Below are 56,099 nucleotides of genomic sequence, written 5' to 3' on the forward strand. Positions count from 1 at the left end.
AACTCCCCTAAAGAACACTTCATCACTACAAAATGCAGCTCTCCTCCCAAGCCTGCCCGCCTGTGTCTATGTCAATGCCTGTGTCTATGCCGATGCCTCGTTCTTTCACTTCTTTTGCCTAACAAAACTATCCTTTTAAAATGTAACCTTCGGGCCTCCCCAGTGGCGCAGCGGTTGAGCGCTGGGTTGCGAAGCTGCCCGCCGCCTCTGCGGCGCCGGTTCGATCCCCCGCTGCTCCCCGGCCACCGGAGGAGGATCCCACTTGGCGCGCAGACCTCTCCTGCCGCCCGCTGCTCCCCTCAGCAGTGTACTTCGGCCCTTCTGCCTGCTCTGCTCCCCGCTCTGGCTCTGGTGAATTCTCTCACCCTCCCGCACTTCTGACTGTACCCAGTGCAGGTATAAACAAAAAAAAAAAAACAAACAAATAAATAAAACATGCCTCTAAAAAAAAAAATAAAATAAAAAATAAAATAAAATGTAACCTTCACCTGCCTGTGTCTGTGCAAATGTCCTCTTCTGGGTAAACTCACCACGTGTTGCTGAAAGGGGAATTTTTTTTAAAGATTTATTTTATTTATTTATGCATACAAGAGCTAGGGTGCAAGCTAGAGTGAGGGGGTGCGGGGTAGGGGGTGAGAGGATTCACCAGAGACAGAGTTAGGAGCAGAACAGGCAGATCTACTGAAATACACTGCTGAGGGGAGCAGTGGGTGAATCAGGAGAGGTCTGCAGCACCATGTGGGTAGCTTCCTGTGCAGGGATCAAACTCATGCTGCAGTGGCTGCCAATTGCTTCATAGTGCTGAGATTCAACCCCTTGCACCACCAGGGAGGCCCCCGAAAGGAGGATTGTGCTGCAACTTTTCTGAGCAGTAACCCAAGGAACTCATTGAACCCCACATCTCATTAAAAGGACATCATAATTTCAATTAAAATAGTTCAGCCAGGAGCCTCCCTGGTGGCTCAAGGAGTTAAGAAGCAAACTATGAAGCTATCCGCAGCCACACTGCAGCAAGAGTTTGATCCCCAGCCAGGGAGGTGACCCGCATGGTGCTGCAGACCAATCCTGACTCACCCGCTGCTTTCCTCAGCAGTGCATTTCAGTCAGTCTACCTGTCCTGTTCCCCACTCTGTCTCTGGTGAATCCTCTCACCCCCACAACTCTGATCTGTACCCCAATTCTTGTATGTATAAATACATCTTTAAAAAAAATATAGTTCAGGGCCTCCCTGATGGCGCAAGTGGTTAAGATGCAACCTATGAAGCTCGCGGCAGCCACTGCAGCATGAGTTCTATCCCCGGGCAGGGAGCTACCCACATTGTGCAGCAGACCTCCCCTGACTCGGCCGCTGCTCCCCTCAGCAGTGTATCTCAGTCAATCCTCTTGTTCTGTCTTCCACTCTGTCTCTGGTGAATCCTCTCACCCCCACACCGCTGGCCTATACCCCAGTTCCTGTATGTATAAATAAATAAATCTTTAAAAAAAAATAGTCGCACCAGCTCACTGACATACAAGAGCTGCTGTCTTCCCAGTGGGTACAAATTCTGAATTGAATTGAGGGTAAAACAAACAAAATAAACGGATAGAAAAGAGTAACAAACCAAATTCTCTGCTATCTCTCACACACAGGGCACAGGGGCAAGGTTTCTATAAACCACTGAAATCATTTACAAAGATCATTTTAAAAAAATCAGACCATAAACCAAAAGAAGCTGGTAAAAATTAGGGAGATTAGTACTTAAAAAGAACAGGAATCAAATCCTTACTATGGTACCAAAGGACATGAGTTTGGAACAAAGGATCAGAAACTGGACTCGTTATTGGACCCTGGATCACCAATTCAGAGTGGAGCAGAGGGTGATGGCTGACAGATCAGAGTCTTCTTCACTGCTCCCTGAAGCCATGACAGCTTTTAAAAAATAAAAAGGGCCTCCCCGGTGGCACAGTGGTTGAGCGCAGGGTTGCGAAGCTGTTCGCAGCCTCTACAGCGCCAGTTCGATCCCCAGCTGCTCCCCGGCCACCGGAGGAGGGTCCCACAAGGCACGCAGACCTCTCCTGCCGCCCGCTGCTCCCCTCAGCAGTGTACTTCGGTCCTTCTGCCTGCTCTGCTCCCCGCTCTGGCTCTGGTGAATTCTCTCACCCTCCCGTGCTTCTGACTGTACCCAGTGCTTGTATAAATAAATAAATAAATCTTTAAAAAAAAAAAAAGGTTCACAACTCTAATTTAATTGGGCTACACTCAGAATCTGGGATCTGGTGTGAAGCTGACACTACTCTCGTGGGCAGGTTAATGCTGTAGGCCACCAACTTGGGTTGCCCTGGAGTTGGAGCCTTAATTATGATGAAAGAACCTCTGGGGATGGATATCAGAAGATTTGATCTTAGTATATTTCCAGTGTGGCCAACAGGCTTCCTGCTCTTCCCTCTCCCCCCCAGAAGGTGATCTAAAACAAAGGATGATCTACATAAGAACTTGTATTTTATTAAATAGATATTCAAACAGTTACTGGTTAGCTGATTCAAGTTGGATTGGTTATCCAGTTACCAATGCTGCAATTTGAGTCACCCACACATTATTTCAATGCATTTAACTGTTAAATGTGCTGCCCACCAATAATAATAATGAAATAGACCTTTATGAAATCTGTGGGGAGTGGGGGGGAAATGGAGTACAATAAGCTTGAGGGGTCATTGCTGCCTGAGTGGAATAAAGCAGGGGAGGGGGGTGAGAAACAAAGTCCAACCCTACCTAGTTCACTGCATCACCCAAAGACAAAAACTTGACATATGAGAAATCTGATTATATTCAGGCTGTTAGGGAGATCACACCAGATGCAAGGATTAGACTTGAGATTAGTATTGAGGTGAGGCCTTTGAGGGGTGCTGCAGTCTTGAGATTGGTGCCCTCATGAAAGGGATTAGTGCTCTCATAAACAAGACTGCAGAGAGCACCCTAGCTCCTTCGCCACCTGAGGATATAGCTCTGAACCAGAAAATGGCCCCTTATTGACACCTAATTTGCCAGCACTTTGATTGTGAAATTCCCAGTCTCCAGAGCTGTGAGAAGTAAATTTCTGTTGTTTATAAGTTACCCAGATTGTGGTATCCTGTCATAGCAGGAAGACAAGCTGCACACGGAGTGATTTACATTTGAAGTTGTTTGGCAAGCAGGCGAAGTCTCAGTTGATGAGAAAATATTTTTCTCCATGGATAGCTAGTATCAGAAGAACAAATAGTCCTAATTTCAGCTCATCAATCGTGGAAGTTGACGTTCTGAGTCTGCCATGTCAGCAGGCTCACATACAAGGATATTGTCACAGGTAATGGAGACAATAGAACCATGTGTGAGTCTTATGGAAACCACAAGAAAATTGGTCAGAAAATCCCAGTTAAGTTTTATGGGGTAAGGTAGTTCTTTGTGATAAGCAATTTCTCAGAACATACTAAGGTGAGGAATTTTGGAAATAAATCTGGAGGGATTTCTTAAGCATTACTATTTTCTAATAGTACAAGGTGCAAGTAAGGCTCAGCATTGTTGAAGGAGGAAGTTAGGATGTGGGTATAGGCAGTCAGTTAGGAACAGGGTGCCCCAAGTCCCAAGTCCTTTGATCAGCCTGACTGAGAAACAATCACAGACCAGGAGGGTGCCCCCCACCTCAATTCAATTTAAAATGGAGTTTCCAGAATAGCACAATAGCAATGGACCAAAGCTCCTTTTGGAAAAGTAAGCCAGGTAACCTGACACACCTCAGTGGGCCTCGGTAGCTAGGAGACCCCCGAGGACCCAGCCAATCAGCAAGAGACACAGGTGGAGCCTCCCAATAGCCTTGCCCACTGTCCCTATATAAGCACCTGCTTCTCACCTCCTCAGTGACTACCCCACTTGGGACCCCTCTCTGCTCGGAGACCTTTTCTGTTCTCCTTCCTACATTGCTATTAATAAATCTCTTGCTTTTCTGTTACTTCAGTCTCAACATTAAATTCTTTCCTTGCAGAAGTCAAGAACCGAATAAGAGCCCACCTGGGATCCTCAGATTCCTGGTCTGCTCCCCAAAACCCAGATTCATTGTTACTATGTAACATAACCTAACCATGAATGTGACACCAGAGGCAAAGATCATGGGGCCATCTCTGAATTTTACATACCACAGCTGAGAAAGTTGCCTGATCTCTTCAGATTTCTCTTTGAGTATGTGTGTGAGAGGGAAGGTTGACATAAGTGACTAAAGGACATTTGTGAAGGCTTGAAGTAACTATTCTGACTGAAGATCACCATGAGGTAGCATGTTATTTAATACTTAGGATCATCAGTATACTAAGTTCTGTAGTTTCGTAGTTTTTTCCAGAGTGTGGTTTTCTGGCAGATGGGTCAATGGAGAGTATGAATAAAAAAAAGATTTTGTTGGATGGATCCAAGTAAGGGAAATCTGGGGTGAATGGAATAGAAATATGAGGACATGTGTAGTGGCAGGAATTGACCACAGTGCAGGTTTTCTGATCCAGCAGACCGGGTAAAGGAGGAATCAGAGTCCTTAGTGGCTTTTTGCAGGTCTTTTATTGGGGTTCACCAGGCATATGGCAGGCCAGGGTTGCTGGGGGGCCAGGAGGCTGGCAGGCCTCCCAGCCCCCAGCAGGTCTTCACTCTGGGCTCTCCGGCCCTCTCTCAGCTACTGCTTCTCTTGCTTCTCTCTCGGCTTCTCTTTTGGCTTCTGCTGCTGCTGCTGCTGGCGTCCCCGTGACGCCACCCTTAAAAGCCCAGTCTTAGCCCAGGTGTACCCACTTCAGGTGCCCGCCATCAGGCATGCATTCTGGATCACAGCGTTCCCTCATCTATCCTGATGGTGGGAGGGCAGAAAAGCCTGACATTTTTTCTTTACCCTACAACGTGATAGTGGATGGTAATGGGAAGAGGTTAAATTCAAAGCAGACAGGAAAAGGGGAAGAAAAAAAGAAAAGGGGAACAGATAGAATAAAAGGAAAATAATAAAATGGAGGAAACAAAGTCACTAGAAATTCTGAAGAATCCTGAGACATCAATACAGTAGGAGTAAAGAAATGACACAGCTGAAGGAAGTTTTGAATCAATACTAAGCTACTAGGATTTATTTCAGAGAGATTGTAAGGCAAGGTAAAAAAGTACCAGGCTTTTCTGCCCTCCCGCCATTAGGATTGGTGATGGATCCTTGTGGTCCTGAATGCATGCCTGATGGCGGGCACCTGGAGTAGGGTGTGGGCATGCGTAAGTGGGTACACCTGGGCTGACAGACTGGTTTTTATAAGGGCAGCATCATGGGGACTCCAGAAGAACCACGAGAGGAGAGCAGAGAGCAGAAGCAGAGAGAACCAGAGAACGCCAGAGAGCCCACAAAAAAGTGAAGACGTGCTGCCTGCCGTGTACCCAGTAAAATCCCAATAAAAGCCTGAAAAGCCAAACTGAGGGCTCCAGGACTCCTTTACCTGGTCTGCTGGATCAGAAAACCTGCTCAGTGGCCTTCCTGCCACTACAGATATTCAGAGGTGAGTATTATGGTGATAAGATCTAAATTACAGAATATAGGTGGTTAAAATAGAGGAAAGAAAATAGATTCTAAACCATGTGGGGTTTCTCCTGAGAAATGTGGAGATGTGCCTAACAGATGCCAAGGACGGAGGGGAGGCTGATGGGTAAGTGAGCAGGGCAAAGGAGAAAGTTTTCTATGTCCGCGGGGGAATAATGGTTTAGTAGTAGTGTTGGGGACACCCCAGACTTCTGGATCTAGGATAGCAGTTTGATTGAATGAGTTGCCTTTCCAGCACAGAACTTACGGAGACGGATGTGACATCCTGCTTGCCAAATGGCTGGCACCGCCCTGTTATAAAAACGACAGTATCCTTGGAGAAGGGAACAGCTGGGGCACTGTAGTACCAGCAAGGCACAGAGCAGGCATTCCATGATCCGGGAAGACAGGATAAGGAGGAGTCCTGGAGCCCTCAGTGGCTTTTTTAGGTTTTAATGATATTTCTATACCACCTGTGAGGCAACCAGGGGCAGGGCAGGCAGTGGGGTGGGATGGGGGGGCCCTCACGCCCCCCCTAGGCTGGCAGGCCTCCCAGTCCCCCCATGAATCTTCACTCTTTCTGGGCTTTCAGGCATTCTCTCATTGTCTCTTTGCTGTTCTCTACTGCACCCCACTTCACGGTCCTCTGCCACCACCCTTGTATGCTCTGTTTCTTGACTCAGTTGTGTCCACTCACTCACACCCACACCCTACTCCAAGTGCCACCATCAGGCACATGCGCAAGGGCAGAAAAAACCTGATCACTTCCATTTACCCTGCAGGCACCTCAACCTAATTCCAACCTACCCTAAGCAGCAAACCATCTGCTTGCTGGGGGAGTGGAAGTGGGGGACAGAGGGGTAAGAAGAGAGATGGATTGAGGGGCTCTGCTCCCAGGCCCAGGAAAGGGCTCTGGAGACCCTCTGGTGAAGATTGAAAAGAAGACTCCACAGACACAGGTGCCGACAGGCCAGGAGACAGGGTTTATTGAGTAACAGAAGAGCAAGGACAGAGAGCTCCCTTTCTGGACTTAAGAGAGACTCCAGGAGGTGTGGGGTGTGGGGTAAAAACAGGAGGAAACCATAAAGGTTTTAAGACTGGGTTATTTGAGAACAAAGGAATTAAACTTTATTGGCTGAGTAAATAAGGAGAGTAAATTTGGTAATCATGGGCACAAATCAGCTGCAGCTGGTGTGCAGGCAGGGCCCAGACCATCTTCACAGTGGGCATCTCATGGAGGCTGTGCCCGCAGTGACGGTTTAAACTGGGCTGGTCTCAAGACCTGTTACTGCCTTTCTCTTCTTGGCCTTTTAACTCCCCTTTTCCTCATAGCAGCCAATTTGAAAAGCTGTGGACAGATACCCCAAGAATGCCCTGGCTCTGGGAAATTAGTAAAACAAACACACAAACAAAACCCCAACTAGCCCAGGAAATTTATGGCAGCAAGTGTTGGCCTAAAGTCATCAGGTTTTTAGCCTCTTGTTTGCCAGCCCATGGAAACAGTAAAATATTTGCAAACTTTTTCTCTTTGGTTCCTGTCCTGTCCCCTGGTTCTCTGTCCTGGGGCCCTTCCTGGCTCATTAGCACAACACTCACTACTTTGTTGAATGCCCAGTGGCTGAAAACATCACCAAAACTACCTGCTGCCAGACAACATCACCAAAACTACCTGCTACCTGCTGCCGAGACTCCAGCTGCTAGTAAGGGAGAGAGGTTAAATTTCACTTCTTAAAAGTTTCCAGCTCTAAAACATGCATAGATGTGTGTGACCCTCCTCTCCCCGCTACAATCAGAATATAGGACAGTTCTGTCACCCAAAATGTCTTCATGCTGCTCCTATGGAGTCAAAAATTTCTTTCCACTTCTAACCCTGCCAACTACTAATCTCTACTGCAAGTTCCTTAACATTTTGCCTTTTCCTGGATGTTATACAATAGAATCCTACAGTATTCCATTGTATGAATGTATTTGTTTATTAATTCACTCACTGAAAAAGACGTCATTTTCCAGGTTTGGGCAATCATGAATAATGTTCATTTGCAGGATGTGTTAGGGGGGAAAAGGATGTCCCAAAGCTAATTCCATATAGGCTTTGTGGACTCCACCCCCACCCTAGGTCAAAGTCAAAGACACTGGGAACTCCAAATCCCATCACCACCAAAGGGAAGGTGGCTGGGACCTGAGGGTGGGGTTAAGCAGCCAGGTGGATATAAAAGGCAGACACGTGGGCTTTGGAGGGTCCCCCATTTTTGGCTCTCCGCCAGCTCGCAGCATCCGGCCAGCTCTGAGAGTGACTTTGGGTTTCCAGGTCGTCGGATCGGGTAGGACGCATTAAAGACTTTATTTCCCTATTTTCTCCCTGAGTTGTATATTTTCCTTATTTCTTTTTCTCTTGTAAATAAACCTTTTATTAACCTTTTGTGTGTGTCTGTAATAGAGTATTCATAAGTCCCTTTAAAGCGCGCCGGTGAGGACCCACAGCCAGGAACCCGTTTAATATCGGGGTTGCTCTATAACAGATGCTGTACGTGTTCATTTACAGGATCTCATGTGAACACAAGTTTTCGATTCTCTTGAATAATAAATACATATGAGTAGGATTGCTAGTGCTTGTAAATACATGTTTAACTTTGTACGAAACTGCAAAAAATGTTTTCCAGCATAAGTCTGAGATACAACCTACATTTGTTATGCATCCTTGTCAGGGCCTGTCACTTTTTTGTCTGTTTAACTATTCATAATAGGTAATATCTTACTGTGATTTTAATTTGCTTTTCCCTAGTGAGTAATGTTGTTTTTTTGAAAAGATTTATTTATGCATACAAGAACTGGGGTACAAGCCAGAGGTGTGGGGGGTGAGAGGATTCACCAGAGACAGAGTGGGGAGCAGAACAGGCAGACTGAGTGAAATACACTGCGGAGGGGAGCAGGGGGCAAGTCGGAAGAGGTCGAAGTTGTGCTGTAGTGGCTGCGGACAGCTTCACAGGTTGCTTCTTAAGCCCTTGCACCACCAGGAAGGCCCCATCATTAATGATGTTGAACATCTTTTCCTGTGCTTGTTTTCTCTTTGACAAAGTGTCTGTTCAAATCCTTTGCCCATTTTTAAAACTGGGGTTTTTGTTTCCTTATTGTTTGTTTTGAAAGTTTTTTACATATTCTGTATACAAGGTCTTTGTCAAATCAGGGATTTTTAGATACTATCTAGCCGTCTCTAGCTTGTATTTTCATCCTCTTTACAGTGTCTTTTGCAGAGGAAACATTTTTAACTTGGTGAAGTCCAGTTCATAATTTTTTTCTTTTATCCACTGTACTTTGGTGTCATAACTAAGAACAATTTTCCTAATTCAAGGTCACAAAGAGTTCCTATATTATCATCTGAAAGTTTTAGAAGTTTTTTTAACATTAAAAATTATTATCCATTTTGAATTAATTTTTATATCAAGTGGAAGGTTGTAATAGAGGTTCTTTTTTTGGCATTTGGATGTCCATATGTTCTGTTCATCCACCATTTATTGAAAAGTTTCAATACTTTTTCATTAACTTGACTTTGCATCTTTGTCAAAAATCATTGCCTACATTTTTTGTGTCTATTTCTAGACTGTTCCTGTTCATTGATAATGTGGGTATACTTTTGCCAATATCACACTTTCCTGACAAATAAGGCTTTATAATGATTCTTTTAATTGGGTTGTATATGTAGTCAAGCTTTGTTCTTCAAATTTTTCTAATTTTATTTTTTTTGCAAAAAATTTTAATTAATTTCATACTCCTTTCTTCTTGGCACTCCAATAACATGGATGCTAACTACCTTACACCATCTTACAGTTTCCTGAGACTGTCCAATTTTTTCCCCCAATATTTTCTCTCTGTGGTTCATATTGGGTAATTTCTATGATCTTCAAGTTCACAGACTATTTTCTCTTTTCCACAGAGCTACTTTGTTCTGGTCTGATACTACTAACATTTCAGTCATGTCAGACTGGGCTTTGTTGTTTTTTCCCCTTGTGCATTGCTGCAGTTTTCCTGGTTTTGCTATGTTTCTGTGTTTTTGTTTTTTATTGGGTTATTTTGCATTGTGTTCTAGACATGTGAATTGTTGTGAGACTCCAACTCCTGTTAAAATCCTCTGAACAGGGGCCTCCCTGATGGTGCAGGGGTTCAAGTCCCAGAGCTATCAAGCTACCACCACTGCTGCATGAGGTTGATCCCTGGCCAGGGGGCAACCCACATGGCACAGCAGACCTTGCCTATCACCCCTACTGCTCCCCTCAGCAGTGTATTTCAGTAGATCCACTTGTCCTGCTCCCCTCTGTCTCTGGTGAATCCTCTTGGTTCTTCTATCTCCTATATTATGTATATTTATTGCAGAGTTTGTTTATTAAATGCTTCTACTTGGTTAAAATGGTTCTAGTTGGTTAAAGTCAGGTATACTACAATAGTTTTACCTACATTTCACCTAACCCACTTGAAAGGTATCACAAACTTTAAATTAAACCAACTTGCATTGACTTTATTCCTCCTCATTTGATAACACTTAAAAAAAGAAAAAAATTAAATTTAAACTGTATCTATACACTCAGTTTCTTAGCACTTGAATTGTTAGCTTCAAGTCTCACAAGCATTGTGCTCTTCCTAATGACTTTCAGGCCAGTTTGGATCATTGTTTAGTAGATAAAAACCTTTGATTCTCAGCATTAATCAACACCAAGCAGTTCACTAAACCTCTCTCCCAGTGGAATGACACTATAAAAATTAGTCCAGCCTAAAAAGCAAGGGTAACTAATCTTCCCAAACTTGGATCTGGCAATATGGTCCTTAATACCTGGCAATATGGATATTTAATATCCAGAATACATAAAAGTCCCTATAACAACCACAAAAACCCCAGTTCAAAAATGAGCAAAGGACTTTACACAGGCATTTCTCAAAAGAAGATATATAACTGTCCAGTAAGCACAGGAAAAGATGTTCAAAAATCATTAGTTATTAAGGAAAATGTAAATCAAAACTAGAGCTCCCACTTCATGACTACTAGAATAGATATAATAAATACCAGGAAATAATAAGTATTAGTGAGGATACACAAATTTGGAATCACAAACACTGTTAGTGGAAATTTAAAATGGGGTGGGCATTTTGGCAAAAAGTTTGGTAGCTCCTCAGAGTTATAGTATTACCATATGATCTAGCAATTCTCAAAAGAACTGAAAATGGACTCAACTGACATTTGTCGTGAATGTTCACAGCAGCATTATTTACTACAACCAAAGTGTTGGGGTTTTGTGGAGTTGCAGGTCCTTGGGTTCACTCCGTGAAAGGTTTCGCCAGAGCTCCCGTTTCAGCGTCACACGGCCAGTTCCCCAGGCGAGTTTCTCCACGAGACAGAGACATTAGTTATATTTAAAGAGTACGTTTATTAGGGAAAGGAAAAGGAACAGGTTTTGCTAAGAGAGGCCTGCATGGTTGCAGGAGGCCTTGACAGGTCACTGGAAGGCAGGAAGCCGCTGCCCTGCAGAGGAAGAGAGTTGGTGAAAAGAAGCACCTGCATAGTCACAGGTGGGCAGTGGGAGTGCTGCCCCCAGTCTGTGCAGAGACTGCACTGATATAGTCCCCTTCTGTTTGGGAGGGGGTCACTCCTCCTTGGAGTGGCTTGTTTGTGGCTGATTTGGGATAACTAGGCAAAACCAGGAAGGGACCAGAGATTCCAGGGTGGGTCCAATCCGCCATATCTTTACCCTCAGGTCTGTGCTCCACTCCCTGTAGCATCTGATCCTGTTTGTGATAAGGCCTCATGCCTTGCAATAAGGCACTGGTGCTTGAGGGTCACGACCTCCACAGCTGGGTGAAAGGTCCTGTTTCTCCCCTCGACCCCCTCCTCCTTGTGTGAGTCAGATTTTAGTCTTGTGAGGCCTCCTTTCCAGATGGGCAGAACGGGTAGGACGCATCTAAGACTTTATCTCTCACTTTTTTCCCTGAGTTGTACATTTTTTCATTTCCCCTTCCCTTGTGAATAAATCTTTTATTAACCTTTTGTGTGTGCCTGCAGTGGAGTATTAAGTCCCTTTTAAGCGTGCGGGTGAGGACCCACATGTGAGGCAACCCGTTTTATATTGGGGCTGCCCTGTAACATAGCCACATAGGTTCCAGAATTTTTTTTTAAGATTTATTTTTATACAAGAATTGGGGTACAGGCCGGAGATGCACAGGAGGGTGAGAGGATTCACCAGAGACAGAGTGGGGAACAGAACAGGCAGACAGACCGAAGTACACTACTGAGGGGAGCAGCAGGCAAGACAGGAGAGGTCTGTCCCGTCATGTGGGTAGCTCCCTGGCTGGCCGGGAATCCAACTCATGCTGCAGTGGCTGCGGATTGCTTCATAGGTTGCGTCTTAACCCTTGCACCACCAGGGAGACCCAGTTCCAGAATATCTATGTTCTCTTTATTTCTTTCCATAATGTTTATAATGTAGCCAATTATTTTTTGAGCTCTTATCTTCCATGAAGAGTCTTGTCAAATGTTATCAATACTAACCAACATGTACTATAACATTTGTTTTTTAGTCTTTTCTGGAGCTGCATACTAGGCTTATTATTATTACTAGTTATTATAGGTTACAATTTCATTAAATACTCCAATACATAACAGAGATTGCCATTTTTTTATTTACTTATTTATTTTTAAAGATTTTATTTATTTATACATAGAAGAACTGGATTACAGGCCAGAAGTGTGGGGGGGGTGAGAGGATTCACCAGAGACAGAGTGGGGAACAGAACAGGCAGATTGACTGAAATACACTGCTGAGGGGAGCAGGAGGCCAGATAGGAGAGGTCTGCTGCACCATGTGGGTCACCTCCCTGGCCAGGGATCAAACTTCTCCTACAGTAGCTGCTGATTACTTCATAGTGCTGATGCTTAACCCCTTGCATCATCAGGGAGGCCCCGTCATTGTTTTTTTTTTAATCATTAAAGAGGAAATGGAAAGGTTCGGTGGGGTAAAGAAAAGGAGAGCCAGGCTAAATTTCTCAAAGGAAGGGAAAATTTATTGCACCCCAGGCGGACCTCAAGGACCCAAGGTGGGGGTCCATGAAGCCACGACAGTTGTGAGGAGAGGTCAGGCAGGAAAACTGAGTTGGCAGGGGGGAAACAGGTTTAGGCGGAACAAAGTTGTTTTCTCCTGTTTATGGCTTTAGTTTGGGCTTGATGGTATCAGTGGTCCTGGTGTCAAGGTCATCTTGTCTTTTTCTATGTGGGTTTCCTCATTCCTGGCTCCTGCATGACCTTTCAGAAATTTAATGTGATATTTGTGTAACAAAGTCTGAGCAATTATTTTGTTGTTATTGCCTTTTAAAATTTTCCTTATGGTGAAAAAGTACATCATAGAAAATGTGTTTTGGACTTTTTAAATTATTTTTTTTCTATCAGTAAGCTAATTTCAATTCTAATGTTAGAGGTGCGGTTTATTTATTTATCTTCTTACATCCATGTTAATTTTGGGATAGTATTTGATTTCTCCTGGAGATTGTCATTCTCCCAATTTGTAACATCCGCTTATGTTACCCCCTATGCCAATGTCCAAAAGTCAGGTTTGTGTTCATACCTACCCCATCTCTGGGCACTAATTTCTGTAATAATCAGTGAAGGCTGGGTTTCATCTTTAAATGTTAATGTTGTGTAAGGGGTTGTTAGTTCCTTGCAATGCTGAGGTCCTTACCCTACGTGATCTTCTTCCCCCTCTTCTAGTTAATGCATCAGACCCATAGGTGGTGGTGCCCTTTTGGACTCTGCTCAGCCTTGAGGTCTCTCAGGGTGTTTGGTTTTTGTTTTTTTTTTAAAGATTTATTTATGCATACAAGAGCTGGGGCACAGGCCAGAGGTGTGCCGTGCGTGTGTGTGTGGGGGGGGGTAGGGGAGGTGGTGGTGAGAGTGTTAGGGGGAAATGATGTCCTGAGCTAATCCCATACAGGCTTTGTGGACCCCACCCCCACTTCAGACTAAAGCCATCAAAACACTGGGAAAGACAAATCCCGTCATCACCAAAGGGAGGGTGGCTGAGACCTGAGGGTGGAGTTGGGCAGCCAGGTTGGATATAAAAAGCAAACACGTGGGCCTTGGGGTGGCTAACTGTAGCTTGCCTCTTGGCTTTACGGCTCCTGGCTTATAGCCAGCTCTCAGAGGGCCATTTAAAATTTCTGATCAACGGATCAGATAAGACTCATTTAAAACTTTGTCTCCCACTTTTCTCCCTGAGCTGTACATGTCCTCATTTCCCCTTCCCTTATAAATAAACCTTTTATTAACTTTTCCCATGTGCCTGCAGTAGAACATTAATAAGTCCTTTTAAGCACACGGGTAAAGACCCACAGTCAGGCACCCCGTTTTATATCAAGGCTGCTCTACAACAAGAGGATCCACCAGAGACAGAGTGGGGAACAGAACAGGCAGATTAACCTAAGTACACTGCTGAGGGGAGCAGCAGGCGAGCCAGGAGAGGTCTGCCTCGCCATGTGGGTAGCTCCCTGCCGGCTGGGGATTGACCTGATGCTGCAGAGGCTGCCGCCAGCTTCCCAGGTTGCATCTTAACGCCTTGCACCGCCAGGAAGGCCCTGTCAGGGTGGTTTACCTGGGCATTTCCAACCGAACAAGTCTCCCTGACGCCTGCATGACCGTCTGCACCACAGCTAACTGCATTTGCTCTCGGGGTCAGTGACTGCCATGCTCAGACGCGGGCTCTTTCACTCCCTAACTGCTCCCCCACCTCCTCTCCAGGCCTTTGCCCCGGAGGACTTTGCCTCTCCCAGCGCAACCGGCCCTCTCCACGCCGCAGAGGCCCGCTGCGGGCGCCACGCGCCACGGCTCGGCCGCGTCCCCTCAGGCCACATCTCAGGGGCCAGCGCGCGGCCCGGGCGTCGGGACCGGCGGCGAGACCCGGCCGGTGTCGCCCGCCGGCGCCGGGAACCGCGTTTGCCGGGCGGAGGCGGAAGCCGGAGCGCTTGGGGGACGGGACCGCGGGAACCCGGAAACGCATGGGCCGTGCCGGGCAGGCGGCGACGACCGCGGCTGGGGCGGGCGGCGCTGCGCGGCGGGGATCGCGGGGGACGTGGCAGCCGCGGCGGCCTGGGCCCCCCGGCCGCGCTGAGCCGCAGTCCCCGGGGCGCGCCGCCGGCGGAGCCGCGCGGAAGGTGAGCGGGGCGCGCTATGGAGGTGGGGGGCGGCGGGCGCACGGGGCCCGGGGCTGCAGCGCCCCTCGGAGCACGAGAGGCTGTGGGGGTGTCCGGGGCCGCCCCTGGGGGAGGCCGGGCCGCGGAGTCCCTCTGGGCGAAGGGTGCATGCGGTGTAGACGGCCGGAACCCCCAGTGGTGGTGGGGGCGCGCGGGGAGACTTGTGACTCACCGGGACAGCGTGTGGGGTGGGGGGAAAGGAGGGTTCGTGGGGGGGGGGGGCGGAGGAGAGGGGTGTGTCGATGGGGCGGAGACGGAATGTGGGCGCGAAGTTTGCGGGTGGGCGGGGCTGTGGGTCGTGCCTGCGGCGACCCTCTCTGGGCCGATCCGTGAGAGAACTGGGGACCTGACGCTCCGGGACCTTCAGGTACTTCAAGAAGTGGGGAGTCCGCCCCTGGTGAGGGCGCAGGCTAGAGTGTCTCAGGTCAGGTGGGAGTCCCAGCAGAACCGGGTGTGTGTGTGTGTGTGGGTGTGTGCTCGCGTTTTGGGGGGGGGGGCTGCTGTGTGCTGGGGAAGGAGGGTTTTAATCAGCATATTTATTTCAAAACAAACACTCTCCTGAGCCTTGATTTCAGTGTATTCTTGAAGAATAATATTGAATGTAATCCTGAGCCGTGCTCAGTAAACTACTTACCATTCATTGCTTTATAATAGAAGACGGATTGTCATGTTCTGTTACATCTGTATGGTAGCATTGAATCAGAGTTAAGTTGGAATCAAATGGAATCAGAGTTAAGTTGGGTTTTTTTTGTTGTTGTTGTTTTTGGCTTTGTTTTTAGAATTAACATTCAAATTTGGTAGTTTCTCAGTGGGTGCTCTGATTCACTTTCCTTGGTGAACTGGGATTGTTTCCTTTGAAGGAGTTAACTTCTCCATTTCTAGTCCTAACCCTTCTCCCAAGTATTTCTGTTTCTTCTTGAGTTCTTTTCTTTTTCATTCTCACTTCCTCGGTAGTAAATCTGATTCTTCTTCCCTCTTCTTATTTGCGCTTTACAGTAAGTGAATGGCTTCCAAACTGGACTTGATACTCTCAGCCTGTTCCACCTTCCATCACACCCCTCCATGTTGCTTCTTAAAGTCAGGCCTTAGGCATTCTTTGATGATTCCCTCGGAAATACTTAGGGACTCTGTTGACTGCAGAAAAAATTATTTAGGGTGCTATTCAAAGCCCTTCAAAATTTGGAGCTGTCCATGGCTCTAGTCAGATCAATGCACACCTTTTATATCTTGGTTTTGTTTGTTTAATCTCTATTTGACATACCTTAATATGTTAGCTAAACCAGAGAATTCCTTTGAAATTTAATTTCTGGACATGTGATATGCGTACTTACCTTTGTCTTTACTTCTGTACCATTTTTGTAGAAACTTTATTCTTTAATGCCTTAAATACCACCTCCCTATTAGGAAGTTTTATAAAGTCTGCCATTAGTCCAAAATTTTTTTTTTCCTCCAGATTTTGGGCTTTATAAATCATATAATACTTGTTCAGTTTGCATTCTTCTATGATTGTTTGAGAAATTTATCTTTAATAAAATGTAACTTTTTAAGGGAAGTAATTGCATCTTTTAAATTTGTTAAGCACTTTAATACTTGAGCACAATATTATACATTAGACTCTTAAATAATTGCTACACTAAATCATATAGTAAAATAAACCTGATAGTGCACTGGAGACAAGGATAACTCTTGAGTTACAGTATAAACTTTTTTCAGATTTTTATTAATAATCATATTTGAAAGTGCTTTTCTGTCCCATGTTTTATTACTGCATTTGATTCTGATAAATCTTTGAGCTAGTATAATCAATGCTGTAAGGGAGGAAAAATAATTTTGTCTCTACTCTCCTGGGTTTTTAGCCGAAACCTCTATAATAAAAGATGGATTTGACAAGAGAAAAAACAAAGAGCAGCTTATTAACTATACTGTGTACTTCATGTATACATGGGGAACAAATGGAAAATGAGTAACTCAAATAGGTGGCATTAGATTGAGGCTTAAATTCCATCTTAATAGGGAAAGAGAGGAAGAATGGGGGAGAGTAAGTGGTTTTAAGGGGAGAAAAATGGGTCCTTGGATGAATAGTTGAGTGGTATAGTCATTTGTGTCAATGTTTATGTGAGTGTGGTTTTAGTCCCCTTTCTTGCCAATGAGAATCTGTATTCCTTGGTTGATGAAACCCCTCTGGGGAAGGGTTTTGTAACAATTGAGAGGTATTTTTTAGAGGGTTTACCTTCTGGCAGATAAGGGAAAGTCAGATAAAGCCTCTCCATTAGCTATTTTTTATTTTTTTTTAAATTTATTTTATACAAGAACTGGTGTACAGGCTAGATGTGTGTGAGAGTGAGAGGATTCACCACAGACAGAGCGGGGCACAGAACAGGCAGACTGAGGAAACACACTGCTGAGGGGAGCAGCGGGCACGACAGGAGAGGTCTGCTGCGCCATGTGGGACCTGCGCTGGCCGGGATCAAACCGGAGCTGCAGGCTGCATGGCGCTCAACTGCCTGCGCCACCAGGGGAGGCCCCATTTGCTATTTTTTAAAAGCCTTTACCTCAAAATATAATAATATGCCAAAGTAACATGTTTCGGAGTGGCATATTCTGCTTCTTTTCACCCCCATTTTGTAGATGAGAACATTGAAAGTCAGACACATCAAATAACTTAGCCCATATCCAACATTCACTCTTTAGGCTGTCTTAGTTATAGTTGAAATGGGTATAGTGCACATCTTCCTTTCACTCAGTAAGACCTCAATATGTTGAATGAATGATTAGATAATTATTATAGTCAACTGAAATAATAGTTTTATAACTAAAACCACACCCATATAAACATTGACACAAATGACTATTATAATCAACTGAATAATCATTAGGTAACTTCTGAGCTTCTTTTTCTTTCCTAATAATTTTAGAGAGGACTATTTAATCTGCATTGGAATTTTTCAGTATGTGAAATTGCAAAAACTTTTAAGAGTAAATGATAGCTCTCACTGGGATTTGAACATCATCAAGTCAGCAGTTAGTAATGTCATTCATGTTTTTGAATTTATTAACAGTCATCACTATGAATTTGTAGCTTAACATCAAATTTCAACCTTCTAAAAAAGCAAGTATATCTTTCAATTTACTTTCGATTTGTTTCCTTTAATGGATTGTAGCACTGGGTCTTTTGGATGTTTTGTTACATAAATTCGAGTGTTTGGTATATAAACATAAGGAGTATATTTGCTTTATAAGCTTGACTATTATTCAGCTTCTCTATCCATATTGCCTGTCCAGAATTATTAGTTTATGATCCACATTGGAGATATTATTTCAAATACAACCAAAGAAGCATGGCTGTCTGGAGAGATTTTGATTGAACATATATAGTAGGTCAGGTAGCATAGTAGAAACTAGAGTTAAGATGAAGCTGAAACTTCATTCCATTTTAATAGGGAAAGGGAGGGAGAATAGGGGAGAGTAAGTGGTTTTAAGGGGAGAAAAATGGGCCCTTGAATGAATAGGAATGTTTTATGGGAATGTTTATGTGAAGGAGTTTTTACTGTACCTTCAATTTGGTAGGGAGTTAGTTAAAGTTTATAAACATGCAAGGAATGTTATCAGATCTGCATTGTATTAAGATACTTGCTTTGGAAGGATAGATTATTGTTCTGAGTTTGAGTCTGTCCCCATCAGTTAGGAGACAATGACATGAGACTTGAATAGTAAATATTAAACAAGCATAATTGATATGTACTCATCATATTCTATGTCATTTATAAACCCATGGTATATATAAATTTCTAAGACTGTAGGCTTATTTGGGAGTGGTTGCAGTTTCATGTTTAAAAAGGGTGGTGATTTTAAGATACACTACATAGCTTTTAAATTCTAACATTGGAATTTTGTCCTTAGGGAAGGGTGGTAATCTGTTAATTACCTGAGCACAATTAACTGCAAGGATTTTTAAAAAGTTTTAAATACTTGACAGTTCATCAGACTATAAATCCATAAATTCCAACTTATTCTGTATATGGTATTACATTTTATTTTTATATTGATTACATTTTTCTAAAATGCTACAAAGAAAAATATTTTAAGGCCCCTTACCTGAATTAAATAATCTTTTTTTTTTAAGATGAAAAAAATTCTGTTTAGAATTATGTGATCACAATTTCGTTTGCAACAACCAAAGCATCACAGTCAGTCAGATCAGGCTGATGATCTTGGTCCTGTCAGTGTCATAGAGCTTCTTCACAACCTGTTTGGTCTGCTGCGGGTTGGCCTTGACATCCACAATGAATACCAGCGTATCACCTCCTGTCTTTTTATGACTGACTCAGTGGTCTGGGGGAACTTGATGATGATAATAGTGGTCAAGCCTGATTCTCTCTTTTTTTTTTTAAATTTTTTAAGATTTATTTATTTATACAGGCACTGGGTACAGTCAGAAGCACGGGAGGGTGAGAGGATTCACCAGAGCCAGAGCGGGGAACAGAACAGGCAGACTGACGAAACACTGCTGAGGGGAGCAGTGGGCAGCAGGAGAGGTCTGCGTGCCATGTGGGATCCTAACCCGGTGGCTGGGGATCAAACCAGTGCTGCAGAGGCTGACAGGCAGCTTCACAACCCAGTGCCCAACCTCTGCGCCACTACTGGCGTTCTTCTGAGGTTATTTGGGCTACCTTAGGAAACCCTGCTGTGGACCATTGAGGGTCTCTTTTTGCGTGACTGTGGAAGCCTTTCAGCTCTTAGCCTTCAAAGCTGCTTTGGCTTTGACTTAGTTTTGGGAGTGACAGGCGCTTCCTTTGCTTTTTTGCTCCATCTTTATAAAAGGGGGTTCTTAAATATTATTCTTTATTGCTCTTGTACATTTTAATACTCAGACATTTGAAAAATTATCAAAAAAGGTTGGAGCCTTGTTATAACTGTTGGTGCTAACAGAATGATGATATGCATGACTTGTCACACAGATATGTTTCAGATCTTGTTTTGATGCATAATACATAGGAAAATGGTTAATAAATCATATTTGAAGAATCAACTTGAAAATTACTATGGACAGAAAACTTAATTGTTTTCTTACATGCTTTATATCTGATTATCTGCTGTTAATATTTCAGGTTATAAAAACAAAGATTAATAAATATAGCAGTAATCTTTACTTTCTGTTTTTTTTTTTGTGTGTCCTTTAAAATGGCAAAGAAATGGATGTTTTCTAAAAGAAGCAATAGAAGAATTACTTTATTGGTCAAGTACTTACCTTCCGTATGGAAATGTTACTAATCAGAATAATAGCTCATTTATTTGGTATTCTTGTTTTGTTACTGAGTCTGGCAGTTATTAAAAAATATATGTATGGAGCACATCCTATGTGCCAGAAATTATTCTGTGCACTCTTTATATATACCCAGTTTTTCTGATAATATTAATTCTTTTAAGTACTGAATCTTAATTTTAACCATCTATCGCTCTTGCATTTATTTATTTTAGAAATGGATCAGTTACTTAATTAGCGTCTGTGTAAGAAATTTAGAACACTAATTATGAGGTGTGAGGATAAATTCCATTTGTGAGAGTGAGCCTGGAGCTGAGGAATAGCTTTGATTTTTGGCAGCATTTGCAAGTCCACAGCTTTCTGATCAACCTTGTGTAGCTCAATAGTCTTATAAATTTCTTTTTTTCTGTGTCACAGATCTCATTTTTCTGGTGCCTAGGTTTATGCAACTGCTTCTTGAAGTAAGCATCTTAGATGTTCTGGGATTTTCACACTGCTGATATCAATTTTGGTGGAGGTGGTAATAACAAATTTCTGGTGTGTTCTATGCAGAGGAACTTGATTGAGTGACAGAGGTCCAGTCACAGATAGCAAGCCAGTCCTTAGCTGTTTCAGGAAAATCACCCTCTTGCCAAATGTCATCCACAAAGGATGATCAGAATGGTTCCAGAAGTAGTGCTAGGGCTCATTTTTCTCATGATTACTGAAAATATTCTGTTTTTGTACTCAACAGCTTTTAAGCTACACCTTCAGTATCATAGTATCTAGGGTACCACCATTCTTGGCACCACTAACTAGTTTGTGACAGTTACAACCTTATTTTTTTCAATCCTGAATCTAGCTGCTGAATACATCCTCTTATACATGGTCTCACTGGAATACCTAGCAGGTTGGGAATACCTGCTAGTTCCTCTGATTATGATGGGGTTTTGGCTGCAGTGGGGGCTTCCCCTTACGTGTATTGGCCTGTAGTTACCCTTCTTATTCTTGCCACCAGCCACATGCTTTTGACTTCAGTTTTTCCTCTCTCGTGACTGGCTTCTTAGCTTCTTCATCCATCATCTTGCAATATGAGAAAAACTATTAAACTTTTAAATGCTTCCTGCCTGAAAAGTTATAGAATGGAGAACAAAAAATTATTTTAAATATAGACTTAGCTCCTTGAATTAGTTTCCTCTGGCTGCTGTGACAAATACTCACAAATTGGCTGTCTGAAAAACAGTGATCATGTGTCCTCTCATAGTTTTAGAGACCAGAAATCTAAAATTATTATCAGTGGGCTGATAGCAGAATGTCAGCAGGACCATGCTTCCTCTGCAAGCTCTGGGGAAAATTATTTTTTGGGAAAAATAGTGCTTTTTCTCAAACTTGTAGAGGCTACCAGCATCCTTTAGTTTGTGCCTGCATCACTACACTCTTTAAGGCTCCTATCTTCAAATCTCGCTCTGATCCATTTTCATATTGCTGTCTCCTGTATATCTGTATTTTTCTCTTTTGTGTCTTTTTTTATTTTTTAAAGATTATACAAGAGCTGGGGTACAGGTCAGAGGCGCGGGAGGGTGAGAGGATTCACCAGAGCCAGAGCAGGGAGCAGAACAGGCAGACAGACCGAAAGCTCTGCTGAGGGGAGCAGCGGGTGAGACAGGAGAGGTCTGCTGAGCCATGTGGGATTCTCCCCAGCCAGTGGGGAATTGAACCGGCTCTGCAGAGGCTGTGGACAGCTTCACAGTGCTGTGTTCAACCCTCTGCACTACCAGGGAGGCCCTCTTCTGTATCTTATAAGGACACTTGTGTTGGCATGTAGGGCTCCCTCAGCTAATACAGAATAATCTTCCCATCTCAAGATACTTAATATTTTTTTAAAGATTTATTTTATTTTATGCATACAAGAGCTGGGGCACAGGCCAGAGGTGTGGGGTGGGGGTGAGAGTATTCACCAGACACAGAGTAGGGAGCAGAACAGGCAGATTGACCAAAGTACACTGCTGAGGGGAGCAGCGGGCGAGTCAGCAAAGGTCTGCTGCGCCATGTGGGTAGCTCCCTGGGCGGCCGGGGGATCAAACTCATGCTGCAGATGCCGAGGATAGCTTCATAGGTTGCATCTTAATCCCTTGAGCCAACAGGGAAGCCCTCAAGATACTTAATTTTGTCTACAAAATCCTGTTTTCCAAATAAGGTAACATTTACAGATTCCAGGATTTAGGACCTGGTATGTTAGGGAAATATTTAGCCTCCTATAATCCTTATACAAGTTTTATATCTGGTCATGTGCTAGGACATAGAAATTGAAATAAATATATAGAATATAGGATTCTGAAATCCTGTGAAGTTGTAAACTCAGTTTGCTTTTTATTCCAGCAAACTACAGAATCAGATTTGGGATTTGGTTTTCAGAAATGCTGACTATTCTCCTAAATTAGGAGACAGGTTGTTGTAGGACAATCATAGAAACATTCAGGTTCCTTACCTGAACCTTAGGCTGTGAATTTAAGCCTTAAAGTTCATTATTTTCTTTCTCCAAGTTTTTTTTTTTAGCTGACTTAGATGCTACCAGTGAACACCATTATATGTTTATTCCAATAAAGTGCTTATGGCAGCAACTACTTGATCATTCTTGGTTATAGTAGACCCCCACTTTATGATTGGTCCACTATCCGGTCAAATTGTTAGGGGGAAAAGGATGTCCCAAAGCAAATTCCATATAGGCTTTGTGGACTCCACCCCCACCCCAGGTCAAAGCCAAAGACACTGGGAACTCCAAATCCCATCACCACCAAAGGGAAGGTGGCTGGGACCTGAGGGTGGGGTTAAGCAGCCAGGTGGATACAAAAGGCAGACACATGGGCTTTGGGGGGGCCCTCCATTTTTGGCTCTCCGCCAGCTCGCAGCATCCGGCCAGCTCTGAGAGTGACTTTGGGTTTCCAGGTCGTCGGATCGGGTAGGACGCATTAAAGACTTTATTTCCCTATTTACTCCCTGAGTTGTATATTTTCCTTATTTCTTTTTCTCTTGTAAATAAACCTTTTATTAACCCTTTTGTGTGTGTCTGTAGTAGAGTATTCATAAGTCCCTTTAAAGCGCGCCGGTGAGGACCCACAGCCAGGAACCCGTTTAATATCGGGGTTGCTCTAACAAAATGACTTTACAATAAGTTCTTCCTATTAAAAATATTAATCACTTTATGGTTTAATACTTGAGTTATAATTGCTGCCAAGAAGACCAGGTGGATGGGGCATTTTGGGCTAGCTAATGAGCCAGTCATGGCCTATTTATCTTTTTTTTTTTTTTTTTAATAGAGGCATGTTTATCCATTTATTTATTTTGTTTGTTTGTTTATACATGCACTGGGTACAGTCAAGCGCGGGAGGGTGAGAGAATTCACCAGAGCCAGAGCGGGGAGCAGAGCAGGCAGAAGGACCGAAGTACACTGCTGAGGGGAGCAGCGGGCGGCAGGAGAGGTCTGCGCGCCATGTGGGACCCTCCTCCGGTGGCCAGGGAGCAGCCGGGGATCGAACCGGCGCCGCAGAGGCCGCGGGCAGCTTCGCAACCCAGCGCTCAACCTCTGCGCCACCAGGGAGGCCCATGGCCTATTTATCTTTGATGATTTTTCTCACCCTGGTTTCAGTAATTTTTTTTTTATGCTTTAATGTATTCTCTCATATAAGTAGTTGTTGAATTACATGAAAATATTGTGCTAAACTGTAACCATGGGCCTTAAAGAGCATTTTTTAAAAAAGATTTATTTATTTATGCATACAAGAACTGGGGTACAGGCCAGAGGTATGGGGGTGAGAGGATTCACCAGGGACAGAGTGGGGAGCAGAACAGGCAGATTGACCGAAGTACACTGCTGAGGGGAGCAGCGGTGAGTCAGTAGAGGTCTGCTGCTCCATGTGGGTCACCTCCCTGGCCGGGGATTGAACTTGTGCTGCAGTGGCTGCGGGTAGCTACATAGTGCTGTGTCTTAACCCCTTGCGCCACCAGGGAGGGCCCATTAAAGAGCATGGAAATTTCTACTAAAATGAAACAGGAAATTATAAAAAAGCATGATGATGGTGGAAAAGCCAGTGAATTGGTACAAGAACTTGGTTTTTCCCACCCACTCCATTAGCAAACTGTTAAATGATTTTGAAATAACCTTTCCAATTTAAGTGTATTTTTAATTTTATCTTCTTAATATCAATAAAAACAAAATTCAGTATTTTGTTTTATTGTATAAATCACAATCACATAAATTTTAGTAATGTGCTGGAAATTGCAAACCATGCCATGTTAGGATGAATTATGTAATACTGATGTACTATTGGGTTCACATTACAGTATTTTCACTACAGGATTGCATGAGCAGAACAGATTTATATCATAAAGTGGGGGAGGGGTCTCCTATATAGGTGAAAATTTAAATAATTTTTGGTTTAGCAGGTTGAACTATCAGTGACTCCTTTATCACTGGTAATTTTTCATTAATGTCTTTATTATATAGAGTCACATTAGAAAAATGACTTCAGATTCTTCTTGTTATGGTCCTGTTACTCTGGAACCATTTCTTGGCACTAGCTGTACTGGTTATGGTTTAATAGAGCAACAGAATTTTTTACTATTATGAAATATTCTGAGTACTATTACTTTTACTTCCAATTTCCTACAACAGCAATAAGAATTTCAATAATTGTGGAAGAAGTAGGGTAAGTCAAGGTCAAAGAAGAAAGTATCAGAGAATTCCTGAAAAGTCACTAGGCAGCCCTTCTGAAAGACTGGTGTGACTAGACAAAGTCAAATTTCAAAGGATTCTAAGAAGTAAGTCATGTCCTGCAGCCAGAGTAGGACAATTCAGTGGTGCTGATGGAAAATTTACAAAAATAGTCACTTCTGTGTAACTGCATACTGTGTCTACAGTTGAGAGTTTAGCAGAGAACCTGGGGGAAGAAGAGCTGATCTAGAGCAGGAAGAGTGAAGCTGAACTAAAACTTATCAGCACCTATATTTCTGTTTTACCATATTTGACCCTAAAAATCTGCTGAGAGTAAGGATTCTTCCTTCATTTCTGTTTTCCAAAACTTCTGCAGATTTTATGCTTGCCCAATTCTAACCTGGAACCATATAGAGAAAGGGGTTTTGCAGTACAGTAATACTGAACAATTTCAATCTAAGAATTAGAATACAAATAGCTTTTGTATTTGTATAGTTTGAGAAATATTTGAATGCTGTTGCTTTTACCTGATTGTAGGAATGGAAATTCTAAAGGCTGAAAGAATAAGGTTAAAAATTGACTGTACTGTAACTTACATACTGGCGATAATGTCTTATGTAAACAGACACCTGACACCTTGAGGAAGAAGAGGAAGGAGAAACAATGAAACTGTTGTTTAAACTTAGAATGTACTAGAAGCCATAGGTGGTGAAGCGAATTGTTAAGTGTTGAACAGGGTTGTGCTTTTCTTAAGCACGTAAGAGTAAATTTAATGTAAATAACCTTCAACTCATATTTCTTTCACTTTTATAAAAAATAAGATTTTGATATTTTCGACAACATTATGATGGATTTCAAGTACAACACATCGTTGCTACTTTTTGGAAAAACTGCTAAGATAGTTTGATGAGAAGATACATAAATAGCCAGTGTCAGAAGTGCAAAGCTATTTGTGATGAATTTTATTTGTTGTTATTCAGCACACAGTTAAGTTTGGGGATCATGGAAGATAATGGACAAAAAAATGGCACTGAGGTCAACATTTCTGTATGTATTTATTTTTTCTGCTCATTTGGAAAAACTGAAAAGATTTATTTGTATAGCAATGGCTGTTTCTGGCTAATACATACTGTGAATAAATATTTGCTTAGTATTTTATAAATTGCATGTTTTCATATGTACTCTATAATGTTATTAACCTCTAGTAGTTTATTATATTGTACTTAGGGAGTACATTTCAGGATTAGTATTTTGAAATATAAATATAGCTCATTAAAAACGGTAAGTTGGAAATTTAACCTTTGTTTTTACAATAGAAGGAAATTGATTTGCAGAATTTCTTAGGTACTTAGTAGTCTTAAAATCTGCATAAATTTTACACAGTTTTAAAACATTGCGAAAATATTTAGTTTCTGATACCACGTAAATCTAATATTCAACCCAAAATAGGTTCAGGGAGCTTATTCACAGGGTCATTTAAGCAACATGGGCTGTGATTTTTTGACTGGCTTATAAAATTTTTGAATGTAAATCTAATGAGACTACATTTGTGAAAGAACTTAGCCACTTTCTTTTTGATTATTTTTATGAAACAGTAATAGTCTGGAAATCAGGTGATTGGCAGTAATTTGGCCTGGGAGAGGAGTTAGGTGGTAAGAGAAAAATGTTGGTAGGACTGAAATGAAATCTTAAACATGAAATTGTTTAAAGTTTGTTTTTAATTATAATGAGAAAATAAAGATTTTAAAGTGGAGAATCTCTTAATTTTATAAATTGGAGACGTAGATTATAATGTTTTGGTCAGTTTCATGTGTATGGATTAGCTGTGCATTTATGGTTTGTAATAAGTAAAAATAGTTATATCTATATTGCATTTTTTTTAAGATTTTTTTTTTTTTAATTTATTTATACAAGCACTGGGTACAGTCAGAAGCACGGGAGGGTGAGAGAATTCACCAGAGCCAGAGCGGGGAGCAGAGCAGGCAGAAGGACTGAAGTACACTGCTGAGGGGAGCAGAGGGCAGCAGGAGAGGTCTGCGCGCCATGTGGGACCCTCCTCCTATGGCTGGGGAGCAGCTGGGGATCGAACTGGTGCTGCAGAGGCTGCGGGCAGCTCCGCCACCCAGCGCTCAACCGCTGTGCCACCGGGGAGGCCCCTATATTGCATTTTTATCATCTGAGTATTATACTTAATATTTTGTTGCATTTTGCATTTGTACTGCTCTCAGGAGAATTGTAATTTAAATTGTGGTTTGTTACAGGGGATCTAAGATAAACTGATCATTTGCATGCATTTTATATTTCAGCTTTGTATTAGAAAGACAACTCTGTTCTTTATACCTCTGTGTCTCCTTTACATCTCATACGTAGCACTTCACTTCTGAACCTTCTGCTCACTAGATGTGTGTGTGTGTTTTTTTCCCCCCAGACCAAGTACTTTTCTCTGACACCATATATATGGGGTTTCAGTCCCACAAAATTGCCCGTACTGCACTTCAATTGCCGATCACAAGTGGTGGGTCCCTAGGTTACCCCACAACTTCTGCCTACAAATATGAAATTTCCATGACCACCTCTATTTGTTAGAGGAGCTCAGAGAGTTCAGAGAAACACTCATGTTTATCAGTTTTTTAAAGGCCATGAGAAAGGAGACAGATGAATAGCTGGATGAAGGAGTACATAGGATAAGGTCTAGGAGGGTCTTAAGCAAGTGTAGAACCAACCGCTGTCTTCCTGGAGGTGGAGTGTGTCACCTTCCTCCTGTAGATGTGTTCACCTGCTTGGAAGCTCTCCGAGCTCCATACTATTAAGATTTTTATGGAGGCTTCATCATTGTAGGCATGATTGATTGCTAATTCCAGTTTTGTCCCTTTTCCCTTTTCAAAAGACTGGAAGGCAAGGCTGAAAATTCTAAGCTTCTAATCATTGCTTTTTCTTATCCAGGATCTCACTCAAAGTGGCCTCTTTAGAACAAGAGAGACTTCTATCACCCAGCTAATGATAAATAATAAAAGTCTCAGGAACCCTATGTCAGGGTCAGAGACCAAAAAATAAAACAAAAGATTCTCCTAGTGTTCTTATTAACTAGGAAATTATAGTGGTTTCAGGAGTCATATGTCAGGAGTTGGGGACAAACACCTATATATATTTTTTTCTATTATACAGACTTAAAAAATACATTGTGTTAAAAACTGTATTATCAAGGTGAACCTTTATATTGGTGTTGTATATACTTCAAAATAGAAAAGCAAAATAGTAAAAATAGTATATCCTTAGAATCTGACCTTTAAATTTTCATTTGAAAAGAAATTAGAACTTGCTACAACAACAGGTACATTATGGCCTATTTGCACAGGATAAACAAAAGACTTCCTTGAACAGATTTGAAATCATTGCTTGGCATTTTCCAGGAGAATCGGATGTCTGTGCCAAATGTAGGTTGCTGGCAACTTGTTCTCATTTCATACAGAGATAAAGGCCACCATGATATACTAAGGAATTTTACACAAGTATATAATGGGAGCTCAAGAAATTGATCTTTAATTATATAACTTGAAATTTTCAATTAGAAATTTTATCACCTTGAACAAGTCATTTAATTTCTCTGTTCACTACTTTCTTTATTATAAAATGAATGGTTATTGGGGCTTTGGTGGTAGGTGTGGTATATAACATTTGTAGTGGTATGAATCTGTACTCCTATACACAGTGTTTTAAATCACCATATCTCAAACATTATTTAAAAAATGAAAAGATTGAGCTAGTGATTCTTAAAACATCTTTTACCTCTAATGCTGTATTTACTTCATATTAGGATTCTTTTGCTACTGCAGATTTACAAAAAGATACTCATATTTTCTCTCTGAAATTTAAGTGAAATTCTTTTTTTTAAAGATTTATTTATTTATACAAGCACTAGGTACAGTCAGAAGCACGGGAGGGTGAGAGAATTCACCAGAGCCAGAGCAGGGGAAAGAACAGGCAGACTGACGAAATACACTGCTGAGGGGAGCAGCGGGCGCGCAGGAGAGGTCTGCGCGCCATGGGGGACCCTGGCCGGCAGCTGGGGATCGAACAGGCACTGCAGAGGCTGCGGGCAGCTTCGCAGCCCAGCGCTCAACCACTGTGCCACCAGGGGAGGCCCCTCAAGTGAAATTCTTAAGATCTTTTTTCAATCATTTTATATTCACATATATCTTACCATTAAAAATTTTATACTTATATTCATGGTGATGCATAATTTGTGTTTAGGGACATATTCAGTTGAAGGTCGGAATTGCTAAATTTAGTAAGATAGGCTATATGACTTGGAGGATAAACTCTCTCTGTAACATGGTGTATACTAAATGTATACACTTGTTTATATACTATAAACAAGGTTCATGTTAATAAAATTTAGGGTCAAAGATGGAAAGCATAGACTTGGTGTGAAAAAGGTAACAACCCCAATGGTATAACTCCAGAGAAATCAGCTAGAACCAACATTATGAGGAAAGTCTGGTGATGGATGTTACTACTTAGTATATCCTCAATCTTCAGTTTTTATAAATTACCTTTACTGAGTTGTAATTTATATATAATAAAATATACTCAAATGTGCCATTCAGTAAATTATGATAAATACAGTCGTTTAACCACCACACAATCAAGATATAGAATATATCCATCACCACCAAAAATTCCTTGCTATTCTTTTGCAGTCAGCCCCTAACTGCAACCCTTGACAGAAGACAACTAAGAATTTGCATCTGTCACCGCAAATTAGTTTTGCCTTTTCTAGAATTTCATATCAATGGATTATGTAGTCTATACTAATACAACTAAATATTTTTGCTCAGTATTTGAGATTCATTGATATTTCATTATGTATCAGTATTACATTTTTTTTAAAAGGGCCAAAATGGGAGGGAAGAACACAAGGGAATGTGGTGATGGTTTGTGGGTGATATGATAGCAGGAGAACTATGGGAATTACAATGATGTAAGGAAAAAATTACAAATTTAAAAATAAAGTGAGTTTCTTAGAGTTCATACTGAATTAATGTTAGGGGAAATATAGGAACTCTGAATTTTATCACTGGTGATTTTTATTTATTTTTTTTTAATTTTTTTTTTTTAAGATTTATTTATACAAGCACTGGGTACAGTCAGAAGCACGGGAGGGTGAGAGAATTCACCAGAGCCAGAGTGGGGAGCAGAGCAGGCAGAAGGACCGAAGTACACTGCTGAGGGGAGCAGCGGGCGGCAGGAGAGGTCTGCGCGCCATGCGGGACCCTCCTCCGGTGGCCGGGGAGCAGCCGGGAATCGAACCAGCGCTGCAGAGGCTGTGGGCAGCTTCACAACCCAGCGCTCAACCGCTGCGCCCCCGGGGAGGCCCACACTGGCGAATTTTAATGGCAGCTTCTTTAAAGCTCCTATATGTTAAGAGTCTGTTGCCTTGGCAGATCTTAAGTGAGAGTCTTCCTAGTTCTTGGTATGATGAGTATATTAATTTTGGATTAAATCTTAGACATTTTGAGTCTTATGACACCTTGGTTCTAATTAAATCTATGTCAGTAAATAGCCACTGGGGAGAGTGAAAGGATGCTGCCTCTTTGTTGGTATTCACCTTTTCTAGGGCAGGAATGGTCTACAAGGCTCTGCCACCAAAGTCTTGGTGACTGCAGCCCCTGGTGGTGGGTATAGGGAAAAACTGCCACTTTATTACTAATGCAAGATGGGGATGGTCAGCAAGGCTTTGTTCCAGAGAGTGCACTAAACTCAGTTGGAAGACTGCTGTCTTGCCATTTCTTTGATTTGAGATAGTGGGTTTTTCTTGGGCTTTTGTTTTTTGTCAATCTGCCCACTGCCTGTTGGTGGTTCCAAGTTGTAAATTTCCATGCCTTATGTATCTCATAGGGTGAGATACAGAGGAGGTAAAAATTCTTTGCTGTACCATCACTGAAGATCTGGGGTCTCTAACCAGTTTCTCTTATTTTCTTCACTATTCAGTCTTCTTGTGGTTGCTCTGTTGCCTTTAGTTCAAGGCTTATCCCTGCAGTTAGGAGGAAGAATAGGGTAGCATGCACTTTATCGTCTCTGAAACCACAAGTCTCTTATAGATTTTTAATATATGTCCTGTGTTTCCCAATTTTATTTACACTGTTTGTTTTGTTTTTCAGGCAAATGAAGATAAAACAATGTCTGCCAACCTAAAATACCTTTCCTTGGGAATTTTGGTCTTTCAGACCACCAGTTTGGTTCTAACAATGCGTTATTCTAGGACTTTAAAAGAAGAGGGACCTCGTTATCTATCCTCTACAGCAGTGGTTATTGCTGAACTTTTGAAGATAATGGCCTGCATTTTATTAGTCTACAAAGACAGCAGTAGGTATCTAGGTTTTGTTTTTGATTCATTGCAATTTATTTGTTGTTATTCACATATGACAAATATGTAAATATATGATAGTAACTGCACATTTGAACACTTACATGCATATACTGTGCATGATTTCAAACAAGAGCTGTAGGCCAGAGGTGTGGGGGGTGAGAGGATTCACCAGAGACAGAGTGGGGAACAGAACACGCAGATTGACTGAAATAAACCGCTGAGGGGAGTAGCGGGCGAGTAAGGAGAGGTCTGCTGCGCCATGTGGGTTGCTCCCTGGCTGGCGGAGGATTGAACTTGTGCTGCAGTGCTGCGGATAGCCTCATAGGCTGCGTTCTAACCCCTTGCACCACCAGAGAGGCCCTTATTTCGACCTGCTTATTGTAGTTCCAGATTGAGGGTGACTAGATCTTATCCCGGTAGCTCAGGGCACATGACAGGTACCAACTTTGGGCAGGACGCCATTCAACTGTAGGGCCCACTAAAACCTACCCACACTCACTCAGACTGGGGGCAGCAGACATGTCTTTAAACCTAACATGCACACCTTCGGGTGTGGGAGAAAACCTGCACTGAATGAGAGAACATGCAGGGGAAAATGTGCCAATTCCACATAGATGGTGCTTCTGACTGGAAATTTTTTTTTAATTTCACCAGTCTCAGATTGGCAAAAATAAAAAGTCTGACAATGTCAGGAATTGACAAAGAGCATGAAACAAGATTCCCTAAACAACTAATGAGAAAAATATAGCATTGATTAATTTTCAATTAAATATATTTTAATGAGCTGATATTTGAGGTTTTTTTTTTAACTAAAATTAAGAAAAAATATTTTATGTAAATTTTTTACTATTAGGGTAAGGAAAGGATAAATATGAGGTAGCAAGTTTTTAAGTTTTTTTTCATTTAAAAAGTTTTCATAATCAAAGTTTTCCAGTTTTATGTTGGGAGAGAATAAGCATCTTTAAAGGGTAATTACTGGTAAGGTAGTAGGCTTGCACAGAATTTCTCCTTCCTCCAGAGGTTTGTGTATTTAAAGTTCTCTTTAACACTTTTGTTAGAGGTTTGTTAACTCAAAATACCATTTTCAGCCCCTTTTTTTCCTCTAAAGTGGAGGTTATATAAAAAACCTCGATTCCCCAGTCATCTGCAGCAAGGGGTGCTATGCAACACAATCTTGGTAATTAAGAGTGGAGAACATACCTGCTATGGCATTTTTTCCTCTGCTTTCCTGCTACCTAGAATGAGAACCAGTGGGTAACAGTCATTCGGTGACCTTGTTACAATAATAATGTAGACAACAGATGAAAAGCATGAAGGTAAAAAGCCAGTATCTAAAGAGTGAGCTTCATTCCTGATGTACTGTTGTAGCAACTTTGGACCTGAATTCATGATATTTGAGACAACTCTGTGGGGTTGAGTCAGTGTTGGTTGGTTTTCTATTTATAGCCAAACCTACTCCCTTACTGATTTACCTCCTTTTTGTGATTAAAACCTTAACAATTAATTGGTATGACTGGTGATAAAATGAGGTGCACAAAATAAAAGTTGTTATAAAGTAAGAATACTGGGTTAACAAATTAATACTTTGAGTTTCTGGTTATTATAAGTACATATATGTGTGCACATGTATATGTAAAGTATGTATATAATCAATTTTATTGTATTTCCCAATGAAAGAATATAAGGATAATGTACTTGTTAATATGCTGCCTTATACTATTTAACGTTTAGCATCATTAGTGTCACTTAGCTACCATTTAGCATCATTAAAGGCATATTTTAGACATAAAAGTACCTTAACATGTAGCCCAATATCCTTAAAAGTGAGAAAACTGCAGCCTGAGAGAGGGTATGTAGCTTATTAGTTATTTAATTATTGATTTTTGCCTATTTTCATGTCTTTTTTCTAGAATGTAGTCTAAGAGCATTGAATCGAATACTACATGATGAAATTCTTAATAAGCCTATGGAAACCCTTAAACTTGCTATTCCTTCAGGAATATATACTCTTCAGAATAATTTACTGTATGTGGCATTGTCAAATCTAGATGCAGCTACTTATCAGGTACTTAAAATACATTTCTGGTAGTCCTTTTAAGAAACAAACACACACTAATACTAACTGTTTTCTTTTTCAGGTCACATATCAGTTGAAAATTCTTACTACAGCATTGTTTTCTGTGTCTATGCTTAGTAAAAAATTAGGTGTGTACCAGTGGCTTTCCCTAGTGATTTTGATGGCAGGAGTTGCTTTTGTACAGGTAATTATTTAAGTATATTTTTCATTTTTATCACAAATTTAAAACCTTATTTGAGTATGGAGACTATGGTTCTATTATTTATTGAAACAAATAAATGCTTAATCTCCCCCAGTGACATATTTTTTGAGAGCTTCCTTTTAGTAGTATACTGCATTGGGATTTAATTGATGTAAGTAAATAAAAATCATATCTTCTGATATAAACCTGATTTTTACTGGATACCTGGAGCATTTGACATTATTTATCATTTCCTTTTTATGTTCTGTCACCTTCCCTGATGCTGTTTTTTCCTGGTCTTTCCCATATCTTGATGATGATTTCTTACTGGTTTCTTAAACCTTTCTGATAGTGGGGTTACTGGTAGGCTTGTTATTTCTTTTAAATGAGTTCCTTACCTTTGGAGATTTCATCCATTCTGGAAGTTATTATTAACGCTATTTGCTGGTGGTTCTTTGGTCTGTCCGTGTCATCAACTCTGCCTATTCCTGTGGTTTCAGATTTGTGTAGCCAAGACTGTTGGACAGCTTTGCTTGGTTGCTCAATAGGTGTATAAACTCATCATTTCCAAAAGTAAACTTTACCTTTTCCTATTAAACCTGTTCTTGTTTCTGTTTTTTTTTTTCAGTCATTATTTACTCAGCTTGGACAGTTGTCCTAGACTCTTCCTTCTGCTTCCTACATTTAATTACTAAGCCTATCCTGGTTCTGTTTTTTAATACTTTATTCTGCCCACTTCTATTGTTACTACCACAGTTCATGCCTCCTTTGTTTCTAACATTATCTTTTGCCTCCTGATTTTTTATTTACTTCAGTCTTACCCATCTCCCCAAATTTTGCTTCCGATTAGTCACCAATGTCATCTATTGAAAAATACATCCTATCATGTCAATCCTGCCAACCTTAGAGACACCCTATGACTTTCTCTAGTGTGTGGTATGTATAACTTGCATAAGTATTTTTGATAGTTACTTATTTATACTAGAAAACCATAAATGTTATGTCAAGCCCTTATTTCACAGCTGTTGCTTAGGATAAGCTGAAGTAGGTATTAAATTTTAAAAATGAGGTATTTCAAATTAAAATATCAGTTAACTAGGGCCTCCCTGGTGGCCCAGTGGGTTGAGTGCAATACTGTGAAGCTGTCTGCAGCCTCTGCAGTATGGGTTTGATTCCCGGCTGGCCAGGGAGATACCCACATGGTGCGGCAGAACTCCTGTCTCACCTGCTGCTTCCCTCAGCAGTGTTTTCAGTTCGTCTGCCTGTTCTTCTCCTGCTCTGTCTCTGGTGAATTCTCTCACCCTCCCATGCCTTTTGCCTGTACCCCAGTTCTTGGATAAATAAATAAATCTTAGAAAAAAAATCAGTTAACTAGTAGTTCAGACTTGACAAAAACTGTGAAGAAAGTCAAATAACTGTTTTGAGGAACACTGATCTACACAGTTAACGCCAGAGTAGTTGATCATGATATCATATTAATGTTCCATGATGTATTTCTACACTCCAGACTCATTTTTGCTGCTGTACCCTTCTGTACATTCTGAATTTCTACAGCTGAACTGCTTGTAAAGGCTGATAACTGCATCTGTGCATTGATTCATTCTCTTTCTCTCTTTTAGAGTATTTGTGGAAATTATGAGTTGTAAAAGTAATTATCACTGTGGGGAAAAATGATTCTAAGGTTTTCTCTCAGGAATTGCTATTCCCAAGAATGGTATTAGTTTCATTTTTACCTTAAAGGTCCGAAGGTGGGCTCTAAACATGCACTTTGCAAAATATAATAGGAATTTAACTTCAGGGTTTTTTTTCTTTTTTCTTCAGTGGCCCTCAGATTCTCAAGAACTTGATTCTAAGGAACATTCAGCTGGCTCTCAATTTGTAGGCCTCATGGCAGTTCTCACAGCATGTTTTTCAAGTGGCTTTGCTGGGGTTTACTTTGAGAAAATCTTAAAAGAAACCAAACAATCAGTGTGGATAAGAAATATTCAACTTGGTAAGTTTTAAATGTTTTCTAATAATTATTTTTAAAGTGATTCATATCGTTCTATAATTCTTTAATAAATTCTGATCTAACTATCTGGCAAGGTTTTTGCTTTAAAAAATTATGTTTTAAATGAGTACATTTTATTTAATAATATGAAATTTTAGGTTTGTGACATAGTATGTAAGCATTGTTTCTGTCCTCATCATTTGGAGTCTTAGTAACTGGTTGCTACATTTTGGAAGATGTTATAGATAACATATATTTTGCTCCTTGGAGAAGGAGATTAAGATACTAGCAATTTTTTTTTCAATTACATGATACAATCTTACCAACTGTAGTCACCGTGTTATATATCAAATCACCAAGATGTACACTTTAAATGCCTTACAGTTCTGTCACTTATACCTCAATGAAGCTAAAAAGATTAAGATATTTAAATGGAGGAATTTCAAAGCAATGCACCTTTCATCTTTAAAATCTTGATATACTTTTTTATGTTTATGTTGTTTAAGTAATGTATCCTCTTTCTAATTGAAGGTAAAGAGAAAGAAAAAAAGTCCCATACAATGAAGAATTGCCTTTGAAACAAATATTAAACTATTTTTAGGCAATACTGTTATAGAGATTCCAGTATTTACTATTCTTGAATATACATATTTTGGAAAATGTGTGAAAAGCAGCTCAATTGCAAATTGACACATTCTATTTTAAGCCTCTGTACTTGTAACTTTGGAGGTCATTTTTATAGTCACTTTTTTTATAGCCATGTCAACTTAAAAGATACAGGTTTTTTCTGCTGCCCGCAAGTAGAATGTTTCTATTTGGTAGGTATTTTTGGGGTCTGGGAACACCATTAGCATCAATTCATATGGAAAAATTTTTGAACATTCCCCGACCCAAAAAATAACCTAATAAATCAGACCAAACTAGAAACTTCTGCTTCCAGAAAGTGGGTGGGGGCAAGGGAGAAAGTATGGGGCACACCTGTATACCATCTCTCTCTTGATGGGAAAAGACCCTTCAAGGTCTACACAGTGAATTGTCTGTACCCTAATGGCCAGTATTTTTAAAACAAAACATCTCAAACAAACCTTCCACATTTTATAACAATCATCTTTCCAATTGTTTTCAAATAGACTGACCCTCCACTTTATTACTTAGGATTATTTAAGTTTCAGTGCAATATTTGCATAAATGTCATTTTTTTAAACATTCAAGGTAATTATTTTTAAATGCAAATTAGCTTCCTTTTGTTCAGTTTGTCTACAAGGCAAGTTTACAGTCTTGAAAAATATTAACCAACTTAATTCACCATAATTTCAGAAAGAGTGTGCCTGTGGTACAGTGTTAAGAACACCTAGCTTTATAGTCAAACTGTTCAAAATCTGACTCCACTATCTCCTGTGTGGGTTTAGGGAAGTTACTTAATATGTTCGTAGCTATAGTAATTATTTCATGTTACTTAATGAGGTTTAAATGAGAAATATTTAAAAATTGTTAAATATTTAGAATATAGTATCTTGCATATAGTAAGTACTAATATGAGCTATTTATAAAAACATGCAAATATTAGAAAGGAAAGAAAGATTTTTTTTTAAAGATTTATTTATTTATTTATACAAGCACTGGGTACAGTCAGAAGCGCTGGAGGGTGGGAGAATTCACCAGAGCCAGAGCTGGGAACAGGACAGGCAGACTGACAAAATACACTGCTGAGGGCAACAGCGGGCGTGGCAGGAGAGGTCTGTACGCCATGTGGGACCCTCGTCCGGTGGCCAGGGATAGAACCGGTGCTGCAGAGGCTGCAGCAGCTTCGCAACCCAGCGCTCAACCACTGCGCCACCAGGGAGGCCGGGGAAAGAAAGATTTAAGGCTAGTGTGAGTTCCCCAAATTTTCTTGAATTACGAGATAAAAATGAAAGATGTCAGAATTGATTCTGTGGTCCTTCATAGTATAATCTTATAGTAAGATACTCAAAGTTTTGAAAAGGATGAGTAAACAAGTTATAGATATATCAAAATTATGAATCTGAACTTATAATGTATATAAGCATATTAAAAATTGATAAGATTAGCAAATGATAAGATTAAAAGTTAGTAAGAGACTGGAGAACTAGGAACTGTTATTACCTATAGTTGTTAGAGATATAGATTGATATAGCCTTATTGGATCTCAGTTTGGGAACATTTCACAAAATTTTCTTTGATGCAAAAAAAATCCATATCTGCATCAGAATTTATCCTATCCATGAATCCACAGATAAATCTCATGCACAAGAATACAAAGATTGATGTACAAGGTTACACACTGCAGAACTGGTTACAATTATAAAAAATAGAAACATTTAGAACACTGGTTAAATAAGTTATCAATGTAATTAAGTAGTATGGTGGTTAAAATCATGGACTCTGGAACCACATCGCCTGGATTTAGATTAAGAAGTCAGTCGCTTAGCAGTCATGAACTCGGGCAAGTTTATTTAATCTGTTTGTGTTTCAGTCTCTTTTATCTATAAAATGGGCAGAAAAGTATCTACCTCATGGGGTTGTTGTGAGTTTATATCCCTAAAGCACTTAGAGTAATTAGTGGCACATGATCTTTTTCCAGTTAATTGTGATTCATACAGTGGAATATTGGGCAAGGGATAGAATGCAGTAGATCTGTACACACTGACATGTCTCATACAGTCTTTTGTAATTATCAAGTATTATTTTTATAATTAAAACAATACTCTCAGAAGTATTTATTTTTGTAATTTTGTATTACATACATATTCATATTCAAAGACATATTGAAATGATAGAATTATCATAAATGAGTTTGATCCCCTACCTGAGTTTGACCCCCTGCCGGGGAGCTAACCCCTTATATAATGAAACAGACCTCTCCTGTCTCACCCACTGCTTCCCTCAGCAGAGTATTTCAGTGCATGTGCCTGTTCTGCTCCCCACTGTGTCTCTGGTGAATCCTCTCACTCCCTGCACCTCTGGCCTACACCCCACTTTTTCTATAAATAAAAAAATATTTAAAAAATAAATGAATTTTTAGGAAGAACTTTTCATATCCCTTTCAGTGCTTTTCTGTTATCAAATATTTGATTAATTATGACCGTATAAAAATTGCTTTCTATGCACTTTTTAAAAATTTATTTATGCATACAAGAACTGGGATATAGGCCAGAGGTGTGGGGAGGTTGAGAGGATTCACCAGAGACAGAGTGGGAAACAGAACAGGCAATTGACTGAAATACACTGCTGAGGGGAGCAGCGGGCGAGACAAGAGAGGTCTGCTGCACCATGTGGGTTAGCTCTCTGGCGGGGAGTTGAACTCATGCTGTAGTTGCTGCAGGACAGTGCTGTGACTTAACCCCATGTACCACCAGGGAAGTCTCCTCTTGCACTTTTTTTAACTACATATCTTACCAGAGACTATCCCTAAGAGGTGGTCCCTGTACACATTCCCTGTCTTCATAATTTAGGATTGCTCCTAAAAACCTTTAAATTCAACAGTCATACCATTCAGCAGTGAAGATGACAATTTCTGCTGACCCTGAGCTGACTTTCCCTGATAGTGAGACTTCAGTAATGAAAATTTTTGCCTATCACTATTTCTTAGATGATTTTTTGGATATTGTTTGTACTTGCAAAAACTTCTTAATAAGGAAAAAAGACTATGCCACATACCTGAGCTTTTATATCTGTATGTATAATGTGAATATATGAAAATCTAGATGTAGCAATAGGAAGATACAAGATCCAGGAAAATATGCCAAAAGTTGAGCATTTTATAAATATTTGAATGGGACAGCCATATAGACATGTACTTTATTCATTATATTTTTTTTTATGTTCCAAAGTTGGTAAACTCTACCCTTTTTTATATTATTGTATCTTATCACCATCATATAGTACTAAGTACACTTTTGGTAATAAAAATAAAATAATTTAAAAGTAGTCAAATTTTATCAAAAAGGAAAGATTAAATTATTTGGAATGTCAGTGGAAAAGTATTGCTCCAGGCAAAATGACACACTGTTTTTTTCTAGGTTTCTTTGGTAGTTTATTTGGATTGATGGGTGTATACATTTATGATGGAGAATTGGTATCAAAGAATGGATTTTTTCAGGGATATAACCAACTGACCTGGATAGTTGTTATTCTTCAGGTAAAGCATTTAAAATCTTTTATTTAATGCTAATAAACAATTTTGATACAGTAAATCAAAGCAGTTACTAATGTACTAATGCAGGGGGGGTGCTCTTCTGTTAGTGTTCTCATTATACTTAGTTTATTTAAGGGTGTTAAAATAGAACTGTTTTTAATGCCACAATGACAACTCCTTGAGAAGGGGTCATGCATGAACTTTGTGGTATTTAAATTTAATTTATAATAAAATGAATTTAAAGAGTAAAAGCTGAAGTTGAAGCTGAGGGAAAAATAGAACTTTTGAGTTTATACAATTGCTATTGTACAGGTACTCTATGGTCAGCCTGTTAAGACTCAAGAAGCAGATCTAGTTATTTAATCTGTTAAGTAGTTCATCGTCTCTTGTTGTACCTACATACTGAAATATTCCTGTCAAAATGCCTTTGTTTATAATTTGAAATTGTCCAAGTCTTGAGTAATTTCTTTTTTAAAAAGTACTTACTGAGTATTCTGGAGGACATAAAAATTAAGATACAAATCACTGACCTCACAAAGTCTTTCTCCGGAGGTATTTGAAGGTTTAAGGAACGAAGGTATCCTTGTGAAAGGTGGGTGAAAATGACAAGGGAATGGTTGTATTTTGAAAACATGACGGATATTTCTGTTTTTAAATGGGAGAAAAGGAGATAAGGATAAGTGAAAACTCAGGGGAAAATTGATGAAGAGATAGATAAATTATAGGGAAGTATGCTGTTTTTTTATATAACCAGAGGGAAGTCCTTTTCCCTTAAGAAGGAGCTAAAGACTGAGTAAAATAAAAATGGTTTGGCAAGTGGTATGAGACATTCAGCAGGAATAAACAGATGAAAGAGACTATTAACAACTATTGGTACTCAAACATCAATTTGTAATGAGTTCAATTGATGTAATGCCTGGCTTTCTGTTGTTAAGGTAGCTGATAAATAAGGTTTGGCACAAAACACAAAACTATGAGGTATGGCAAAACCTTTAATTTGTCACAATATGGAATTTGAGAATGATTTGGTGGAAAATTACTTTTACACTTAAAGAACAATGAAAATTGTGCTTCAGGAAAAGTAATCTGGTAGCAATAAAAGGTGGATTAAAATGGGGAGAAACTAGAGGAAGAAAGAAAAGTTAGGAAGCTATTGACAGACTCGTAAAATTCTTTTCAAATTATACTTTGACTCAGACGTGAAAATACTAATCAGAGTGACCAATTTTAACACATCTGTCTAAACAAGTGATTTTACTAGATTGGATAAAGATAGATGTTTTATTCATAATATGGTCAAATTCCATTATAATAATTGCAGATTGTACTGGTAGTTACTTTTGCAGTAAGAGAGCTACTGAGCAAAACTTATAGGTATATTGATTATAGGTGATGCTGAATAAAAATCACTATAACAGGGTTAAATTTATAGGAAAAAAGCCTAAAAGCTTTGTTGAGTAGTAAGATTGCTTTTAATATATATATGTCTGTTTTTTAAAATAATCTTTTAAAACTTCTACAGGCACTTGGAGGCCTTGTAATAGCTGCTGTTATTAAATATGCAGATAATATCTTAAAAGGATTTGCAACCTCTTTATCCATAATATTATCAACACTGATATCCTATTTTTGGCTACAAGATTTTGTGCCAACCAGGTAATTTCTTCTCTTCTATTTCTTTAAATTCAAAAGTAAAAATTCTTCATAAAATCTGATCTGAAATTTTTTGTTCTATTACAACTTCTGAAGACTCATGAAAATACAGTAAAAGATCCATATAACTTTTTTTTTTTTTGGAGATTACAAACAACCACATGAAAGAATCTTCCACTTGAAAGTTTTTAAATATAAATTTGTCTGGACAGAATTTCCCCAGTGCATCTGAGGGGGTAAAAATGTCATATGGTGACATTTTTAAATGCAGAATTTATATAGCTAAAGCAGAAAAGTGTGTGACATTCTCGAAGAAGATAGTTTATATATTTAGAAGGTACCTTGTGAAAAAACCTTAGGAGGTAGTGGCAGGAAAATGAGTGGAAAGGAACTGAGAGAGGAATGACGGGTAAGGCAGGAGACGTGCCTGTAGGGTCATGGAGGCCACAGGAGGAGAGTTAAGAAGAATGAAATGTAAGGATTACTTGCGTAAATGACACTGAAGATCCAGTTATTTTTATAATTATTAATTTACAGCCCTAGAGTAATGAGATTTATTTTAATGGAGTCCAGGATACTATTCTGGTTTTCATCCAACTTCATTTCCCTCCTCATTTTCTCAAAATCTGAACTTTGCAGTCTCCCAAGGCTCTGTCCTTTATCTGCTGCTCTCACTACCTCGTGAATGCTAGTCTCTTGACTTTAAATACCATTATATTATAATCAATCTCAAATTTAAAATTGAATTCCAGGCTTGTGTATTAAATGCCTGTTTGACATTTTCACTCAAATGCCTGCCAGATAATTCATTCCCTCCATCCCTATCAAGGTTTCCCAGTTTAGTAAATAGCAGCACCTCCATTCCTCCAGTTGCTGAGACTGAAATCCTCCTTGACTTAGAAAGTTTAATCTTAGAGAAGGTGGAGTCTGTAAGTATAGATATAGTTAGATGTATGTAGGAAAAAGTTATAATAAAAAGTTCTTTATTTTCTGAAGGAAGTAAAGTCATCCGGCTTCTCTTTATCCTTCTCTTACATATCATTGTAACCCAGAAACAAATCCTGTCAACTCTTCCTTTTTATTTTTATTTATTTTAAAACAGGTGCCATCACATTTTTTTTTTAATGGTTTCCTTTTTTTAAGATTTATTTATACAAGCACTGGGTACAGTCAGAAGCGCGGGTGGGTGAGAGAATTCACCAGAGCCAGAGCGGGGAACAGAACAGGCAGACTGACGAAGTACACTGCTGAGGGGAGCAGCGGGTGGCAGGAGCGGTCTGCGCACCATGTGGGACCCTCGCCCGGTGGGCAGGGATCGAGCCGGCGCTGCAGAGACTGCAGGCAGCTTTGCAACCCAGCGTTCAACCGCTGCGCCATCGGGGAGGCCCACCAACTCTTCCCTTTTTAAGATCACCACAATTTGACCATTTCTTTTAACCTGAACTGTGCCAACCTTGTTCAGGTCATCCAAATCCTGGGGATTAAGGAAATAATCCTAACTTGTCTCCTTGCTTCTTCTCATCTTCTGCCCCTCAGTTTTTCTCCACTCAGCAACCAGAATGATTCTTTTCATTCCAAATCAGTTCATATCACTATTCCATTCAAAGGCCTTCTAATTATTTCCTGTGTCACTCAGAAGTTTTCATTATCATGGCCTATTTGATTTGGTAGCTCTCTGCTACCTATATGTCCTCATCTGATACTACATTCCTCTTGTGAATTTCTTTTTCTTTTTAGCTACAATGACATCTTTTTTATGTGCTTTGACTTACTCTTCTTGGAATACTCATCCCTCATATTCACATGGCATACTCCCTCACTTCCTTATGTCTTGGCTCAAATGTCACTTTCTCTAGTGATCAGTCTAAATAAAAGAGCACCCCTCCCATTCCAAATTCTTTTTTTTTTTTTTTAATTTTCTAGAGGCATGTCTTATTTATTTATTTATTATTTGTTTGTTTGGTTTATACATGCACTGGGTACAGTCAGAAGCGCGGGAGGGTGAGAGAATTCACCAGAGCCAGAGCCGGGAGCAGAGCAGTCAGAAGGACCGAAGTACACTGCTGAGGGGAGCAGCGGGCGGCAGGAGAGGTCTGCGCGCCATGTGGGACCCTCCTCCGGTGGCCGGGGAGCAACTGGGGATCGAACCGGCGCCGCAGAGGCGGGGGGCAGCTTCGCAACCCAGCGCTCAACCGCTGCACCACCGGGGAGGCCCCCATTCCAAATTCTTTTTCCTTTTCATTAAGTAAGCAAAGAGGTACTCAGTATATTTGGTGAATGAAAATTTTGGTACAGCTAGTAAAATTCATTTTGTGTTACTGAGAGTGAGGTAGGATTATGGTTGGAATTTGGCTGTAGAAAAATACAATATTTTCTTTATATTTCTTTTTTTTTTTTTTTTTAAAGATTTATTTATTTATTTATTTATACAAGCACTGGGTACAGTCAGAAGCGCGGGAGGGTGAGAGAATTCACCAGAGCCAGAGCGGGGAGCAGAGCAGGCAGAAGGACCGAAGTCCACTGCTGAGGGGAGCAGCGGGCGGCAGGAGAGGTCTGCGCGCCATGTGGGACCCTCCTCCGGTGGCCGGGGAGCAGCCAGGGATCGAACCGGTGCCGCAGAGGCCGCGGGCAGCTTCGCAACCCAGCGCTCAACCGCTGCACCACCGGGGAGGCCCTTTCTTTATATTTCTATAATGAGTATTTGTGGTTTGATTTTTTTCTCTGTCAACCTGGATAATAGGTCTGGGACATGCATGCATGTTATTTTTCTGAAGCATGAATTTAGAAGTGTTTCTTTTTTTTTAACTTTGGGAATTAGTTATTTAGATAGCAAGATCAGTGAAACAATTACTAATTACATCTTAAATTGAGTATTAGAAGTAATAGGAGTATTCCTACTCCTGTTCCATACTGGGGAAGTTATGTGCTTTAATGTTATTTCAGGATGCTTTGAATTTATAGATATTTAGGATACATTTAAAAGGGCATACATTTTTAAAAAAAGATTAAGGCCAAGGGTTGTTAACTTTAAATCTTTGAATGATATATGGAATAAACAAGTAAATGAGCAAGCAAACCAGTAGAGAGGCAAAAGCGATAGTAGTTTGTCAATAAAATATACATCTGCATGTAAATCCCTGTTCATGAGATATGTTGGGATGATGATCAAAAGAGCAAAGACAGTAATACCGTTACCATTGAATGAATGTTTTGAGAACTTGCACAGAACACAGAATCAGATGGAGGAGATGGATTATTTTTTCTAAAATAGATAACTATAACTAAGAAAGTTAACTAAGATAACTAAGAGTTACCTATTTTAGAAAAATAATCCATCTCCTCCAGTAAAACATCTTTTAATAAATCCAGTAACCTCCATTTTCAATATACTATTTTCCTTTATCATCTCCATTTCTCTTTCTGAAATTGTTTTTTTTTTTTTAATTATTTTTTTGGTTTTTTTTAGAAGTGGTACTATTATACCTGCCTTTCTGATTGCTCTTTTGGTATCCTGTTAATCTTCACTTTCTTTTTTGGTTATATCATCTACTGTCATGTCTTGTGTTTCCTCTTTATGAAGATAAGCTCCAGTAAATCTCTGTTTACAACCAGCTGATAGCTACCTCTACTAGATATCATATTGCCAATATTCCCTTTCTTATTGGCATTACCATCCAAGGAAAAAGAATAAACCATAGACTTGTTTATTCTATGGTCAAAAAGGTGTTGTATCCACTGTATGTCTGCATATCCACCTTACTAGATCCTGGAAAAACAGGCGTTCAGATTGAGTTACGGTTTTCTGTCTTCCAAGAGATCACACACATCTAGAGAGACAGAAATGTGAATAAATTATAACAGTATGATCATGTAGCAATATAAGTGATATATACCATTCTATTAGAGAGGGCTCAGGTCCTAGAAACAATGAGTAAATTCGGATGGGTTTTTTTTTTCCTTCTAATTTTTTTAAAAGATTTATTTATTCATTCATTCATTTATTTATTCATTTATTTATTTATTTATTTATACAAGCACTGGGTACAGTCAGAGGCGCAGGAGGGTAAGAGAATTCACCAAAGCCAGAGCGGGGAGCAGAACAGACAGACTGACGAAATACACTGCTGAGGGGAGCAGTGGGTGCCATGTAGGACCCTCGCTGGTGGCCGGGGATCGAACCAGCGCTGCAGAGGCTGCAGGCAGCTTCGCAGCCCAGCGCTCAACCGCTGCGCCACTGGGGAGGCCCTCTTCTTCTAATTTTTTAACAAAACTTTTTCTCTCAGAACCATGTAAAAATAGCTGACTGAAGAGGCAAAGGTTTCCTGACATTAGACATTCTAGAAGATTGTGTTAGAGATATCAGAATTTATACTTGGATTGGGTGGAAAGCTGGGTCAGATGACTTTGAAGTTACACATGTGACTGTGCAATTCTAGAATTCCAGAAAGCTAAGAAAAGGTGATAATAACAAGAAAGTTTTAATCAGGAGCTTATCCAAAACCTTGGTAAATCATTACCAAATAGTCTTATTGTAGTAATTTTTACCAAGATATATTATGTTTTATGTTTTCTTAATTTTTTAAAAAATATGTAAGAACTGGGGTACAGGTCAGAGGCGTGGGAGGGTGAGAGAATGCTACAGAGACAGAGTGGGAAGCAGAACAGGCAGACGGACCAAACACACTGCTGAGGGGAGCAGCTAGCAAGGCAAGAGAGGTCTGCCACGCCATGTGGGAATCGCCCTGGCCAGCCAGGAATCGAACCGGCGCTGCAGAGGCTGTAGACAGCTTCACAGCACAGTGCTCAACCCTCTGTGCCACCAGGGAAGCCCTGTTTTCTTAATATATACCTGCAAGGTTTTGGAGAGTTGCCCATTTACATCAAGTCAACATTAGATATTTATCATAACATAATTATTGAACTCCTTACATATGCTAGACATGGGAGGTAAAATAATGAGAAAGAAGCACTTGGTCAAGCAGGGGAGCAGACATGTACATAATGTGTTATTTAATGTGGTGTGATAAGTAACAAGCATAGGGAAGTGAGTCTTGGAGACATTAGACCTGAATTGTGAATAAGCAATTATGAATAAGCAATTTTCTTAGAGAAAATGCATTGTAGGCAGAGAAAATCGCTTCTTCAATGACACTGTCCTGCAAGTATACTGGGCTCACTGAATGGAGTGGCTGAATCATGGACTGAGTGGAGTGTGGGAGATGAAGTTGAAGGGCCTTTTATGTTATAATAAGATTAGAGAGCTTTTTCCTTTACAGAACATTTTTTTAAGCAGGGAAATAACTTTGAATTTTTAATAGAAACTTCAAAACCTAGACTCATTCATGACCCTGTAACAGCATGCTAAAGAATATAAATGTTAAAAGTTAAGATTGGTATTTGAGTTTACATCCAGTTTAAGTTCCAGTACTAGTTTGAGTTCATTTCTAGTTTACAGTAAGATATTATCCATGGATAGATAAAGAAGAAACCAAGTCTCTGCATTTAATCATATTTCCTTTTATAAAGCATCTTACAACAATTAAAAGACGTTTTGCTTATTACTACATTGGATTTTATTTTATTTTATTTTTTTTATAATAAATTTTATTGTTATATTCCCCATACAATTGCAGCCCCCCCATTCTGACCCCAATCCCTCCCCTCCCGCCCCCGCCCCCCTAAAAGTGTCGTGGTTCATAGTTTTTTGTTGATTTTGATTTTCACTTTCTTATAGTTATTCATTTTCCTGGTCCCTTATTTAAGTTTTCTAGATTCCTGCTATGAGTGAGACCATCCGGTATTTTTCTTTTTCTTTTTGGCTTATTTCGCTGAGCATGATCCCTTCCAGCGCCATCCATGTTGCTGCAAATTGCATGTGTTTATCTTTTTTGAATGCTGAGTATAATATTCCATGGTATATATGTACCACATCTTCTTGATCCAGTCATCTATTTTTGGGCATTTGGGCTGTTTCCAAAGCTTAGCTATTGTAAACAGTGCTGCTATAAACATAGGGGTGCAGGTGTTCTTTGGAATTGATGTTTCTGTGTCCTAGGAGTGGAATTGCTGGATCATATGGAAGCTCTATGTTTAGTAGGTCCAGAAATCTCCACACAGCTTTCCACAGTGGTTGGACCAGTTTGCACTCCCACCAACAGTGCAGAAGAGTTCCTTTTTCTCCACACCCTCGCCAGCATTTGTTGTTGCTAGTTTTTTTAATATGTGCCATTCTCACTGGTGTAAGATGGTATCTCATGGTAGTTTTGATTTGCATTTCCCTGATGGCAAGTGATGTTGAACATTTTTTCATATGCCTGTTGGCCATTTGCATTTCCTCTTCAGAGAAGTTTCTTTTTAGCTCTTCTGCCCATTTTTTGACTGGATTCTTTTCTTTGTTGTTGTTGAGTCTCATCAGCTCTTTGCAGATTTTTGTGATCAGTCCTTTATCATTAGTGTTGGGTGCAAAAATGTTCTCCCAGTTGGTGGGGTTTCTCTTTGTTTTTGTTATTGTCTCTTTTGATGTGCAGAAGCTCTTTAATTTGATGTAGTCCCAGCTGTTGATCTTTGCCTTCACTATCACTGCTTTGGGTGATGTGTCTGTAAAGATGTCTTTGATGTGCAAATCCCGTAGTGTTTCGCCTATATTTCCTTCTATGTATTTTATGGTTTCAGGTCTTATGTCTAGTTCTTTAATCCATTTTGAGTTGATTTTTGTGTATGGTGTGAGGTAGTGGTCAAGCTTCATTCTTTTGCATGTAGCGACCCAGTTTTCCCAGCACCATTTATTGAACAAACTTTCTTTGCTCCAATGCATAGTCTTTGCTCCTTTGTCAAAGATTAGTTGACCATAAATCTGTGGGTTTATTTCTGGATTTTCTATTCGATTCCATTGGTCTGTATGTCTGTTCTTGTTCCAATACCATGCAGTTTTGATGATTATGGCTTTGTAGTATAGTTTGAAGTCTGGGAGTGTAATGCCTCCATTCCCTTCTTTTTTTTTTCAGGAGAGCTTTGGCTATTCGGGGTTTTTTGTAATTCCATATGAATTTCATCAATAATTGTTCTATTTCTTTGAAGAATGACATTGAAATTTTGATTGGAATAGCATTGAATCTGTATATTGCTTTTGGAAGGATGGCCATTTTAATAATGTTTATTCTTCCAATCCACGAGCAGGGGATGTCTCTCCATTTCTTTGTGTCTTCTTCTATTTCTTTTAACAGTGTTTTATAGTTTTCTTTGTATAGGTCCTTTACCTCTTTTGTTAGATTTGTTCCCAAATATTTGATTTTTTTTGTTTCAATAACAAAAGGGATGGTTTTTTTGATTTCTTCTTCTTCAGATTTATTGTTTGTGTATAGGAAGGCTACTGACTTTTGCGTGTTGATTTTGTATCCTGCCACTTTACTGAACTGATTGATGAGTTGAATTAGCTTTTCTGTGGAGTTTTTGGGGTTCTCTATGTATAATATCATATCGTCTGCAAATAGTGATAGTTTGACTTCTTCTTTTCCTATTTGGATTCCTTGGATGTCTTTCTCTTGTCTTATTGCCCTGGCTAGGACTTCCAGTATTATATTGAAAAGCAGTGGTGAGAGTGGACATCCTTGTCTTGTTCCAGATCTTAATGGAATTGCTTTCAGCTTTTCAACATTGAGAATGATACTGGCTGTTGGCTTGTCATAGATGGCCTTTATGATGTTGAGGTATGTTCCTTGTATCCCAAGAATTTCAAGGGCTTTTATCATGAATGGGTGTTGCACTTTGTCGAAAGCTTTCTCAGCATCTATTGATATTATCATATGGTTTTTATATTTCTTTTTGTTGATGTGTTGGATAACGTTGATTGATTTTCGGATGTTAAACCATCCTTGTGCCCCTGGAATGAATCCTACTTGGTCGTGGTGAATTATCTTATGGATACATTGCTGGATTCTGATTGCTAAAATTTTATTGAGGATTTTTGCATCAGTGTTCATTAGGGAGATTGGCCTGTTGTTTTCCTTTTTTGTGTTGTCCTTGTTCGGTTTTTGTATTAGTGTAATGTTGGCTTCATAGAACGTGTTTGGTATTGTCCCTTCCTTCTCAATTTTTTGGAAGAGTTTGTGAAGGATAGGCACTAATTCGTCTCTGAATGTTTGGTAGAATTCATTTGTAAATCCATCAGGTCCTGGGCTTTTGTTTTTGGGGAGGTTTTTGATTACCATTTCAATTTCGCTGCTTGTAATTGGTCTGTTTAGGTGTTCTATTTCTTCTTTATCTAGCTTTGGGTGATTGTAGAGTTGTAGGAATTTGTCCATCTCCTCTAGATTGTTAAACTTGTTTTCATATAACTGTTCATAGTAGTTACTGATTATTCTTTTGATTTCTGCTGTGTCTGTTGTGATTTCTCCTCTTTCATTGATGATCCTGTTTATTTGTGCTTTCTCCCTTTTTTCCTTTGTGAGCCTGGCTAGGGGTTTGTCTATTTTATTGATTTTTTCAAAGAACCAGCTCTTGGTTTCATTGATCTTTTGGATTGTTTTTTTAGTTTCAATTTCATTTATTTCTGCTTTGGTTTTTATTATTTCTTTTCTCCTATTGGTTTTGGGGTATTTTTGTTGTTCTTTTTCTAGATCTTTGAGCTTCGAGATTAGGTTGTTTCTTTGAGTTCTTTCTTGTTTCTTGATGTGAGCTTCTATTGCTATATATTTTCCTCTTATTACTGCTTTTGCTGCATCCCATACATTTAGGATATTGGTGTCTTCCTTGTCGTTCAATTCAAAAAATTTTTTAATTTCTTCTTTGATCTCCTCATTAGTCCAGTGGTCTTCCAGTAGTGTGGTTTTTAATCTCCATGAGGTAGGAAAGTTCCTTGCCTTCTTTTTATGGTTTATTTCTAGTTTGATGCCTTCATGGTCAGAAAAGATGGTTGATATGATTTCAATCTTGGTGTATCTGTTGATGTTTGTCTTGTGCCCCAGTATGTGATCGATCCTGGAGAATGATCCGTGTGCGCTTGAGAAAAATGTGTACTCCGTTTTTTTGGGGTTTAGTGTTCTATAGATGTCTGTTAAGCCCAATTGCTCTAGGTCCTTATTTAGAGCTTTGGTTTCTTTACTTATTTTTTGTCTTGTTGATCTATCCATTGTTGATAGTGGTGTGTTGAAGTCTCCCACTACGTATGTGTTTTCTCTGATGTCTGTTTTCAGAGAGGACAACAGTTGTCTGATATATTTTGGTGCTCCTTCGTTTGGTGAGTATATGTTAATGAGTGTTATTTCTTCTTGAAGTATTGTCCCCTTGATCATAATGTAGTGACCATTGGGGTCTCTTTTTATCTTTTTGAGTTTGAAATCTGTTTTATCTGATATAAGTATAGCTGTTCCTGCTTTCTTTTTTGGTCCATTTGCTTGTAGGATTGTTTTCCATCCTTTAACTTTGAGCCTATTTTTATCTTTTGTAGCTAAATGTGTTTCCTGGAGACAGCAAAAGGTTGGGTTTTGTTTCTTAATCCAGGATGCAACTCTGTGTCTTTTTATTGAAGAGTTTAGTCCATTTACATTTAGAGTTAATATTGATATGTTAACATCTGTATTTGCCATTGTGTTTGTCTTTCCTTTGATTTTATTTATTTATTCTTTTAATAACTTTTTTTTTTTTTTGGCCTTCTTTCATTGTTATTCGTCCCTCTGAGGTTCTGGCTTTAGGACTCCTTGTAGTATTTTTTTGGAGTGGGGGTTTAGTTGCAATGAAATTCCGGAGTTTCTGTTTGTCTGGGAAGGTCCATATTCTTTCTTCAAAGAGGAAGGAAAGCTTTGCGGGATAGAGTATTCTTGGTTGGCATCTGTTTTCTTGGAGTCTGTTGACTATGTCCCTCCACTCTCTCCTTGCCCGTAGTGTTTCTTCGGAGAAGTCTGATGTCAGCCTGATTGGCTTTCCTTTGAATGTTATCTGTTTCTTCCCTCTTGCCAGCTTCATTATTTTTTCCTTGTCCTGGATTCTAGGGAGCTTTACTATTATGTATCTTGCTGTATTTTTTCTTTCGTCGTGGAAGTTTGGTGTTCTTCTTGCTTCTTGTATATCAATTTTCAGCTCCTTCTTCACATTTGGGAAGTTCTCTTCAATTATCTCTTTGAATATTTTCTCTGTTCCTACTTCTCTCTCCTCTCCTGGTATTCCTATAACTCTTATATTTCCTTTCCTCATGGAGTCAGATAGTTCCCGAAGTCTTTCTTCATTCTTTTTCCTTCGTACTTCTCTTTCCTTTTCTGTTTGGTTCTTTTTATTTCTGTGTCTTCAAGAGCACTTATTCGTTCTTCCATTTCATCAATTCTGCTTTCATTGCTTTTCCCAGAATTCTTTAGTTCTTCCACTAATTCTTTGATCTCATGCATTTCTTTTACTTCCCTCTTTAGGGACTCAATTTCATTCTTCTGATCGTTGATTATTTTTCCCTTATCATTGTTTTCCTTTATGACTTCTGTCAGTTTTTTAATAACGGCAATTTTAAATTCTCTTTCTGGAAGGCTCAGAAGTTCTTCCAAGTTACTGTCGTTGCAATCTGGGGGCTGGTTTTCTTTTTGTGGTGTGCTTTTTCTCTGAAGAGTTGCTAGGTTGCGTGTGGTTCTTCTCCTCCCTACTGTCTGTTTTCTAATTTGCCGTATGCGTTGGGACACTGTGTTGTTGGGACTGGCCGGCATCTTGGGTGAGCTTCTCTGCTCCCCTCTGGTTCCTCCAGGAGTCATCTGTCAGTTTCAAGCAGTCTTTATTGGGGAAAGGTCCCTGTCCTAAAATGTCGATGTGGGGACACACTCCCCGTGCGCCTGGTCTGCCCCGGCGGTAGGTTCCTGCTCCCCTTCTGGGCTTGGACTGCAGGCCAGAGGGGGTCTGTCGTGGGTGAGCTTCCCCCGCTCACCTCTGGCTCCTGAGGAAGCCTTCTGCAGGTAGTCTTTACTGAAGAAATGTCCCTGTTCTAAAATGGTGATGTGGGACACACTCTTCTGCGTGCCTGGTCTGCCCTGGCTGTGGGTGCTCGCTCTCCCTGTGGGCTCAGACTACTTGTTCGGAAGGGGCCGGTTGTGAGCTAACTCCCCAGCTGGCCACTAGCTCCTTCAGGAGCCTGTGCTGGCTTCAAGTCGCTAGGTGGCTCCAGAGATCTCTCCTAGAGCCCTTGGGGAGCTGATTTTCCACCCCGTGGGACAGGGAGCAGAGCGGGGATGGTAGGGTACACCTCAACGGCTTTGGGGTGCTGTGTCTGCCTTGTGCCCCACCGTCGTGGGGAACCCACGCCCCTAATTTCGTGCCCCGGGTCTCAGTTCCAAAGCCCTCAGTTCCAGGACGCAGGCTGTAGCCCAGTTCAGTGGCGCGGGAATGGCGCCTTTTGCACAGCTCCCGTGCCTGGGCGCCTGGTTCCTGCTTACTCAGGGAGGGACCTTCACCTCAGTGAGGACCTCCGCGTGTCTCCCCGCAAGGCTAGGTCGTCTCCCAAGCCTAGGTCGCAGGCGCGGGGACCTGGGCAGCCACGATCCTGGTCTGCACTTGCTTTTCAAGTGCGCCGAGTGCGCCCTTTTCCGCGCAAGCTTACCGGCAGCCCGGGCTGTGTGCTTGTCTCCCAGGGTCTTTGTTCTTCTCTAATGGAGCCCGGAGCCGTTCTCTCCCCGCCGCAGCGAATCCTGCAGGGTTCGCCTCAGCTCCCGTTCACGGATTGTGGTGGCTGAAATAGTTCCTTTCCACTCACAGTCCCGCTTGCTGCATCCGTTTTTCTTGTTGGGCGTTTTGGTTTGTTGTTTCCCTCCTCTCTGCCGGTCGGAGAGTGCTGCCTCTGTGGGCGGGGGAGGGGAGCAGGGTTCTGCGCTTCCCTCCCTTCTAGTCCTCTTTTATGGCCACTTTCTTCTTCGGGTAGTTTGCTGGAGTCGTCCGTTTATCTTCCGTGTCCCAGTTCTCACTGGGACCTGCCGCTTTTCCTCCCTATTAACTTTTTTTAATGGGAGATCTTACTAGCAGCGTCTACTCGCCGCCATGTTGCTCCGCCCCTCAATCTACATTGGATTTTAAACTGTACTTTGATTTGCAAAGAATGCAATTTTCCCTTTTTTTCCAAATGTTAAAAAATGAGATCTGTTATCATTCAATATATTGCCAGCAAAAGGCTTATTAAGAGGAAATACAATATTTTGAACATATTTGCTTTAGGAGACAGAGTGAAGTAAATAAAAGTGCAGGCTCTGGAATCAGATATACATGGATTTGATTACATCCTATCTTCCATTTAGAGGTGTGGGACTTTAAGCAAGTTACTTAAACTCTCTGAACTTAAGTTTTCTTATATACTAAACATGAGAACAATACTAGCACTTCCTTGTAGAGTTGTTCTGAGAAGTAAATGTGAGAATACATGTAAAACACTTAGCTGAATTCTTGGTATGTAATAAGTACTCAATATGTTAGTCATGTTACTTGAATACTTTTTCACAAAATAAAATTGTTTTTAGAGTAAAAAATGGAAGGATTTGTTTTGTTTTTAATCTGATTTTCTTTTTCATTTTTTCTTTAGCGTCTTTTTCCTTGGAGCCATCCTTGTAATAGCAGCTACTTTTCTATATGGTTATGATCCCAAACCTACAGGAAATCTCACTAAAGCATAGTTGAATATTGTCCTTTAACTGTTTTTTCACAATGGTGCACTAGGAATCTCAATGTTAATCTTACACAGAGGACTTCTGCAGATACTGAGAAGATATCATCATGCTAAATCTGAGCATATTCAAATGATTTGAAAATATGAAAGCTTAAGGACAAAATATGTGTATATGTAACAAAAATACCAATTGCATCAAGAAATCAAAATGTGAAAGTATTTCCCAGGATTATAATTATTGGAAGAAACTTGAAATCTGAATGTTAAAAAGATTTCACCTTTTTGATTGTTGCAGAACTGTCCCCTGCACTCTGCAAGAGCACACAACAAATATCAGATGTAAATTTTTGCAAATTCTATTTAATCTGTATAAATGTTTTTTAATCTTGCTCTTTCTGTACAGATATGTTAAATCACATGTAATATTCAGAGTTTGAAAATTATTATCTATAAAGCTGTGAAGAAATAGAAGTATGAGTTAAAAAACATTTTTATGTATCTGAGATTTTTATATTTCTACAAAAGATTACCAAACAAAGGTTTGCAAATGTTATTTGACCAACTACATAAAAATTGATAAGTAACATTCTGGGTCTGATTTGTCAGAGGAAAAATTTTCATATTTAAATATAATATAGAGGAATCCACACATCTATTTCTCTATCTACATTTTAAGATCTTTTAATGCTTTAAAATGGCTAAAAGCAATTCAGTTGCACCTGTGCTATAGTAGTCAGTGACATTTATGCTAATGGAGTTTGGTCTTTAATTTCTTAACCTCATTTCTTTTCTGTAAATCAGATAAATTTTTAATATTATTTTAAATTAAATTTCTGTGTGTTAATTTCCATTAAAGTTTTAAAATGTAATTTAAAGTTAAATACTTTAAATACTCATTTAATAATTTAAAATAAAATAATTATTGTCTAATAATTATTGTCTAATATCTCCATTTGGAGAATTCTATACTATCAAAACATATACTGTACACAACAAGAATGTTTTTAAATGAATGTTTTACTCGTTGAGCTGTAAAAGTTTTTTAGTCTACAACTGTTGACAAAAACAACCAAAAAATTGTATAGTTGTCAATGAATTGAGACCAAAATGTCTTTTGTAGGAGATGGTCCCGGTAACAGATAACCATAAATTCAAAAATCTCAGAATTTTTCAGGCCTTCATATATATATATCTGAGAGAGTAGCTGAATTTGAAGTTCCCTTTTTCTAGCCCTACAAAAGCTGCTGGAAAAGAGCCACCACTTGCTTTAAAATAGTGGTTTCTTTTTCTTTTTGGCTAGCACTGGAGTTGAGGTTGAAATTACATGAGTTACTTAATAAGTTGGTTCAAAGAACAGAGAATAGAGCAGTGATAAGATAAATTGGTGGGCAAGAATACTTAAGTTAGGATAAGGCTTGAATTATTGGCTATAGACAGAATTGTCTAGTGAGTATTAGAAGAATTTTATTTTTTTCATTCATTCCTTATATATTTTTAAAACTCTTATTCTAATAGTATAAAAACTATAAAGAATAAATATTTTTATATCGTGCTAATGAATTTTACTAAGCAAAATCTGGCTTCGAAGTACTATGTTACAAATTGCTAGGTCCTCTTGGCAAATTAGGACTGTCACTTTGCTGATATAAACTTAAGTCCTCATAGGACACAGACTTAATCTATTCCACCCAGAGTTTAAATGTTTAAAACGACACAATATTTTCATTCAATCTGCTGGTGATTCCACACTGGCTCCAAGTAAACTTTTATGGAAGCCTGAGTTACCTTTTAGAGTATTTAATAACTTTTTCACATTTTTGAGCATGGTGTAACAACATGCAGACATGTATCTCATTACCTTATACTAAGTAAAATCTAAATCCTGCAAGTACAGAGAACTCAGGACTGAATAAAACAATTTATGTTCATCCCATATTGAAGTACTTGGGTTGGGTACTTATTAATTCAGTATGCATTTATAATTAATTGTTCTATCAGGTTTAGTCTGGCTCCATTTAACATTTCAAAAAATGATACAGGCAAATTATTGGATATCAGACATGTTAATAGTTGGAGTAATATTTTCAGGTGTCCAAAATAACACAACTTTAAAGATTCCCAATGAAGTTTATTAAAATATAATTAAGAATTGTTGCAAAGGACAAAATAGTTTATTTTCAAAGCAAAGTTTTATTAGACAGGGATAATTTATATTGTTTTTCTAGTAGGTCTGAAATGTTATTAGAGATGGGGCGATAGAGTTCATAATCTTTAGCTCATAAAAAAGTAATAATTTGAGAAGATGGACCTATATCCTAGACCATGTCATATGTACAGATAC

General features: G+C 39.8%; 1 protein-coding gene across 2 annotated transcripts; it reads left to right on the forward strand.

Moving 5' to 3' along the window:
* Positions 1–30,876: 30,876 nt before the first annotated feature.
* On the forward strand, positions 30,877–53,765 carry SLC35A3 (solute carrier family 35 member A3; the record flags this gene model as incomplete). 2 transcript variants are annotated; one of them, XM_084243260.1, is made up of 7 exons in its annotated part: positions 30,877–31,078; positions 32,993–33,147; positions 33,221–33,343; positions 35,162–35,333; positions 39,371–39,489; positions 41,009–41,142; positions 53,675–53,765. In XM_084243260.1, 7 exons carry the CDS (start codon positions 30,892–30,894, stop codon positions 53,763–53,765), a joined length of 981 nt encoding a protein of 326 aa, XP_084099386.1. The 2 variants fall into 2 exon arrangements, with proteins under 2 accessions (XP_084099386.1, XP_084099387.1); XM_084243261.1 differs by having other exon boundaries at positions 30,892–31,082; positions 33,000–33,147.
* Positions 53,766–56,099: the final 2,334 nt, after the last annotated feature.

This window comes from Talpa europaea, assembly GCF_964194135.1.
Source record: "Talpa europaea genome assembly, chromosome: 9".
NCBI classification, from domain to species: Eukaryota; Metazoa; Chordata; class Mammalia; order Eulipotyphla; family Talpidae; genus Talpa; species Talpa europaea.